Raw genomic sequence first — 64,356 nt, 5'->3', positions numbered from 1 at the left:
ATGAGAAATCTAGGTGTTCTTTTCGACTCTGACCTTGATTTTATTCCACACATCAGAAATGTCACAAAGACTGGATTTTATCATCTTAAAAACATCACCAGAGTCGCCCATTTCTCTCCCTTGCCAGCACGGAGGTGCTGATGCATGCTTTTATTTTCAGTAGATTAGATTACTGTAACACCCTGCTCTCTGGTCTTCCCAAAAAATCCCTTTCGAACCTACAGCTAGTTCAGAACTCGGCGGCACGAGTTCTGACGAGGACCAGAGGGCGGGAACACATTACACCAGTTTTAAAATCGCTGCATTGGCTCCCCGTGCGTTTCAGGATTGATTTTTAGGTTCTTTTAGTAGTTTATAAATGTCTTAATGGTCTTGGGCCCTCTTACTTATCCGACTTACTTTTAAATTATGAACCCTCGAGGACCCTGAGGTCCTCTGGCAGCGGTCTATTAGTTGTTCCAAGGGTGAGGACCAGGACATACGGTGAGGCCTCTTTCCATTGTTACGTCCCTCGTCTGTGGAACGGCCTGCCGGAGGGCCTCAGGGCTGCAGAGAACGTTGATGTTTTTAAAAAGAGGCTTAAGACCTGTTTTGCTTAGCTTTTAACTAACCAGAGCTTGGTCCACATTGCCGGCAGTAAATCAGATTTGTTTCCAGTGAAGGTTGGACTTTGCCAAGGCTGTCCTTTGTCACGATTCTGTTCATAATTTTTATGGACAGAATTTCTAGGCGCAGCCGAGGTGTTGAGGGGATCCGGTTTGGTGGCCTCAGGATTGGGTCTCTGCTCTTTGCGGATGATGTGGTTCTGTTGGCTTCATCGAGCCGTGATCTTCAGCTCTCACTAAAGCGATTCACAGCCAAGTGTGAAGCGGCTGGCATGAGAATCAGCACCGTCACATCCAAGACCATGGTCGTCAGCTGTAAAAGGGTGAAATGCTTTAACTGAGATCCTGCCCCAAGTGGAGGAGTTCAAGTATTTCAGGTTCTTTTTCATGAGTGAGGGAAGGATGGAGCGGGAGATCAACAGGCGGATCGGTGGGGCGTCTGCAGTGACTCGGCGTCGGTCTACTGTGGTGAAGGTCTTGATTTACCGGGTCAGTATATGTTGCTACCCTCACCTATGGTCACGAGCTGTGGGTAGTGACTGAAAGAACGAGATACAAATACAAGTACAAGAGGCCGAAATTAGTTTTCTGTGCAGGGTGGCCGGGCTCTCACTTAGTATCCCTAACTAAGAGCCTGGGGGTGGATAGGGCGAGAAGCCCGTAATCTGGGAAGGGCTCAGAGTAGAGTTGCTGCTCCTCCACATCGAGAGGAGCCAGATAAGGTGGCTTGGGCATCTGGTGAGAATGGAACCTGAGGTGTCCAGTCCATATTCTGCTCAGATGTTTCTGTACACTATGCCGGCTACTTTGTTATAGTGTTCCATGTATTCTTTTCCTGCCAGTATCTTGCACCCTGCTTAGAGGTGCTAAATCAGTCAAGGGGCCTCTTTGCGCATCTGAACAGGGGTCAGCGTTTCACATAAAAAAAAGTAATAATAATGGTACGTCCATGTTGTGCCTTTGGATGTTCCAGTTGACATCCCCAGCATGGGATTGTATTTTCCAGACTGCCTGCTGACCCTGAACGACGACTAAACATCTTGCTGCCGTCAAACCAGATAACTGGAAACTGTCAGAGACTCTCTGCTGTGTAGCAGCACTTTGTCGGTGGGAAGTTTATAGAAAGATTTGTTTCATATGCTTTCCAGGTCTATTTATGGTGGGTTGCTCTAAGTTTGAATATACTTATTTATGAAAAATGTGGGCAACATGTTACTGAAATGCTGCAAACTTAAGGGGTTTAATGTTATTGTGACCCAGGACCAGACACTCTACGTTAGCCTGTTGCTAACAGACATGTCACTGAGGCTAATTGTGTCTTCCCCTGGGTAAAAGACAAGCCGTCGTCCCCCAGTCTATGTCCCGTTCATCTTCCTGTTTGTCTGCACTCCTGAGAAAAAAAGGCTAAAGGAGGATCTGGAAAAGTTAGAAAGACGACAGCAAGCAGAAAAGAGAACAAATTACATTAAAGTTTATAATATGTTCTCGTTCATTCGTTTAACTCTTGAACAGATTCTGGTTCATCCAACCAGAACCACAGAAACGTTGTTCATGTGTAGCCGGGAGGACGGTCCGATAAGAAGTTTATACGTAAGTCATGTTTTATGTGAAGCAGCGAATGAACCAAACATTCTCCAGTTTCTCCCAGTGGAAACGCCACCGCGGTGAAACCACGGATTGCCACGGTGACGGGTGGATGTTCCACTGATCCAGCCTCCACCATGGATCACCACGGTGACGGGTGGACGTTCCACTAATCCAGCCTCCACCACGGATCGCCACGGTGATGGGTGGACGGAAAAAAACATTGTGGAAAAACTTTGTTTAGGAAACTTTCCACAGCTGAAGGACTGATTCCCATCCTTCATGAAATATTTATAAAGCTCAAATCTGACTTTATGCTTTTAATTCTGATCCTGTGAAGTTCGACTGTCCATCAACCAGGTAGCTGTAAATGTCAAGGTAACGTAACTCAGGTAGCGATGTCTCCGTCAGCTGGATGTTTGGGAGTTTTTTAACCAGGCGCCAACAAGAACACATTTTTCTAAATGTCCTGTCTGACCACAAAAGTGCTGAACTGGTTTAAACTGTTCAGTTCGTTAGCGCTGTCCCTGATGAGGACCAGCTAATAGCCGCCTCTTCTTTCATTCTCTCTCTCACACACAAACACAAAGCCACACTCTATACCTCATACTGCAGGTGTGTCTACATACATCTGTCTGCCTCCCCTCCCTCACACTCTTTAGGCCTGGCTATGCAAAGGTCACAGCCTCGAGTTATGCATTGAGGATTCACTGCAGTTAACAGGAGAAGCATTTCTCACTTTATCCAGCTTAACAACATAATCTGAACACGTTATTCCAGCCCCATCTATTTTCTCTCCAACCCTTGTCACCTTAAAAGCAGGTTGAACTAAACACCACACACATCAGCTGCATCATTGTGCTCATGACACATGTAGTATCACCAACCACGGCGTTACGTTTGGCCTCATCTCACCTTTGAGGCTCACATAAACACCTCTGTAAGACAGCCTTTTTCCACCAAAGAAAAACATTTCTAGACTCTGTCTTGCTCTCACTGTTCCTGACGAAGAGAGGCTTGTCCACGCCTTTGACCCCTCCAGACTGGACTACTCTAATGTACTCCTTGTTGGGATCCCCAGCAAATCCATCCAAATACTGCAGCACATTCAGAACAGTGCTGCTCGGATCCTTTATTTACTCTCCATTACTGTCAGCTCACAACTAAAAACCAGATCTGCTGAAATGTGCTGACTCACTGTTAATGTTGAAGAGTGAAATGTTTTTACTCTCAGTAAGATGATTTAGTTCAACGACCCAGATCACTGCCAAAATCTAATCAGCTGTCCCTCATTCCATTTCGGACATTTCCTGAAAATTTTATCAAAATCCATCCATAATTTTATGAGTTATGTTTCTGACAGACAGATGCCACCAAAAACATAACTACCGCCTTGGCAGAGGTAAACATAAATAAAAAGATAAAATAAAAATATCAAATAAAGTAAATAGAATTTAAAGAGTAAATGGATTATGTAAATGTGCACTACTTTTTTCCACAAGAACTTTTAGCTTCTTTATTATATTTACTAAAAGGATAGTTTATTAAATGTAAACATCTTGATAATGTATTTGAATCTATTGTTTTCTCTATTTATAGGTTATTATGTTGTTATTTTACTGGCCTGGCCCACTTGAGAGGCTGTATTTGGTCCCTGAAGTAACATGAGTTTGACTCCCGAGCTAAACATGTATTAATTCTTACCCAAAGAAATATTTTAAACTATTAACATCTGAACATCTGTCAAGCTGTTTAACATCCAGGCTGGAGATTTATCTCCTTCACAGGAGGAGCAGCATCAGCTGCAGGAGTCGAACTGGAACCAGCGCCGTCATGCCGAGGCCTGTTCCTTCAGCTCATCTCCCACAGGAAAGTTTATCCTCCAGCTCTAAAAAACAACACAGACCACAAATGAAAAACTGATCATGCATTTCAACTGTTCTCAGGATATCTGTACAGTTTATTACCGGGAGGTGTGGGTAGTTTTAGGTCTAATGATCTAATAAAGATTAGTCATTTTTACTCAGATTTACCTGAAATGACAAGCAGAGTGACACGTTAAAGGCAAATGTCTGTTAATTTAAGATTTAATTAAATTTAAGATCCCTGAAAAGTTTTTCTAAGTTTGACCTGAGTTCATTTAGTGCTGCCTGATTCATCCCCAGGACAGAAAAAGAGCTTCACCATCTGACATCAGGTGTGTTTAATGTGTAAACATGACTTCCTGTCACGGTGTACGACCTGCCAACACACTGCTGCTCTTATCTGACCTGCATGTGTGTTGAAAACACCAATGAGTATAAACATTCATTGATTTACTCCATAAAGAAACATCTTGTGAAATGAAAACAGTGAAGTTCAGGGACAAACTTATCAGCTGTTGTAAAATATAGTGCGGTGTTATTCCCACTACAAAGCACACACCTTGCTGCAGCTGTGATAACATTTCATGTGAAGCTCCCAAAGTTTATGCTGGCATGGAAAATGTATTCGCATCTACCTCGTCCAACCACCAGGACAGTCCCCTTTTTAATCCTGTTGCTTAAATATTAACAAGTACAAGTAACCGAAGAACTGTGTCAAGACAAAAAGCACATTATTCACTAAATCTATGATGAAACTTCAAAGGAGAGCCGCTGATGTACACGTAGACAGCCGCTCTGATTGCTGACTCATGGCTGCAGCCTGAGTTGTTAACACACACAGAGACGGCACATTTTAACCAAGCAGTTAATATTTAGCAGCTCACTGCATGTTGAGTTACAATAAATCGGCCCTGGCATTTAGCATCACGCTCATCAATTATTATTTATTATCTAAATATCCAAAGAGTCCTGAACCCAGTTTTAGGCCTCTGCTCAGAAATAGCACACCTATAACAAAACGAGTCTATCTCTGCAACCACAAGGTCTATCTGAATACTTTATGAGTCACTGTGAAGGTAATATTCATGGGATTTACTAAGATGTGTAAATATCAGTAAATGTGTTAGAGAATTAGTAAAAATGAAAAAAGTTTCAGGCTTGAACACTTTGAGGGTGAATATCTCTCTGGAATGATGCAGTTGCAACTCTAATCCTCCATCAGATCATAGACCAGCGTGTCAACGGCGTCTCTGCAAAGACCAACTTTGATGAAGGGAAGTAGAAAATAGTCCAGACAGTTCAGGTGAGGTCTCCAAAACGGCCATTTTAACACCGTCTGTTCTTCACGTCTCCCTGCTGGGGGGCCTAAGGTTTAAAATGCAGCAGAGAGAATGAAGACAGGAAGTTATAGCATCACATTATTCACCTGCCCAGAGAGCACACCTGCAGGCTGGCTGGAGTCCCCGCTGAGTCGGACGTTTTCACGATTTTCCTACTGACCAGAGTCAGAAGTTATCATTTAATCTTTCCGCATCATTCACACATTTAACTGAAATTCTATTCTATTCTATTCTACAGTCATGTAGCAGATGCATTTATCCAAAGTGACCTCCATCTGAGTGGAAGATCAACACCAGCAGAAACCAACCAGGAGGGAAGTCGTCATTAAGTGGTAGTCACACTGCTGGGACCCAGGTGGACCCAGATGGACCCAGGTGATGTCTTGTAGTGCTAGAGGCAGGATATATTTTTTTCTTTTTTTTTTTCTTTTTTTTTTTTTTTTTTTTTTGTGTGTGTAAATCCATTGTTTAAATACAAGATCACAATTTCATCAAACAACATCATCTTGGGTATAGGTGCAGCAGCTTCTTCAGTACTTGGTTGAACCAAAGATCTGGACAAATCTTTCTACCTCATTCTGAGTAGAAGAGTTAAGCTAAATGTGGAAATGCTCCTTAAACAACTGAGTCTTTAGCTTGCTCTTAAAAGTGGATAAGGACTCTGCGGATCGGACGGAGTTTGGTAGATGGTTCCACCACCAGGGAACAACAGAGGAGAAGAGTCTAGCTACTGATGTGGCGCCACCTTGTGGTGGGAGCACTAGTCGTCTTTCACTGGCAGAGCGTAACTGTGGAGAGGGAGTGTAGCTCTGGATTAAGGAGTGGAGGTAGACCGGAGCTGTTTGGGTTATTGTTTTGTAAGCCAGAAGCAGAGCTTTGAATCTGATGCAAATGAAAGCCATTGGAGAGCGATTCAGGAGGGTAAAGGAAACCTCTTCAGACATCTCTGTAGGAATGTTTCTGAAACTTTGGGCCCTGCAACACCAGGTTTTATTTGTGTTAGCTCTATAAAAGTCCAGAAATGATGAGACTGAACTACAGTTTGTGGCATACTGATGTTAGATACTGACAACTTGTTTTCAGGTCAAACCTGAATTTGAAAATACATTTTGCTGATGCACTACTGAATCTAAGAACATCTTCTCAATGACGCCCCCCTATCTATAGTAATCCATCATCGTCTTATTTTATATATATTAGTGCTGGGCAACAATTAAAATTTTTAATCATGATTAATTGCATGACATGTTTCGATTAATCGTGATTAATCGCATTGTTACGCGCAAAATGTCTCTTTCCTTTAAAAGAAGGCCTACAGCTATATAAAGAAAAAGCAGTAAATTCTGGTTTATAAACATGACATCAGGGGTCTCCAACCTGTGGCTCTGAAGCTGCAAGTGTTTTTATGTTTTTCTTTATTTTAAAACCTAAAAATGGAAATAAAAATGTGGTTCTTCAAAAATAACAAACATCCTACGGTGGCTCTTCATTAAAATATATATTAACTTGCCTTTTTGAAAAGTCTGGTAACATCTGCGTCTCTAAAGGAGTTTTATTTAGCTGGCTGAGGGAAAAATGGCTCTTTGGATTGGAAAGGCTGCAGACCCCTGCACTAAACACATAAACAGGTTTAGCAGCAGTTTTCTCTTTAAACAGCAACAGTTAAAATATTTCTTCATATAAAACCACATATTTATGAGAAAGAAGGATGAAATGTTCAGGATTTACTAACTAAAAGGTAAAAAGTCAGCAGGATGAATTTAAAGCTGTGAAGCTGCTTCCTTCTAAACACAGAAGGAACAATATGTGATGAATATCAGCATCAGGTGAACAGACAGAAAGCAGGATGAGAATCTCACAGCTTCTAGATGGTGAGGAGAGAGAAATATTCACAATATGCACAATAACTTCCATCCATGCACCTTCACTGCTTCATTATCCACATTTCTGGCAGGCGCTTTAGGTCCATCAAGGCCAGAACAAACAGACTCAAAGACAGTTTCTTTCCCAAGGCTGTCACCATACTCAATGGCTCTAAATCAAACGGCACCATCTTACATTGGCTACCACAGTCGTTCTTATTGTATATTTATATTTATTTTTCTATATATTTTTCTATGGCTGAGTCTTTCTTTGTTATAATAATTGCGTTCAGATTAAAGGACCTGCTCTTTTAATTTAATTTAATTTAATTTAATTTAATTTAATTTAATTTAATTTAATTTAATTTAATTTAATTTAATTTAATCAAATGTAATCTAATCTAATGTAATGTAATCTGATCTAATCTAATCTAATCTAATCTAATCTAATCTAATCAAATGTAATCTAATCTAATGTAATGTAATCTAATTTAATGTAATCTGATCTAATCTAATCTAATGTAATCTATTTAATCTAATGTAATGTAATGTAATCTAATCTAATCTAATTTAATGTAATCTGATCTAATCTAATCTAATGTAATCTGATCTAATCTAATCTAATCTAATCTAATCTAATCTAATCTAATGTAATCTAATTTAATGCAATCTGATCTAATCTAATCTAATGTAATCTGATCTAATCTAATCTAATCTAATCTAATCTAATCTAATCTAATGCAATCTGATCTAATCTAATCTAATCTAATCTAATCTAATGCAATCTGATCTAATCTAATCTAATCTAATCTAATCTAATCTAATCGAATTTAATGTAATCTGATCTAATCTAATCTAATTTAATGCAATCTGATCTAATCTAATCTAATGTAATCTGATCTAATCTAATCTAATCTAATCTAATCTAATCTAATCTAATGTAATCTAATTTAATGCAATCTGATCTAATCTAATCTAATCTAATCTAATTTAATCTAATCTAATTTAATCTAATCTAATCTAATCTAATCTAATCTAATCTAATTTAATGTAATCTGATCTAATCTAATCTAATCTAATGTAATCTGATCTAATCTAATGTAATCTAATCTAATTTAATGTAATCTGATCTAATCTAATCTAATCTAATCTAATGTAATCTGATCTAATCTAATGTAATCTAATTTAATGTAATCCAATCTAATCTAATCTAATCTAATCTAATCTAATCTAATCTAATTTAATCTAATTTAATCTAATCTTCTTTCAGTTCTTTGATTGAAACGTGTCTGATTTGCTTTCATTGATTCATTTCACCATCTCTCCGTGTGTCCAAACATCTGTGCTGCTTCCATGAAGATGGTAAATGACTGCATGTGCACTGCTCCACATGCTTTAGACGTGACATTGTATGAATACATAAAACACTCCTAAACTCTTATTGCATGCAGTGCGGGTTTCATTTCCATATCCACCGGCCCAACTAAATAGTCAAATTTATTTAAAATAATCATTTTTAATAAAGATGATTTACAATAATTTCTAATCTAAAAAATGTAATAACACTTAAAAATATTTTTAAACTGTTCAGAAATTCTTATTTAAAATATAAAAGTAAAACCAAAACAATATATTTAAAAATAAATAAATCTAATTGTTATTTTATTCAATTTCATTTTGTGACATTTTTCACTACGTACTTGCTGTACCAAGCAGTTCCTCGCATAAAGAATGGATTTTTCTGACCTGTTTCATGAGCAAAACTAATAAATAAAGTAATTTATTTTATGAACAGTATTTCTCGTGACCCACCAGTGCTGTTGTGCTGTATTTCTCAGCATCTCCCCCGTGCTGATATTTACTTTCTTTATCTGTTTCTTTGGGTCATATTTTTTATATGGCATCTATATGCCAGCCGGCCAGCCAATGAGAATGCTTAGATTAATTCATTTTCTGTACCACTTAATCCAATTAAAGGTCGCTGGAGAACCGGGCCCATCTCAGCTATTAACAGGCGAAAGGCGGGGTACACCGTGGACAGGTCGCTGCTCCATCGCACGGCCGAATGCTTAGATATAAAAACATAGATCTCAGCTGTGCATCACTTCCCGCTATGTTGTATCAAGACGTATTCACCTACAGTATTTGTATTTCCGAAGGTAACCGCTGTGAAACAGGAAGTAAACCAATAAAAACTGATGATAAAATAGCTGAAAGCTGAAGTAACTAATGGATGAAAATTCACCTGCTGGTCTGAAGCAGAACTGCAAGCATCCAGCAGGGTGGATCTTTGTCTCCCTCTTCTGGCAGTGAGAGTCATAGCAACAATTTTCACCTTTCTTAAAATGGAAAAGCAGCAGTTGTGATCTGTCTATATATGTTTTTTTCTTTTTTGTCCAGATTAAAAACCAACACATCCTAAACACTGCACATGAATAAATCCCTTAACATTCACACTTACAGTGTTGTTATAGAAAAGAGAAAAGACTACATTTTTAACTCGTCTGGGAAAGAAATTCTTGTGTCATGATCATACAAAGTAAGCATTAAATCTCCTCCAGTAAGCACAGGAAAGTCACCTAGCATGAATAACCATATCAGCACGTGCCCTTCAGTCATTAACACTGACAGTGTCGGGAATATTGCTGTTAGTAATTAACACCAGTTGTTTCAGGGTATTTTAAGTTCCTGCTTGCAGTACAGTACAGCTACAAGGTTGAGTTAAAGCTGGAAGCTTTAAAGTTCATGCACTTTGCCTAAAGGATTGAAAAAAGAAGTTCTAAGAAGTTTGGTATCAGTTTGTTGAAATGCTCCAACCAGGAAGTGAAAACTGATTGAGGTTCTTTGTTCACCTTGTTGTGGGCGTTTCTTCCTTCGGGGCCAGAGCCGCTCAGTCTCCGGAGGGGGATTTCCACAAGCTGTGGCTCAACAAGAGCAACATGATCAGCATGCTGCACATGCTGCACATGCTGCACATGCAAACCCAAATCAAGTCTGACACACTGCATAGTTGCAGGACCCAGAACTGATAGCAGCCGTGGAGGGTGTTTGTGTGGATATGTTTTGATTGGCAGAAACTTCAAACACCTTTTAAGTGTTGAGGTGAGCCGTTCTGGCACCAAAGGTCAAGTATAAAACAAACGAATTGAACTTTAGTTTTCATAAACAGACACGACAGCATGTTGCATGTTTGACTTGCTGCTGGATTTTCTGTTCGTCGGCAGTGATGTGAAGCAGATGATTAACTGAGTGAGACAAAGCATGATGGGTAATTGTCTCATTTCTTTCCATTTTGTGGATGTATCTGTTGCCACATGAAGGTTGTGTGACCGTGAGAAGAAACAGACAGTTTGTAATGTAATAAAATAAAAAATAACTACACTCCGTGTGGACCACCTTCTTTCTGTAATATTCCCAGAATGAGGACCAAAACTGGTCCATGGATTTGTTCCTCTTAAAGATCGTGGAATTCCAGATTTTCCCAATGTAACAGTTCACTGTCAGACTGCAGGTTTACTGATGAGTCCTCTCTACCTTTAAGATCAGGCTGAAAACCTTCCTTTCTGATAGATCTTACAGGTAAAGGTGGTCGAGACACTTTTTCTGACTTTTTCTGTGAATAATTTCCAAACACAAACTTGATCAACAATCTTCCAGTTCTAGAGAAAATCCTCTGAACTAACAGCACGACATCTGGGTACGAAAAGGAAAAAAGCAGTCCTCCTCCAGTTACACCGCTGTGGTGCCCTTGAGCAAGACTTAACTGCTTAACCTCAGCTGAGGAGGTCAGGGTGTGGTTGCACTGAACGGCCTCCAGGTGTAAATATGGTGAGGGCATTCCTTAAACAGAGAGGTCAGCCCTCAGTTAAACTACCTCTGATTCAGTCAGAAAGGCAACCTGCAAAATCCACTTTTCCAAATCCTGTCCAGAATTGTCGGGTTGTGCCATGTCAAGCCTGATCCGGAGAGCCCATGACCAAAAAGATCCACAGTACCTACGGTGGACCATGTAGACGCCCCTGATCAATACAAACTGCACAGTTCTTAGCGAAGGATGGTTGACTGATGGAGAAAATGTGGCTGCTCCACCTTTCAGTTTTACTGCTGAGCTACTAATCTGCTTGGTAATCTTGTTAAGACCGGATAAGGGCAAGAGGTAAAGGAAGTAATTATACCAGGACCCTCCGGAGGCCAAAAACCTTCAGGGTCAACATGCAGGCTCATGGAATCCACAAAATTATTTTAAAATGTGATGTAGTTCTTTGTATCCTGGGATATTTCACAGCATATGATGAAGCTCTCTTGATCTGAACCAGAATTTTTTACCTTTTTCTGTCATTTTTTATTTCCTTTTATGCAGCATTTGGTTCAGTACCACCCGCCTGAACAATTACCGCCCTCACACCTACCATCATGAAGCTGGTCAGGTCTCACATCTTCTCCACCTCCCTCACCAGTTTGCTGAGCTAAAGCCCCGTTTCTACTAACAGGTGTAGGGTGGGGCAGAGTGTTTGTGTTTCCACACGTGACCCTAATTTCCAACCTAATATCCAATATTTTCTTTTTGCTTCTTAAATTTTTAAATCTAAAAATGGCATCATGAAGCACTGATCCATGGACGTCCCAGGAAGGCCACACTTTCCTTGGGATCATTGAGGAAGAAGAGATCCAGAGAGAACTGGATGGGGTGATAGAAAACTAAAAAGGTTTCCAGTAACTTGCCCATCGGATGGCCACCGCCGGTTACCAGCGAACTTCAGAGCAGTTAAATCCAAATCATGGAAATGATTTGAGCAAATAGATGCCACTTACAGGCACAGACCAGCAAGCCTGGGAAGAGAGGGAGGGTTGAGCCACAGTCCATCCATTATCTGTTCCGCTTTGTCCAATGAAGGGTCGCGTCGTGTGAGGCAGGTACATCCTGAACGGGTCACCAGTCTATCGCAGGTCCAACACAGAGAAACAAACAACCATTCACACACTCACTCACTTCTCAGGAGAATTTAGAGAGACCAACTAACCTAACATCATGTTTTTGGTGGGAGGAAGCCAGAGTACACGGGGAGAACGCACAAACTCCACACAGAAAAGCCACTGCCCTCCAGGTTCAAACCTCCCCCAGCCGAGGCTCAAACCAGCACCCTTCTCACTGTCAGGCCACGGTGCTAACCACCACACCACCGTGCCGCCTGTTGTTGATATTCTTTGCTTGAAAAACCTGCTTGTGAGCTATTAAAGCTCCATTGAAAGCATCCTACTTACTGTATGGTGTGTGTGGTTCTCCAACTGCCCAGCTGCAAACAGGAAGGCTGTCCAAAGGGTCAAAAAAACATTGGCTGACCCCTACCATCACTGGAAGACCTGTACAGGGCTCAATGCCATGAGCCGTTTGAACTACTGCCCTCCACCAGGCATTTCAGGCAGCTAAAAGCTAGGACAACATCACTCAAGGCATTTTAAAAACAATCGCCTCAGTGATCAGGTGCAGTGCAATACATGCAGGTGTGTATGCCTGTGTGAATGTATGTGTAATATTATTTATTACAGTGTTGTTATTAATTGTCTGGTATGCTTTTTTAAATCATAGGTAAATACTACGTAGAAGAATAAAATGGTTTGGGTTGAAATACAAAGATCAGCAGCACATGAAAATCCTGAGTCTGGTTTCCACCAACAGCTCAGGTTGGTACAGGATGGGTTGATCAGGCTTGACAAGACGGGTCTGCAGGGCTCGGCTCAGCCTGACTCAGCTCAGTACGGTATGGGATGAGTTAGTACAAGATGGGTCAATAACCTCCTATTTCCACCAGGTGCAGTGAGGTTTTGTTCTGACCTCCAGGCAGGTCCATACACACTGGGAACGTGTCAGGTGTGAAGCACTCATGAGCATCTCATCATCCACGATGAAAGAAAAAAAGACAACCTGACAGATTAATGATGTAATCCTAACATAGTTCAGCAAGCACAAATCTGCACAGAGGCTTTTATTTTGAAAATCCCCGGGCGCATATACACTTCTCCTGTGTCTGATTTCCTGTCTGGCCCTATCTGAACTGCTAAGCTTGACACGTTCTGGATGCATCATCCATCAAAAATAGACTCGGTGCACATGTTTTATGGAGAAGACGCCCTGCGCCGCGAATAGCTGCAGAAGCCATAACATGGCCCACACGTACCTGGTGGAAATTGGCTTTAAGGCTTGGCTTGCTATGATTCAGTGTTTTCCTACTGGTCTGTGGGTCATTGCCATGGAGATCACCCTGGTCGGGGTGGCTGTGTGGGGGAGAGTGTGATGAGGGGATCAGATGTGTGTTCTTAAACTTAGATGCTTGAGTGTGTGAAGGTTTGTGTGTTATATAAATACTGTAAACAAATAAAGTGTAATAATATATCTGAGCTGTTCAAGCTGTTTCAAAGCTTTAAATCCTGACTGTAGCTCAGACAGATTATTTCTCATTTCAGATTATGTTCTCATAGTGGATGTTCAACAGTCCTTCAAGCAATAAAGGTTTAAAGATTAAAGTAAACATTGTGTTCAGGCCTGTAATGGAATAAAATCTGAGTGGTAAATGTTTAATTTCAGCTGTGGTAAATAACCTATTAACAAAGATCCACAATGGAAGTTTTTAATAGGGGAAAATGTTAAACACAGTGGGATGGAGTCCAAAAGATAGGTTGATGATTTAAGAGGAGATGAAGGATGGACAGTATTCTCCAGCGAGCCTGTTACTTTAGACTGCATCAAACTGTCTTTCTGGACTTAGATCAGTGGTTCTCAATCCTGGTCCTCGGGGACCACTGCCCTGCATGTTTTAGAGGTGTCCATCTTTAACACACCTGACTCAAATGAATGGCTCGTTAGCAGGCTTGCAAAGAACTTGACAAGCAGTTCAGTTAATCTGAATCAGGTGTGCTGGAGTTGGAAAGAACTAAAACATGCAGGGCAGTGGTCCCTGAGGACCAGGACTGAGAAAGAGATGAACACTGATCCTTTCCAGCTGTGAGCCTCCTCTGGCTGATTATCTTCTGCTTCCTGGAGCTTCCTGCCTCTCTTTCTGCTCATGGTTTATTAAACGAAAGTCCAAAGAGATTTGGAGGAAATACCGTTAGCGTTTCTGTGTGAGAAAACAGATGGAGTGTGTTCTGAAAGAAGGGGCAGTGTGTGTTTACATTCTGACAAAACCAGTTGAATCTAATAATAGATTAAATGTAGAAGATGAAGGCTGCATGAATGTTAGCTATAATAACTTTATGTAAACTCACTGGCAAGTAGAGAAAAGAAAAGCTGTCTGAGAATCAAGACAAAAAGCCAGAATAAAGACCAGATTCCTTAAAAGAAGTTTTGTTTTTTAATCCTTTTACTCTCCTCAGCTGCACTCCAAACATGGGCGGGGCCTAACGGGTGGCCTGGAGATGCATGAGCCATACAGGTGCCACTCCAAGTACAAACAATCAAATTCTAGCAAATATTCAGTGTGACTGACCAGGTAAACCTCATATATCCAAGTGCAAGTGAATGCAGCATGCGTTGTTCTACATCAACATAATGCATCATCTCACCAGCTGCCTTCTAAGGACAAACGTTATCAATTACCCTGATATCTGCCAGTCAATCACATTTTTTCAGAAGATTTAGATACCGCTGTGCTGATAGAGCATATTACTTCAGAGTGTTTTACATATAAAACCAGCCAGGTGTTTTCCTGCCGCATGTTCATGGTAGCCTATCACATGTCATGATGCTGCTGGTGTTAGTTATGTCTTATATTCGATTTAAGAAATTTACATATTCTTCTATTCATTGATAGTCTACTTATTTGTAATTCTTTATTTGATTTTAGAATAATTCCTTGAATCTTTACCTCAGATAGTTCTGTTAATTATTCAGTAATATCTGCAACTTTAGCAAAAGTAAAGAAAACAAAATCCACTTTAAGCCCAAAGGTGAAAATTACATGTTTTTATTTTGCTCGATGCAGAAAAAGTTGTAAGAACAACAACAAAAAAGATATAAAAATAGAAGCCTGTCCACACAGTGTTCATCAGTTCTTCACTGCAGCATAAGTCGGTCAAAGCAAACAATCCTGCTGGAAGACACTCACATTTACTATCAGGTACAAATTAATGCTGAAGAAATTCTTATCATAGAACCTTGTAACACATCTCAGAGCTCAGCGGGAAATCCTTCCTGAAGTATCCCTCCTCCACAGGACCAGCGCTGGGATAGTCTGTGGGGTCGTAGAAAGGAGGGAATTCAGCCGTGGGGAAGCCTTCCTGCTGGCCCAGCCAGCAGTCCTGATGGGGGTTACAGTGCTGGTAGCAGTGGTGCTCCGAGCTGAAGGCGTAGCTGCACTCCATCCTGGTGGGTGAGTCGTAGCAGGAGGAAGACGAGGAGGAGAAGGAGTCCTGTGGGGAGTAGCTGTTGGGATCCAAGGAGTTGCAGAATGTTAGAGACTCAGATGAGGAGGCAGCAGCCTGGAGGAAAGAAAGGAAACAAGTGAGGATTTAAAGGTGTGTCATGTAAGGTGGATCAAACTGAAGGCTCAGAGGGGACACCTGAAAAGGTTTTTATTTCGTTTTGAATGTGAACTGGACAAGTTCTACCTTAAAGCAGAGAGTTTGGATATTTATAGACCTTAATTGGATATTAAAGGAACATAAACTCCTGCAGACAACAATATAAACGTCCCCTTTGGTAAAACTATGATATGATTGACATATAAACGACATATTTTCCAACATTTTCGGTGATCAAACACAGAAATCTCACTTTTATAATAAGGGACAATGTAATTCTCAAGAACTGATCAAATGAATGTCAAGAAAGTTAAATTTTCATCATGCATATTTACTCATTTCAGTTCAGTTAAAAAGAAAATAAACCTACCATCCCATGTCCATAGTAGTCAGTATCTGAGGAGATTCCGTGGCCCCAACACAGCGGGGAGGATGCTGAGAGGGGAGGCAGGGAGGTGCTGTAGTCCAAGGTCCCACTGGTGCTGTTGTTGTTGTTATAGCCGTTGCTAGGCAACATCACCTCTTCAAACTGCTGCTGGGTGTGGTTAAAAGTGCTCGCCGGCATCTGGATGGTGCAGGAGCTGTCGGACATCGGGAAGGAGTAGGTGTGCAACGGGACGGCGCGCAACCTGCAGCTGCTAGCATCCGTTAGGGGGACAGCGGGAGGAGGGTCCGCATGGCGACCTGCTGGGATTAAAGGAGAACAATTAGTTTAGAAAGTAGTTTGAGAACATGAAACAAGACACTGTAGTTCAATGATTAACAGCTGAAAAAATTACAGACTACAGCACTGCTCGACCAAAACATGTCAGACCGAAACATGTCAGACTGAAACAGGTCAGACCGAAACATGTCAGACTGAAACAGGTCAGACCGAAACATGTCAGACCGAAACATGTCAGACTGAAACAGGTCAGACCGAAACATGTCAGACTGAAACAGGTCAGACCGAAACATGTCAGACCGAAACATGTCAGACTGAAACAGGTCAGACCGAAACATGTCAGACTGAAACATGTCAGACTGAAACAGGTCAGACCGAAACATGTCAGACTGAAACATGTCAGACTGAAACATGTCAGACTGAAACAGGTCAGACTGAAACAGGTCAGACCGAAACATGTCAGACCGAAACATGTCAGACCGAAACAGGTCTGACTGAAACAGGTCAGACCGAAACATGTCAGACCGAAACATGTCAGACTGAAACAGGTCTGACTGAAACAGGTCAGACCGAAACATGTCAGACCGAAACATGTCAGACCGAAACACGCCAGACCGAAACACGCCAGACTGAAACACGCCAGACTGAAACACGCCAGATTGAAACATGCCGGACTGAGTCACGCCGGACTGAAACATGCCAGACTGAAACACGCCAGACTGAAACACGCCAGATTGAAACACCCCAGATTGAAATACGCCAGATTGAAATATGCCAGACTGAAACACGCCAGATTGAAACACGCCAGACTGAAACACGCCAGACTGAAACACGCCAGACTGAAAACATGCCAGATTGAAACACGCCAGATTGAAACACGCCAGACTGAAACACGCCAGACTGAAACATGCCAGACTGAAACATGCCAGAGTGAAACGCGCCAGAGTGAAACACGCCAGATTGAAACACGCCAGATTGAAATATGCCAGACTGAAACAGGCCAGATTGAAACACGCCAGATTAAAACACGCCAGACTGAAACACGCCAGACTGAAACACGCCAGATTGAAACACGCCACATTGAAACACGCCAGAGTGAAACACGCCAGATTGAAACACGCCAGATTGAAACATGCCAGACTGAAACACGCCAGACTGAAACATGCCAGACTGAAACATGCCAGATTGAAACACGCCAGACTGAAACACGCCAGACTGAAACACGCCAGACTGAAACATGCCAGATTGAAACACTCCAGATTGAAACACGCCAGACTGAAACACGCCAGAGTGAAAACATGCCAGACTAAAACACGCCAGGTTGAAACACGCCAGACTGAAACACGCCAGATTGAATCACGCCAGACTGAAACATGCCAGATTGAAACACGCCAGATTGAAACACGCCAGACTGAAACATGCCAGACTGAAACACGCCAGACTGAAACATGCCAGATTGAAACACGCAAGACTGAAACACGCCAGATTGAAACACGGCAGATTGAAACACGCCAGACTGAAACATGCCAGACTGAAACACGCCAGACTGAATCACGCCAGACTGAAACACGCCAGATTGAAACACGCCAGATTGAAACACGCCAGACTGAAACATGCCAGATTGAAACACGGCAGATTGAAACATGCCAGACTGAAACATGCCAGACTGAAACATGCCAGACTGAAACATGCCAGATTGAAACACGCCAGACTGAAACACGCCAGACTGAAACATGCCAGAATGAAACACGCCAGACTGAAACACGCCAGATTGAAATATGCCAGATTGAAATATGCCAGATTGAAACACGCCAGACTGAAACACGCCAGATTGAAACATGCCAGACTGAAACACGCCAGACTAAAACACGCCAGACTGAAACATGCCAGATTGAAATATGCCAGATTGAAACACGCCAGACTGAAACACGCCAGACTGAAATATGCCAGACTGAAACACGCCAGACTGAAACATGCCAGATTGAAATATGCCAGATTGAAACACGCCAGACTGAAACACGCCAGATTGAAATATGTCAGATTGAAACACGCCAGACTGAAACACGCCAGACTGAAACACGCCAGACTGAAACATGCCAGACTGAAACATGCCAGATTGAAATATGCCAGACTGAAACACGCCAGACTGAAACACGCCAGATTGAAATATGCCAGACTGAAACACACCAGACTGAAACATGCCAGATTGAAATATGCCAGATTGAAACACGCCAGACTGAAACACGCCAGACTGAAACACGCCAGATTGAAATATGTCAGATAGAAACACGCCAGACTGAAAACATGCCAGATTGAAATATGCCAAACTGAAACACGCGAGATTGAAACACGCCAGACTGAAACATGCCAGACTGAAACATGCCAGATTGAAATATGCCAAACTGAAACACGCCAGATTGAAACACGCCAGACTGAAACACGCCAGACTGAAACACGCCAGACTGAAACATGCCAGATTGAAACACGCCAGATTGAAACACGCCAGACTGAAACACGCCAGATTGAAATATGCCAGACTGAAACACGCCAGACTGAAACACGCCAGACTGAAACACGCCAGACTGAAACACGCCAGACTGAAACATGCCAGACTGAAACATGCCAGATTGAAATATGCCAGACTGAAACACGCCAGATTGAAATATGCCAGACTGAAACACACCAGACTGAAACACGCCAGATTGAAATATGCCAGATTGAAATATGCCAGATTGAAACACGCCAGACTGAAACACGCCAGACTGAAACACGCCAGATTGAAATATGTCAGATAGAAACACGCCAGACTGAAACACGCCAGATTGAAATATGCCAGATTGAAACACGCCAGACTGAAACACGCCAGACTGAAACACGCCAGATTGAAATATGTCAGATAGAAACACACCAGACTGAAACATGCCAGATTGAAATATGCCAGATTGAAACACGCTGGACTGAAACACGCCAGATTGAAATATGTCAGATAGAAACACGCCAGACTGAAAACATGCCAGATTGAAATATGCCAAACTGAAACACGCGAGATTGAAACACGCCAGACTGAAACACGCCAGACTGAAACATGCCAGATTGAAATATGCCAAACTGAAACACGCCAGATTGAAACACGCCAGACTGAAACACGCCAGACTGAAACATGCCAGACTGAAACATGCCAGATTGAAACACGCCAGATTGAAACACGCCAGACTGAAACACGCCAGATTGAAATATGCCAGACTAAAACACGCCAGACTGAAACACGCCAGACTGAAACACGCCAGACTGAAACACGCCAGACTGAAACACGCCAGATTGAAATATGCCAGACTAAAACACGCCAGACTGAAACACGCCAGACTGAAACACGCCAGACTGAAACACGCCAGATTGAAATATGCCAGACTAAAACACGCCAGACTGAAACACGCCAGACTGAAACACGCCAGACTGAAACATGCCAGACTGAAACACGCCAGACTGAAACACGCCAGATTGAAACACGCCAGACTGAAACATGCCAGATTGAAACATAGAAAAAAACCCGCTGGATCGGAACACGCAGACTCAGCATTTGGTTTAGATGAAAAACTAGATTGATTCTGGGGTAAGGAGGAGGTTACGTTCCCCCCTCATATTTAAATGTCTCCATCAATTAACATATTTAAACAGAACGTTGCGCGTGGAGCAAGCCACGGCTGATTAGTTCATGAGTGTCCCGCACCCAGTGTCGTGCGTCAGGGTCGTTTTTTTACCTGCCATCATCGCGCATTGTGACTGCTCCTGTCTGATGAATCCAGCCGCTTTATTTGTCTAATGCAGATTTTATGGATTTTGTTTTAGTGGTGGAGGCGGTTGGAGTTTTAACTTCAAACAAATTCTACAACTAGGTTTGCATATTGCGCGTTGAACCCTGTGATTTCCTTTTAGGAAAGGATAGAGAAATGCTGGAGATTAAAATGCGTTTTGCTTTATTTAAACCCAGGACTGGGAGCTTAATCATTAGAGAACTTACTTGGGGCGGTGGACTCGCAGAGCTCCTTATGTTCCAGGTAAACCTTGATCAGGAAGAGGAGGAAAACGTGAAAAGAGAGGAAGAAAAATAAGATTAGAGTTTCCGTTTTGTCAGGTGATGCTTTCTGTTGGCAGTCCGTGGGTCGCAGGGAGAGGGGGAGGGCGGTTACCGTTTTATACTTCTTGCTGTTGGCCACCTTTTCTCTGTGCATCTGCAGCAGCTCTTTGACCGTGGTCCTCACCCGGACGCCCTGGTACACCCGTGACTTTCCTGCACAGAGATCAGCGCGTCACTACTGTTGAAACACACATTTCACGGAGCTGCCACAGCCCCCTGCACCCCCACACCACCCCATTCCCTCATCATAAAATTAAACACAAAACATAAAACACAACATTCTTTTCATACTCAATAAATAAGTTTATTTCAACTAATTGTAATAATTTATCATAAAGAGTCTTTTTAAATGACACCGTCAGAAACTGTGTAGTTTACCAGATTTAACTGTGTAGAAAGAATTATTAATTATTCATTGAGACTGCACGGGACGTTTAAATGCTCTCGTTTTTAGAATCCGTGACTCCGTGAAATCCAAGCCAGTTTCTCCAGAAGGTTGAGCCTCCCAGTCCGCCCGACTGGAACCTGTAGGCTGGCCGTTTCCTTCTACACCGCTCTGCTGCGTGCCTGAGATCCGCGCGCTGCACCACCGTCCAGATCAGGAGCGAAGAAAATCGGCACAAATTGCGCTACAGTAAGTAAATTCACGATCACAAACGTATGCGGGATTTATTTAATGCTGACAAGGATACACGGGGACCCGTGTAGGAGCAGAAACACGCGTGAGACCGTGTGAAAGTTGGACAGAGCCGCTCGAGGCTGCTGCGGAAAACGCGCAGAGGCTTGAAAAGTGTCAGGAAAACGATCCGTGGCTAAAAAGAAGTAAAGCTCTGCACTGGAGGGGTTTAAAATCACAACTTTCAGTGAAAATAGGCAGATCCTCAAAGATCTCTTCACGCTGGAACCTCGCGCTGTGGAAACGTTTATTCATAATTCTAATTCTAATCGCCAAACTCCGCACCAATCTGTTTTATTCAAATGACCTTCAGTGTATAAACATGCCAGCGTATAACAGAGAGAAATGATGGTGTTTGAAGGGGGAATAACCTGTAGATTTAAATCTGGTTAAAGGAGTCTCGAAGGTTACCTCGTATAGATGAACTTAACTTAATTTAGGCCTAAAGGCGTAATTTGATGGACTCAGGTGTGGCGATAAGAGAAGAAGGCTCGGCTGCGAAACCTCATCTTATAAATATTCATACAGCTAAAAGCTTCTTTATGATTTGTCTTAAATGTGGGAAATAGTGGCCTAAAGTTACAAGCAGACACATCCCACTCAAACGCCCCGTTACGCACAGACAGCCTCGGCAGGACGCCTGAGTCGGAACTATTACCTCCAGTGGTTATAAATCTTCATCAAAAATAAAGGCCAAAAAGATCGTCTCCGTATCCAAAGCTGCGAAACAGCCAATGATCGTGAGAATTTAACACGCTGTAAATCCATAAAGTCGGTAAATCTTCCTGGAGGTTAGACAGAATGTTTAAATGAAAGAACCAGCTGGCATTAAACCACTTCTTATAATAAGAAAGTTTGAATGAACTATTTATTCTTCCAAAAACTGTTTAAATACTGATTACACATAAAGGAAAAGCGTATTTTTAGGTGGCTTTGGCTCTTCTGTTCATTTCAGCGTCAAAACTCACATGTGTACATCCTATATTTATCTGTATTTCTGTTTTTCTCTCTTTTTTTTTTATTTAACAGGGGACAAAGGCACAACCAGATTTTCAGATGAAAATCCTAAATGAAACTCACCAGACATGATGGCTGAGATGAGGAGAAGATCCCTGGAGAAGACCTGAGGAACTCCACAATGTCCTTTTTTCTGCCTCAGCAAAATGGCCAAGAACGAAATTTGAGCAAAAGTCTCCAAAAACCTCGACACAAATGTCTTCCAGGAGAGTCAGAGCATGCAACAATATTGTAATATAGCTGGGGACATATTAGTTTGAGATTTTCTCGCTGCATGCCTACTATTTAAAACCCCTAGAACTCAATGATTTGACAATGATTTGATTGCGCGTTACTTTCAATTTGAATATTCAGAAGCAAGAGTCTCTAATCGATTTTACAATAAAAATGACTCCGCAGGGACATTCTTTAATCCCCACTTTAGTGGAATATACTGCTATTTGACTGTTTGAGCGAAAAAAACAGCACTTTCATTAATTTTATCCTCATTTGCCACATCAAGGCATCACATCCCTCATTAAACACTGCAGCTCTGGATGCGCATTTTGCGCATTTTTAAAGTCGCATTTCGCACTTTTTGCCACCACGTGTTAATGGAGACACTCCACATATACAATATATATCCCAATGTATTTTTAAACCTTTTCAAAAGCAAAAAGATATAAAAAAGGAATAGAAGGGGGCGTGGCAAATGCCGGCAGCCATCTTTGAGACAGCAGGCCTTCTGCAGCTGGAAAGTGGTTCCAGTGTTCTCACCTGCTGCAGCCTGCAGGGTGAAGACTGCAGCCCTGCGCGAGACGCCTTAAACACTTTATGAATGAAAAAGAATTAATCATGCCCAGAAAAGATGATTTTATTAGGAAGCAACGTTTGGCCTAATGTATTCATCACAGCAAACACCATCTTCCTGATCTGTTGTTATTGATCCAAGCGATTCAGGTTTTGATCATAAAAAGGTTGATGGTTCTTTCTCTGCAGCAGACAGCATGTTTGCATCATCATGTTTAACTGATGAGCTGAACTTTATCAGAAACGATTTGGATAGAAAATAAAAACAGGAAAATGTCAAATTTAAGCTGGATTTTGTGTCATTTTTAGCAGCTGCAGCAAGTTGTTCTGCTCAGAAGAAAAGAAAAATTTACCTGCTTTTATTCCTGATGTAATTATACATTTATTTTAATTCTGATCACCAATTCTCCATTTTTTTCATTGGTTGTTGCAAAATGACTCTAAAATTTATTAAAAATTTAAAAAGTATTTAATTTCCATAAAAAACCGCATGACGTTATTTGATAACTGTTAATAAATAATTTTCATCCATGTTCCCCCTGAAAGGCCCTGTTTTTGCTAGTTTGATGAAGTCTCTTCTTCGCTCTGCTCCTGCATCCCAGCTCTGCTGTGCTGCCTTCATGGACCGTCTGACTCCACGCCAGCACAGCGGCTCCACCTTGTGGCCAAAAGCCTGAACTTGGAAGTGTCTCAACAGCATGAATTAAAAAAAACTGTTGTTTTTATCCTGGATGCAAACAAACATTTATTATTATTTAATTGAACTGTTAAAGTTTTAAGGGCAGCAATGCTAATGATAAAGTTACTTTTAAATGTCATCCTGTTTGCTGAGCTGCTGGCAGGACAAGCTAAAAATGTCTGATATGCTTCTCTTTGGCACAACCCTGCTGTTTGTACTGGGGTCATTTCTTTCATAAATTAAAAATATGTACAACTGTATTTTATATTTAAACATCTGCTGCTGCTGCTGATGATGATGATGACAATGATGATGATGATAATGATGATGATGATGATTCAGTGACATCACAGCAACATTGAGGCACATATCTTGGATTTCCTGAACATGCAGAATGCCGAATGTCCCACAGCTTGATTTTTACACACAGACAAACTCCTCTGTTAAACTACTTACTGCACATAGCGTAAACAGGAAGTAGAACAGATTAAACTGGTAACAACCAGCCAATCACAGAGCAGCATGTAGTCATGTAGACGTGGTGTAGAAATTCAAGCTGAGCATCAGAATGAGGAAAAAAAGAGGATTTAAGAGACTTTGAACGTGGCATGGTTGTTGGTCCGAGTATTTACTGGGATTTCCACCCACAACCATCTCCAGGGTTTCCAGAGAACGGTCTGAAGAAGAGAAAACATCCAGAGCCTTGTTGGTGTCAGAGGTCAGAGGAGAATGGTCAGACTGGTTGGAGATGATGGAAAGGCAACAGGAAGTCAGATAAGCTCTGGTTCCAGCCCCAAAGCTCAGATCATCTCCACCTGCTTTCTAGAACATGACGATGAGTTCACTGGACTCCAACGGCCTCCACAGCCACCAGATCTCAGTCCAGTAGAGCAGCTTTGGGATGTGGTGGAACGGGAGATTCTCATCATGGATGCAGCCGACAAACCTGCAGCAACTGTGTGATGCTGTCATGTTGATATGGACTAAAAGGTCCCCTCGTCATCATGGTGGGGTCGGCGCCGCCACATTTACTGTCCGACACAGGAAGTGTCTGAATGTCCTGCCTGAAGCAGCATCTTCATCGTATGTCGACTCAGTCTGCCGTCCTGTCATTTTATTTTCACCAAGTTACAATTAGACAGGACATTCAACCAGTAAACTCCACTTTTTTATTAAACCATGTCAGTTTAAAGGTATTTAGCATGTAACATGTTAAAACAACCACAAATCATTTTCTCCATAAAATCATACAAAAGAACACATAAATATTTTTCCTCTTTACAGGAATTGTTGCTACACCAACATTTAAATAAGAAAAATCAACAAATTGATGTGAAAGTGTCCAACAAAATGCCGCTAAGAGAATATTTGCCAGGTGTTTGAATTGTCTGTGAAGCTCCTGGTCCAATCAGTAGGCCCTCCTGATCTCGTAGGGAGACCAGGAGCTTACCCCGTCTTCTTTAACCCAGGAGGAGTGGACGTCAGTGCTGGCGGGGAGGCTGCTGTGGTTGTCCGTCATGTCCTCTGTCCCCATCTTGGACACCAGGTCGCTGACGGGGCTGCTCATGTAGGGGGGGCAGGGGAAGGTGGAGGAGGGGAGAGAGTAGGGGCTGCTGGTGGTTAAAGGGTGGTAGTGGACGTCCTCCAAGGGATGAAGGGTGTAGGGCTGGCTGCTGGGGACTGGGACCATGGAGGACCCTCTGCTTGGAGAGCGGTACTGAGAGGGACTCCCTGGGGGTTCTGGGCTGGGCATGGAGGGTGGGACGCTGACGGAGGCCAGGCTGTCTGGACAGAGGGTCTCCACCTGGGATACCGAGTCTGGGCCCGACTGCTCCCACGAGTCCCTCTGAAGCAGGAGAAGACGAGAGGAGAGCAGGGGTCACGTTTCAGTTTTTAAAAGTAGGACTTTAAGGTTCAGTTTACCGTGAGGGTCCGCCGTGTGGTGCACGGCGTCCCTGTTCCAGCTGCAAAGGTTTACACAGAGCTGATCCTCATCGAGTTCAGGAAAACCTGCAGATCTTTATTTTGAATTTTTACATTTGCATTTTTCTATTCTATTCTATTCTGTTCTAATGCTGTTATTTTTATTTGTACTTTATTTTTCTATTTAATTTTTAAATGTATTTATTCAATATTAGCATTGTTATTCTTTTTCATTTAATTGACTGATTTGATTTGATGAATTTATTTCACGCTGCTGTGAACAACCTGCCACGACCTCGATAACGTACGATGGAGCACGCGACCCGCTCCGCGACCCGGTGGTCGACGGGCCGTCCTGCAGCTTCCTCTACATGTGAGGCTGGAAAACTGTCAGAATCTTGATAAAAAAAGGAGGATAAAGAGGTTTTTGTGGTTCACCTGCCCAGAACCAGCTTCTCTCGCAGAGGTGAAATCAGATGTTAAATCTGGCATGTGTACTAACTTTGTTGCTTGTAGTAAAATTTTTTTAGATACATGTAGGCTATATTTTCTTTACAATTATTTGCGACCCCCATGGGGGTCCCAACCCCCAGTTTTAGAACCACTGGCGTAGACGATATGATACTGGAAGGCATTAGTTGAACATCTAAAATGTAAACAATAAAAAGGATGAAGGCTTGTCTTAAAGGAAAATCTTCATATTTTGCAGGATGTTTCTGGATCCCACAGGAAGGAAGAAGGCGCTGCAGTGCATTATGGGACATCAATGACATGTTTACCGATAATGAATTAAATATGAAAGTATTTTAAATTCCTAGAAGAGCTGAAAATCTTTTTAAAACTGGTTTGTCAGTGAAGTGCAGTGAATTGGGAACAGATGGGTCTTTCCCTTTCCTCCATCCGGACTGTTGCTAGCTGTTTCCTGGCGCTGGACGGACGCCTGCACGCATGCGGACATCCGCTCAGTCCTTTGTTGCTAAGGAACAGAGGGAGGTACCCTCCACAAACCGAAGGCAACGTCTGAAAGATGCTGACAGATCCTGGATCAGGTCCTGGTGGGCCTCCGTTCCATCCTGTCTCCTAGCCTATAAATCATTAAAACATGAATAAAAAGCTTCTTTCTCACATCAGCATGGAAACAATAAATGCCTTTAATTAGCTGTGTGAGTCTATAATTAACAAGTTTAAGCCACTTTCAACTTCTGGTCCAGTTCTTTTTAGTTCCTGTCAACACTTTCAGTTGCAATAATTCTTCCTTTATCAGACAGACAAAACATTTAATTACTTTTTCCAGCATGGTTTTTGTCTCCTGTCTTTCAGTAGATGAGGATTTTAAATGAATAAAAGTTACTGATATTACTAACTTACAGCTGTTAAGATGAGACCGTCGTGCTGATTAAAGGATAAGAAGCTAATTCTCCTGACCTGACCTGGATCTGCCGTCTGCATCGCTGGAAGACTGAAATCCCATCAAGGTGCAGAACTGCAGTACTACAGTAGAAACATTAAAAATCAGATTGTTCTGTGTTCAGCAGGATTATTAAATGTCTTGTATTAGATAGTTAAAACTAGAATGGCGTACAGTAGATACTTGTGCAAACATCTTGAACATTCATTCTTTTCCCACAGTTATTTTCTATGAGCTGAACACAGTTATTATAAGTGGGACTAAAGTGGGCTCGTTTACCTGGATCACGATGAATCGGTTTGAATTGATTATGTTTGTATGTGCCTTTAGATGACTTCGTAGTGAATCAGCTTTCATTCGAAGAAGCTTGTTTTAATCTAAACAGAGGAAAAAAATAATCGTGGAATCCAATCTTAAAATATTACTTTTAAAACCCTCCAGGTAGCAGAACCTCCAGTTATCAGACCCCTCTCTGTGGAACCGCCTTCCAGTCTTTCTTCTAGCAGGTCTGGCTAAGTGACCCATGATGCATCGGGCTCCTCACTGCTGGGGGACGTCCCATGATGCACTGGGCTCCTCTCTGCTGGGGGACGTCCCATGATGCACTGGGCTCCTCTCTGCTGGGAGACGTCCCATGATGCACCGGGCTCCTTCCTGGTTCTGGTCCCAATGGAGGTTTTCCTTCCTGGTTCTGATCCCGATCAAGGTTTTTCTTCCTGGTTCTGGTCCCGATGGATATTTTTCTTCCTGGTTCTGGTTCCGATGGATGTTTTCCTTCCGGGTTCTGGTCCCAATGGAGGTTTTCCTTCCTGGTTCTGGTTCCGATGAATGTTTTCCTTCCTGGTTCTCGTCCCAATGGAGGTTTTCCTTCCTGGTTCTGGTCCCAATGGAAGTTTTCCTTCCTGGTTCTGGTCCCGATGGATATTTTCCTTCCTGGTTCTGGTTCCGATGGATGTTTTACTTCCTGGTTCTGGTCCCAATGGAGGTTTGTCTTCCTGGTTCTCGTCCTGATGGAGGTTTTCCTACCTGGTCCTGGTCCCAATGGAGGTTTTCCTTCCTGGTTCTGGTTGAGGTTTTCCTTCCTGGTTCTGGTCCTGATGGATGTTTTCCTTCCTGGTTCTGGTTCCGATGGAGGTTTTCCTTCAAGGTTCTGGTCCCGATGGAGGTTTTCCTTCCTGGTCCCGATGGATGTTTTCCTTTCTGGTTCTGGTCCCAATGGTGGTTTTCCTTCCTGGTTCTGGTTGAGGTTTTCCTTCCTGGTTCTGGTCCCGATGGATGTTTTCCTTCCTGGTTCTGGTCCCGATGGTGGTTTCCTTCCTGGTTCTGGTTCCGATTGAGGTTTTTCTTCCTGGTTCTGGTTCCAATGGAGGTTTTCCTTCCTGGTTCTGGTCCCCATGGAGGTTTTCCTTCCTGGTTCTGGTTGAGGTTTTCCTTCCTGGTTCTGGTGGAGTTTTCCTTCCTGGTTCTGGTCCTGATGGAGGTTTTCCTTCCTGGTTCTGGTTCCGATTGAGGTTTTCTTTCGTGGTTCTGGTTCCAATGGATGTTTTCCTTCCTGGTTCTGGTCCCAATGGAGGTTTGTCTTCCTGGTTCTGGTCCCAAAGGAGGTTTTCTTTCCTGGTTCTTGTCCCGATGGAGGTTTTCCTTCCTGGTTCTGGTCCCAATGGATGTTTTCCTTCCTGGTTCTGGTCCCGATGGTGGTTTCCTTCCTGGTTCTGGTTCCGATTGAGGTTTTCCTTCCTGGTTCTGGTTCCAATGGATGTTTTCCTTCCTGGTTCTCGTCCCAATGGAGGTTTTCCTTCCCGGTTCTGGTTGAGGTTTTCCTTCCTGGTTCTGGTCCCAATGGATGTTTTCCTTCCTGGTTCTGGTCCCGATGGTGGTTTCCTTCCTGGTTCTGGTTCCGATTGAGGTTTTCCTTCCTGGTTCTGGTTCCAATGGATGTTTTCCTTCCTGGTTCTGGTCCCCATTGAGGTTTTCCTTCCTGGTTCTGGTCCTGATGGAGGTTTCTCTTCCTGGCCCTGGTCCTGATGGAGGCTTTCCTTCTTGGTTCTGGTCCCCATGGAGGTTTTGCTTTGTCAGTCATTATTTTTGAGGTTTTTATGAACCCAGTTATGCTAAACTGGACTGATGTGGATCACATGATGGATTTGTTTAAACTGGATTATAATTTAACTACAGTGAACAAGACTGAAATGAAGTTTTTGCTCCCTCTAAATCTCACATTTGAAACCTTTCATTGGAAATTCTTTGACTTCTCCTTTCTACTTTTTCTACTTTACTTTCTTAATTTTCACATTCTATTTATTCACTGCTTACCGCCCAACACTTTAATGCTATTTTATTTTTTTGCTTATTTCTTTAACTTCTTTAACTTCAATTTAAATTTGATCCGTGTCTATGTTAACATACAATGGTTAATTTTCTTTTTCTAAAATAGAAATGAAACATGCATCTTAGGCTTCTATGAGACTTCATTAATCTGCTCGGTCAGGTGATGTTTTCCAATGTTAAGCCACCTCTTCATGTTTCCCTGGATGCTCGTACATGAAGCAACAGGAGAATATCTTCATGTTTCGTTTAACATCCTGGCATCACTTACAAACACAGGAGGTTGCATTTAGAATCCGATTTCAACCAACCAGGTAAAAACAGTAAAACTGAGCATTTTCATGCAGTTGTCCAACATGCAGGAAAAATTAGGTTGACCCTAGACCGTAATCTTCATTTAAACCAAACCAGGTTATCCTTGCGTTAAATAGATGTACCAGGTGTTCCTGAGCTTCACTCTTATCTTATCTATTGAGTCCTGATGCACTCAAGTGGATATTATTATGATATACTTGAACGAGGGGATGGCTATGATAAACCTGCTCATATGGCTGGAGCTGAGGTGGAGGTATGTAGTTGTTGTTTAGTGAGAATGTGCAGAAACTTGCAGAGAGTTGAAGCATGAGCAGAGAAGGTTCATGTTGGTGTTGTTTCAGGAATGAACACATACAGCAAACATGTGGGACAAACAAACAGCAGAGGGTGGTGATTGTAAAACTTCTTCCTAAAAGAGGCTCTGATCCAGAATCCTACCAGGAATAAATGCGAAGTTTCTGTGTTGAAAGGCTGCAGCAGGGAGGAAATGGCGGGAGAAGGCAGGAAGGACCCCCCAGAGCTGGAGAAGGTGGCGGCGCTGCGGTAGTCCCCAAAGGTTTCTGGGTAGTAGCTGTCGATGAGGGAGGAGTAAGTGGTCATGGTGGAGGGTTCGCAGCCGAGGGGTTTACCCCCGAGGGTGGAGGAATAGACGTCAGGGGAGAACTGCTTGGTGGACGGACAGAAGTCTGGATCAGAAATAAAAGGTCGCCTCATGCCGTAGTAGCTGGGCAGCATGTGAGAGCCTGGAAGAGGAAATCATAGCCTCACTGTTACCATGGCAGCAATGATGATGAAGTCTAACAACACCTCAGATGTTTTAAATAACAGCCAGGAGATCCAGTGGAACATTAAGTGTTGACAGTGACATCTCACCTGGCATCTGCACAAACGAAGGCGGGGTGGTTGATCCTCCCTGTGAGACAGACAGAAAACTTCAGATTCAACTCTGACAACATGGATCAAGCTTTTATAACACGAAGGTGCAGATTTGGAGCAGGATGGAAATATGTTGACTTTTCTCTCCCCAGTGATTCACATCTGCTTGATTTGTGTCACTTTATCATTCAGATGAATTTCAGATCGACCCTAGGAGTGAGCCTGAGTGGTTGCTTGTCTTTGTGACCTGCACTGGTGTACCCTCCACCTCATGCTTGAGGTGGGATAACAGGAAGTAGATGGAAGAACTGTCCTGTACACATTCTTCACTTTTAATCTTCTTAAGGAGGTTTTGTAGCAGAGTTTCAAGCTTTATCAATGTCTCCCTAAAACTTTCCAACATCTACACAATCCCAGACTGCCCGCAGTCTACCGACAGTGTGAAACCGTTGCCAGGTAAATTCCAATGATTTGTTTCTACAAATGAACAGAAAGCTGCAGAAGAAGAAGTTACATTTTCACCAGGGACACCTGCTTCTCTCTGGAATCAATAGCTTTTAATTTCATGCTCACTCCCTGTTGAATTAATGTTTCTGTTGATTGGGTCTGAAAGTAGCACTCTTCCGGACCAGAAAACTCTTCTGGACCAGAAAACTATTCATTATGTACATTCCTGCAGCCCTGTAGTGTCTCGAGGCTGAGAAACCACACTACAAACTTCATCTTCCTGCCTACAGCATCATGTGACACCTGAGTTTCACTTCACACACCACATCACACACTAGCAACTGGATATCAACACACCGGCTTGTTTGAAAGCGCACAATGGCTGAATCGTAAAAAAAACCTAACAGGATATTATGGTAGGATCGGAGGAGAAGAGAGAAAAAGAAAGAAGGGAATTTACAGGGCAAGACTTCTCTTGGCTAGAGAGACCTCAGAGAAGAGATGGGATGCTGAATTAGACTTAGACCAAACGATCTGACCTCACGTTCTTAGATCTGAATTTCGCAACAAGTGAGAAAATCTGCCAAAGTTCAGTGATGCTCAAATGCAACGTGATTAAGGTTCGTCAGTTTCCATCGGCTCAGGGATCTAGTCTGTGATGTCGGGAACTAGTGATCTGTCTGAGTGGATGGATGGATGGGTGGGTTAGCGCTCAGCTCTCAGTTTATTACATTCACACTTTGTCAAATGAACCTTTAAACTCTGAATAAATTCTACCTCATAAATGAGTTGTGGGGTCCCACAGGGTTAAGTGCTGGGCCCACTTCAAGTTAATACATGATCGATTTTACATGAATGACACGGAGCTGGAACCAATCAGACATATAGATTATAGCAGCTCTGCAATTCTTACACCTTCTAGTCCGATCTTAGAGATGCGACGTTCATGAACGAATCGATTCTTTTGAATGACTCTTTTAAATGAACGATGGGAACCGATTCACAGCTGTGAGCCGTTCATTTGTGAGCCATTCTTTTTATATAGAAATTTTTGACACTGCCTTCATCAAATCAAATCAAACTTTATTTATAAAGCTCTTTTCATGCCATAGGCAACACAAAGTTCTTTACATGATTAAAAACATTTATGCATATCTCAGTTCACATCTCATTGTTCAATAAAACAAGCCTTTAAATACATCAAAGTAGAATAAGAATAAGAATAAAACACTCAATGAAATCTTTCACACAGTCACACGCACACACACACCAAGCCCAACACCCCCCTCCCAGCTAAAAATGACTGAATGAATAAATAAATGAATAAATACGTAAATAAGAAGCAGTACAGTTGAGTAAAATGAAAATAAAATAAATAACATGTGACATCATAGAAGTCTGATGTCCAACATGCTCCATTCATGTGAAGCATCGATGGACAGAAAGTATTGTTTGGAAACAAATACTGTGAGTTTTATCCAAAACATTTACTAGAATTTACACTGACTGCTCAGGTTTATCCTTTTTTATCTATATTTTTCCTATAATTTTTTAATCTTGTATAGTAAATTTTATATAGGTACATTTTTGGTTGTTTGTCATTCTCACATATTGTGAAGTTTTTTTAAGATATTGTGAGAACGAGCCAGTCTTTTGAATGGCTCTTTGAAAGGAACGGCTCTTCAAGATCCGGCTCCCTTCAAAGAGCCATAAATCCCGTCTCTGTCCGAGCTTCGGTTTGGCTCGTGTTTTCTAGGTCCTCTAGCTATTTCAGGTTATGAGGAACCAAATAAGATTTTTTAAATAAATACACTCCTGCTATATATTCATTTTATAGGTGAAATTTGCAGAAAAAGTCAAAGTAAACATGTAAAATATTGTTAAATATTTTATCATGTGACACCACCAGATGACCAAGTTAAGTTAAAGTTCGGCTTCATTATTCTGGTGCAGACAAGCAAACGTGATGCCGACATGTGTAGATTCCAGGTTGTAGGGTTTAAAATAAAGGAAAAATAAAGGAAAAGACAAAGGCTATGCCCACATGGCACTGAAGCCGGTTCAGGTGTGAAAACGGTGGTGAAAACTAGGAGAAAAGGTGATGGTACAGCAGCACTGTGGTGTAACAGCTGTGCAAAGCTGCACACAAGCCAGGGCTGTCTGGAGCAGCACCACAACACAACTGAGGCCTGGACTACGAAGCTGGATTTTCTCTTATCGGGGTAACTTCAGGTTCAACTCTGGATTTTGTGTACTACGACGCTGGTTCACTTCTTACCGAGCTGTATCACCGCAGCAACAAACACTGAACGGCTAACCGGCTCCAGAGCTGGTTTTGTTCTGGATACGAGATCAGCGAGTAGAAAAGCGCCACCTCCTGACCAATCAGATCTCATGAAAAATGGCCTGACCATTTTTAGAAGATCGCTTAGGAGAGAAAGAGTCTTTAGGGACAGGTCCGACCCGTTGGACTTTCCTGATGACATACTGTAGCAAAGGTGGAGATTTTCAACAACTGGGCTGAGATACACGTCAGCTGGAGCCTCTGTAGCAAACGTGACCCATCGTAGTCGAGCTCTTACTTACAGACAGTGTTCATCACAGATGAACTGTGCTCCCTTCATCCATACAACAGATACAGTAATAAAGCCTGGTCACTGACTGAATTATGTTTTTATATTTGTTCTTTATTTGTCCTTTCAGCTCCACTGAGGTTGCTTCTGACATGGAGGTTAATAATAGTGATGATTCTTTTTCACACATAAGTACAGAAGCATTGATTATCGGTACGTTCATGGTGGAGGAATTGATATCCCAACATATAAAGCGCTCACATGGGAGCGGATCCTTTAAAGAACTGGGAAATATGACGTAAATAAAGCATTCCCAGGAATGTTGGTACTGTAATACAGGGATCTGAGTGCTGTCAGTTTATATTGTCCCATTAATTAAAATGTATAATCTGACGAACTTATGCATCAACGGAGTCGGAATTTTCCTGCTTCTGCTGCAGCAACCGTGTTGTTTCAGCCTGAATTCTATTTTTAAATTCTTCGTATTTTTTGAAGAATAACAGTCTGCTCCTCCACAGTAAAACACGGCTCTGCAGCGTTAGTCCATGTTTGCGATTGGTCAGAACCTCCAAACACCACCCTTTTATGTGAACGCGCACTAATCTTAACTGGAAAACCCTGGGTGGAGTTACCGAGTTAATAACCAGCTTCCTACTACAACTTATCCAGATCCTGAATGTCTGGGTAAGTCAGCCAGGTATCAGAGAGAAATCCGGCGCATGTTAATCACGCTTCGTAGTGCAGGCCTCGGGTCACAGACGACATTATTGTTGTTGTGTTTGCCGTGCGTTCATCACACTGACGTCATATCCTCTAGTGGTGGTTACGCTGTCCTCACAGGACCACAGACGGTGGAGGTCTCAAGCGGATCCACTTTGGTACCTGGTTTCAGACATGATCGGTTTGATGGAGGCTCATCCCTGGCTTCGTGGGGATGAGAGGGTGGATTGTTAAAATACTTTTGCAGTTTTACTGCAGTTTGGCGTCGTGCGGACAGTCCCTAAAACTCCCTAAATTTATAGAAACAGTAAAGGTTATCAGTCCTGTTGGTGCTTATCCTGAGTGCCCATCAAGAGCAGATAGTTTATTTGTCTTAAAACAGTCTCACAAATCAGGCGTTTAGTTTCAGTTGCTGACTTACAAATAAATTCTGTACATTCAAGTCAGAAATTAATCCACGGCTACAGGTAGTTCAAAATGCTGCAGTCAGTCTCAGTATCCATGACAACGAGGCACAAACTCACCTCCTGGCATCCTGTTGAATTTCTCATCCACTTTAAAATATTACCATTTATATTCTAAGCCTCCATGAACACATCCAAGGCCAATTTGCCATGTACTGTATGTGTCCTCTTGACCACTGAGATATGCAAATAGATCTTTCTGCAGACTCAGTTATGTTCAACACAATTTAAAAAATGTAAATTCCATGAGCTGATTTGTAATGCACATCTTTTTACGACATATTTATAAAGTTTCAGACCCTTTTCTTGTAGAGGCCTGGGATCTCATCTTGAATTTTAAATAAAGTTATGATGGTTTGAACCACATTTTATGGCGATGTACATGTTTATTGCAGATTATAAAGATGCTAAATACGCTTCGTATTTTTCCTTGTACATGATGTTTTCTTAATGCTACTGTGCTGATCAGAGATAATCTGTTTTTCTGCTTCCAGTCTTTCTGCAGAGCCCTGGGAGCTCAAACAGGATGTAGGATGACAGAGGCTCTCGTTTGCATATGGCTAACATGAAAGAGTTGATATTAAGCCGGTGTTGGCTGGGATGCAAGCAAATTTTGAGGGCTGAATTTGAATGTGATTTGCCAGTGCCAAGACTTCCTCATGTGGCCCAGGTATGGCTCAGTGCATCTCTGAAGGCTGCATATGGAAATCAGCTCGTTCAAGCTCAGACAGTCAGATAATGTGTGTCTGTGTGTGTTTGTCGCTCGTTGGGGACAAAATGATGGATTTAATTCAGCTTGTTTCACAGAAAAACTCTTCCTTCCTATGCAAAGTACCTGCCAACTTCACACAGCTAGTCTTTTTCTAAACACGTTTTAGTGGGAAACACACAAATATTCTATGTTCATTTAACATGCAGTTCATTCTGTTTGCAGCGTTGCTTGCCTGCTTATATGGTTATTAAATTTGAACCATTTCTTTAATTTCTTTCTTTGTTGTTTTGTTTGTGCAGCTCATCAGTTGTCCCATATTTAACACTGAAGATCAGTCTCATCTCAAACTGAATTCCACTTTTATTTCTGTTTCAGCTCATTTATGTGAGCAAGTCTGGGCACGCCTCAGTGGAAATAGTAAGCAGCTGAACTGGAATGATGAGTTCTTTATATTTTTACTGTAGCTTTTCGTGCCCCAACATGAGTGTAATTACTCTGCGGTCAGGCTTTGCTTCTCTCTCTCAATGGCCTTTTATTCTGTCAGACAGAGTGGCATAAGCTAACATAAGGACATGGGAAGCTATAGTTACTGTGTGCCTCTGGTCGTTATTAGCTCTTCAATCATCATTTATAGAGATGCAAGTAAACCTTGCATAGAAAAGGAGAGAAAATACCTGCAAACAGTGTGCTGTTGTTACTGTCTGCCTGCTGTGTGTTACTCTGAACCAGACCAGCTGATAATACTGCATACTAAAAGCTGTTAGATCAGGTAGAACAGGCATGCTTTAAACCAGCAAAGTGATATATTTAAGTTATGAACTGTGTGCTAAAATGATGTGAGACAGTAATGTAGCTGGGAGCTAAAACACAATAAAAGTTGAATAAATTTTTAAAGTTTGATGCACAGCTTTTTAACCAACATTTGCTAACATCTTCTAATCAAGTGCAAGTTGTTATTCCAGTTATTCTAAAACTGGAAAGCTTAACACTCCAGGAAGGATGCGGAAAAACTGAAGTAGCCAAACTAACTTCATTCTTATTTATGTCATTATATGTCTAATGATTTCTGTGTGTAACAAAGCTTCTTGAAAAGTTTGTTTCCTTTTTCAACGGAGCTCCATCGGTAAGCTTTATGTGTGGGATGAGCAGCAGAGATGAGTATGTGGGTTCAAACGGCCAAACAGCTGATTCAGCTGTTGATTCTTGTTTAGAGCCTCTGATAACTCAGGTGATGACAGTCAGGAGCCTGGTGGTGCTGCAGTGGTGAGCTGGATCAAAGTGTGGAGAAGACATGGAGAACGCTGCTGACTGATAACAGCTTCCTGTTGGACGCAGGGTGATGAAGGGGGCAGCATCGTCCTCATAAGCAAGGCTCCTCATCACTGGAGGAAATCTGAATGCAGGGAGATGTGGAGATGAGGTTTTACAACTGGTGGTGATTCCTTATCTCCACAGTCTGGGACCAAACTCTGTCCTCCATGATGGCAACACTGGCCCCCACAGAGACCTGACCTCAACCCCACTAAGCACTAGTGGGATGAAGAGGTGCCAGGCTGGTGTGTGTGGTTCTTCCACATGCAGCTGAGGCTCCTGTTTTGTTAAATAAAGTACCAACATGTTGTCTTTCTTCAGACTTCAATCATCTAATACAAAACCCACCAACTGAGAGTCAGCAGCAGAACCAGCTGTTCGGCTTTGGTAGACATGGTTGGGAAGTTTTCCCTGGAAACAACCTACAGACTCATCTCTGCTGCTCATCCCACACATGCTTTTACCTTCCAGCTGTGGCTCCATTTAAAAAAGAACAGACTTCCAACAGTAGAAGATTAATGAAGAAAAAATACACCAAACACTCACTGACTTGTCCTCTGCCAGCATACCAGCCTAACCCTCGACCTCATCAACCTCAACACAGAACGTTTTTCTACCAACGTAAACTTTCATTTAGTTAAAAGTAAAACAAATCAGTTAATAAATAATTAAAGCAGATCTGCTCAAGATAACATCTAGATTATCCTGAAGCCAGGAGCAAAGTTCCAGCCAGTAGATGGTAAATCGGCTGCACTTATACAGCCCTTTTTTAGTCATGTTGACCATCCAAAGTGCTGTAACACTGCAGGTCACCGTTCACACTCATACAGCACTGTTACACACTAAGTGCTTCTCTCTGTCACACACATACACACCCTGACAGACGCATCGGGAGGCAACGTGGGTTCAGCCCAGCAACATCCACGGCTCAGGCTGGCAGACAGCTGCTCTTCCTCCTGACCTCCATCCTGACTCAATGAATTTTCTTGCACAGCTGCTTTTATCTCGTCCATGAACGCACTGACCCCGGGCAGACCTCCTCTGGCATGAAGCAGGTTTTTTCCTCTAAAGAAAACTGAATAGGGGCTAAGCTGGCAGGTTTTTTCCTACACCAGGAGGAAATGATATGGTTTTTATTTTATAGGTCATTGTTTGTTTCATGCTTTCACGTCCCAGGGTGACTGACGTAAAGCCAAGTGACACATCCCAGTTTCATTTCAAGATCAAAAACTGTTTGACTTGTGTGCTTGCTTCAGAATAAGCTGGCTGATTTTCATTATTCCCTCTGATAAAGTGCACCTGACTCCCATCCACCGAGCCATGACAATTATGAAGAAGAAAATACATTTTTGACTTTTTGCTGCATCTGAAAGATTTTTCCTTTTGCATGATCCCCTGCCACCCTGCATCATCAGAACTATGAAGTGGACATGCCGACGCTGCACAGAAAACAGAGTAAACACAGTCCTGTAAAAGCCTTTGGACAGGTGGCTTGTGGGAAATGAAAAGTCAGTCTTGCTTGTGCATGCAGCCAGGTTTCCGTATGTGTGCCAGAGCGAGAGTGTGTGAGAGGCAACAATAGGAGGTTTGTCTGGATTCTGTTCATGGCAGAGGACAATATCAGCTGGCAGGTGTGCATAGATCAAACTTTGCATATAGGCAGCCTCCTCCACGGCCCTTTCTGTTCTTTCTCTTGCTACCTGTCCACCTCAGTCCTCCCTCCCCTCCCCTCCCCTCCCCTCCCCTCCCCTCCCCGCCTCCAGCTCCAGCTCCAGCTCCAGGGAGGTTTTTGGGCAGATCGTGGTCATTGCCATTGCTCACATTGTGTAAATGTTCTTTTGTGAGGTCAGATTGGAACTCGGTTCTTTGTGTCTCTCTACACACACTGTGCTCAGCTATTTACAGACGGGTTTTGCGAATGCTTGAGGGGGAGCGAGGTACAGCTGGTCCGCGGCTCAACCGCTGGATCGTTAGCACACAAAACACAAAATGTAAACAGAGGAGATTTTTCTGTTTTTGTAAAGGTACTGTCCTAATTGTGTCCCCATCAGAATGTCAACTGTGGCTACAGTGTTTACTTTGGGAGAATGTGAAGGGACAAAAGCAGGATTCTGGAGGAGATGGTGCTTACGCTGTATCTGGGTCCACTGGTCTGTCGGGATCGCTTCTCCGCCAGCAGGTCTTTAACTGTGTGCTTGACTCGAACGCCTTGGTACACTCTCTTGGAATATTCTGGAGAGCAGAAGGGAGCCTCATGTGAAACAAATCCTGCAACAGTTCAATTTGTTCATACAAATTTTCATTCATCCCCACAAATGTGCGTTCATTTGAATGTTTCACAGTTTCATGCATTTGGTGAATGAGTCTTTGGGACTGGTGTGTAAATCTCATGGAAATTGCTTTTGGTTTGGTTGATGCAAATAGACTGCTAAAAAGGAGGTAATTAAGTACAAACACTTGCTGAAACCTCACCGTAAGCAAACACCGCAGATCTGCTGCATCACTAAAGAAAAGGACGACATTTAAAATAAAAACCAGCCATCGTTGGTTTTTACAAATCTTATTGGTGCTGGACTGATTTAGGGATGTTCCTGGGAAGCAGAAGTCGAAACTCAATGAAAATGTAAACTTTATTATGCAAACGGAAATTGCATGCAAAAAACTGTATGTAAAGGACCCCAGCTTACTGAACTGGTCGTTTAGATAAGACCCGGCTGTGCACACCTGTTAGGTTCTTGAAAATATTAAATCATCTTAGATTTTTTTTAAATGGCCTTTTGATGAATTTCTTTAAACTAATTTTCATCGCAACAAGTTAAATATCAAAACAGAGATTTACCTAAACTCTGGAACCTTTGGACACCTGCTACATTTCTACAGGACACGTTTGCAGGATCTACTTGACATGCACACATTTCATCACATCAATTCTGAAATACTAATGATTACGTTGTTTTCCACAAAAACTCAGAACTAAACGCAGGACATTTAACAGAACTAAATCACTCATTTTACAAGATGAAGTCGACTTCTTTTTTTGCATCATTTCTACAGTGAAAAGCAAGAGCAGCTTGTGTATGAATGTGAAGGTCTTACCTGTTTCCATGATGCTGCTGAACAGTGTGACACACACACCTAAACACACACAGGCCTGTCTGTTCTCCCTCTGCTGTATTTGCCTACAGAAGCTACGTCCCAGTGTGCAGCACCATACTGAGTGTCGTGCCACGGTGGGAGCTTTAACCACACTGTCAGGAGGGCAGGGACTCATGGAACATGCCACCTCACACTGCAGCCATGAGGAGGCAGATTTTCAAAATGACCTTTATCTATTTGTTTAAATGCAAATGTTTGGTGTGGACGTTTTTTAGACTATTTGCATCTGCAGTCAAGATTAAGGCTTGGAAGCATTGGGAGAGTGAAAGACTGGGAGGCAGCTGGTCCCTCCTTCTTCAGATCTCACTCATCCAAATTCAAAAGGATTTATTATTTTCACATTTTTTAATTTACAACATTGGTGCTGGACTCTGCTCACAGGCTGGTTTTGTGGAAGGAAATCTGGTTTTGTTTCAGCCTGAGATTTGGCACTAGTGGAAGAAATACTTTGTCAAGCAACAACTAAGAGCATTTAAAAGCATCTTCTTCTTCACATGGGTCGAGTAATGAGGATTTAATATAATGACCTCTTTTGTATGAAAAACATTTTTGAGTCAGTTTCTTCTCAAATTGATGTGCAGGAATTAGCATAAAACCGTTGGGGTGATGAACAAAACAACAAGTCAATGCAATCTTGTGAGTGAGCATATTAGCCTGTTTAGCCTGGGGGGCTAAACTCTTTTTTTCTACTGTAAATCAGTCAGATGTTTTAATTGTTTTTCAAGATTTTCGCAGCAGCTGTCAGTAGTCACATTCTGACACAGATGATTTAACAGCGAGATAAACTAGCTAAACATTAAAGTGGAACTGCTTTTTAGCACTTTCATTTGCATGCTATTAGTTTTACAGCAGTAAAAGGGGAAAAATTAAGAGTAAGGGGAAAGCCAGCAGGACAGCCAGCTACTGACCTGGCCAATAAAAACCAGCCAGGAAATCACAAGACAAATACTGACGTTTCTGAGTGAGCAACCAACTGGAACAGCAACTGGCTAAGCTAGTCACTAGCATGTGGAGGCTAGCAAACCCACTGAACGGGACTGAGGAGTGAGCCAGTGTTTGAATCTCTGTGGCCTTTATTTAACTGCACCATTTGGACAATTTTTCTTAACTGAGCTGTAAAATTTTAATGTTCCTGTGCTGAAAGCCTTACACAGCCAAACAAATGTGATCTTGGCTGCTGTCTTCCCTTTCTTACCCTGATTTCATCTTCTGTCTCTGCTTCCTGTACAAGTTTCCAATTCTTGTGATGCAGTTATACTGGGTAGCAGTAAACACACACACACACACACACATTCATGTTGTGTATCATGGTAAATGGACTTGTACTTATACAACTTTTCCAGTCAGTTTGACCCCTCAAAGCGCTTTACACTACATATGACATTGACCCATTCACACACACATTCACACCCCGAAAGGCACATTGAGAGTCAAGGTGGGGTTAAGTGTCTTGCCCAAGGACACTTCGACATGTAGTCAAGCCTGGAATTGATCCCCCGACTTTTCTAGTTGGAAGACGACTGCTCTTCCTCCTGAGCTACAGGGCAGAGTTTCGTCGCCTAATATGATGAAATGATAAATATTCTGTTGTTGGCTTGTTTACAGAACTGTGAAAACAAATCCTCTCCTGGACATTTATTAAGATGGATTTGAGCCATGTACATACACACACACACACACACACACACAAACACACACATATATATATATATATATATATATATACTCCATGTTTAACTAGCAGTGTTTATTAGCTATGACACTACTTTACTCTTTTTACATGTTGCTTGTTGTCACCCTGAGAGCATCAGCCTCTCTGTTATTCACTTTATTTTAATTATTATTATCCGAGTTTGTTTGGATTCTTCCCATGTGACCATGTGCGTAACATTATCTAGCTTTCATTTACTTTCCTTGTTCCACAACTTTACTGGTAGTAAGCTAACATTTGGCAAACCAGCAGGGTAACAAACACAGCTGATGTTGTCATTCAGTCGTGGTACTTTTTGTCTAAAACACTTCCTTAATATCTTCCATGCCAGGCGCTGTATGCAGGCTACTTTACGCATCTGCTGCCTCTCTGTTGGACTCCGGCACTGCACCTTACTTCCAAGAGGTTTATTTCCCGCCTCAAAAGTAAAATTGAGTCTAAGGAGCCACTCCCTAACCCCACCCCTGGATGCAATATTTACATAACTCACCTTGGTTACAGGGGAGGTATGATAGAAGTAGAAAACAACATCAAAAGAAAGTCACCTTTTCTGTAATGGGGGAAAATATTTCGGTGTTTGAAGAGAACAGCACCTAAACAAGTTGCTTTGTTTGGTGTCTTCTAGGTCTAAAAATATGCAATTTAAGCTACTGTTTCACAGTATCTCAAAGAAGAATTACTCAGCCTCCCGGTTTTCTTGTCTACTTTTTCACTTTACATTATGCTGCAAAAATAAATCATACCTAAAAATTAATACGGCAATGCCAGTCAAGTATTTTCTACCAGTTCTGTTAGTCCTACTGTTATGTAATGTTAGCTCTGAGGATACGAACTGTATGCCCTCTAATTCAGCCAACTATGCAGGAATAGGGTAGTGTATAACTGTATAAACCACAGGGGGAGATGCAGTCAAGTTGCTCACCCCCACCCGGCCCATTAAACCAGATGTTGTGAAAAGAACTGTATAATTATGACTTAAAATGGAAAATGTGTATACTATCTATGTGATGTTACAGTCATTTCAAAAAGTTTTTTCAACTTTTGATTAAAAAAGGGAAAATTAGGTCTAATTAGTCTAGACTTAAAACAAAGATTTAAAATTAGGCAAATCCAACCTCAGATGACTATCACAACATTAAATACAGCAGAATATTTTTCTTTAACAATCTAGTCTAGTCAACAGGTTCTTTTAAACTGTCGTTCAATGAAACTGAGTCAACATGATTTAGCCTTTAATATGAAGAACTAAACTATTTGTGTAAAGGCCCATTAATACTCGACTCAGAAGACGGACACACAGACGGACGGACACTTCCGTCTGATTCCTGATTTGTTTGCAAGCGTCATTTGGTTTGTTTTCAGGGGCCTTGTGGATCCATCGCTTGACACAGTAAACTGAGCAAAACCACCAGAAACCATGGAGGCAGTGTTGAGCAGGTCAGCTGACATGTGAGCAGTGAAAGGAACAAACCAGCGGAAAAGAAGAGGAACAGAAGGAAGAAGAAGATGAGGACAACAACTGTAGCGATGGCAGGAGTTTTTGAAGGAAGGCTGTGTGGACGTGTTGGGTGGCTGGAAACATCTTTCTAGCAGTGATTACCGCTACCAGTTGGTGTCTGAAACTGATGTCAGAGCTCTGAGCTTAGCACTTTCCACTAGAGGATCAACTGACTTCATAACCACGGCAACGCAAAAGGCCTGCAGCAGAAACGGGCCTTGTATCTGATTCGAGAGTTGGTTCAAACAACTAGGGTATTAAGAAACAGAGTTTAAGGAACTACAGGCTTTATGTAGAGACTAACGGTCTAGTCTAATTTTTAGTAAACTCAACTAATTCAGGGTTACACTTGCAAAACACTGCAGTTTGGTCTGGTCTGCCCAGAGGACCTTGTTTCAGAAGTCTGGTGCTTTGTTCAGATGCAGCTTTGCCAACTAAGCCATGCTGCCATGTTCTCTTTTCTTCCCAGCAAGCCACACTGGTTCAGTCTTTTTCCAACTGGATTGTCATGAACTTTAACTTTAACCTATTTACTGAGGCCAGGAGAGTCTGAGATGGAGATCTGGAGGTTTTTGATGTTTTTTCTGAGCATTGCACAGTCTACCCTCAGACCAAACCTGCTGGGACGTCCACTCTAAGGAAGACTAATTTCTCTCTTGAATGTTTTCCACTAGTGAACAGTCCTGTAGTTTGGAAATGACTTTATCTGCTTCTGCATACTTCAGCTCAAATAAATAAAGTAATAAGAGCCCCATCACTAGTACGAAATTAGTTTCATTTTTCAACATCAGTCCGCTGAGATTGCACCTAAATCCCATTTTCTAAAGATCGTGTCTCCATGTGGAAGACACAAGAGGACATATATTTCTACAAGTGTGTATGCTATGTAACCAACTTTAAAACTGAATGAGACTCTGTGTCTCAGTGAGATTAGCTGTTTAAATAAAGGTTGAATAAAAGAAGAGACAGCAGGAGAGCTGACCACAGTGAGACAGTGCAGTCCTGGATTTGGAGTGTTTTATAACAAAAGGCCTGATACCCCTTTAGACTTGTTTGTGGTAGAGAAACATGGTCCCGTTCGTTTTTAGGTAAATAAAGATCACATTGTTTAAAAAACAGAGGGCAGCTTTATAGAGACCTTTTCAACAAGAGAGCCCTTGAAAAACTTTTGTTCAGCTGACAAAAGACTGAACCAGGTCCAGACATAGACCTGAACCCTGTTTACATTATGATCATGAACTTATTGGCTCCATGTGGCCAGTTTTGGTTTTACTGGATTTACAACAGGTCTGATTATCTGGCTGAGCTTCAGATTCTTAAAAAAAAAGGAATAATCGCAGCAATCTTCCAGGACGCCAGAAAAACACTGAGAAAAAATTTTATAATAAAAATACTGTTTGTGTTTACGCGAGAGTTCTGGTTTTATTTCAGCTGTTTTATGTTTACTGAGAAGTGTTAGTGAGTATAATATTGATTTAGTTCATTGCCAGTTCGGAGACTTGAAGCCAGGTCCTCCAGCCCAGAGTCCATAAAATCCTTATGTTTTAACCCTAAACATGTTTAATGGATGAAAGACGTGTTGTGGAGCAGCTATTTTACTGGCTTGTTGCTGATGTAACAGGAGCGTTTCTGTTGCAGCATCATCTGCTACTGGGTACAGTACGGCTTCAGAGATAAACTGCATTTACGACTGGCCTAAAATAAATGTTTACTGAATCTACAGTTACGGCTGTAGCCTGGAATGGTTTCCATCATTCACATCTCAGAAATCTCAGCTTTCCAATGGCGGGTAACGTGGAGGTAGCTGGAGGGCAGACGGAGTAAAATCCATATTTATTCTGGTGCCAGCAGGCAAACCTGCAGGACAACACAACATTTATATATGTAGCAGTATAAATAAATTCCCACCAGAATAAAAGAGTATTAATGGTATTAAATTTAGCTGTTTAATTATTTTTTAATTAATTTAACAGAAATGATGATAAATTTGAAAATGTATTATAACAGTCTTTTTTAACATGAAATAATTATTTATAAAAATGGGAATTGTTTGTATTTTCACAGTTAGAGGTTTTTCATGTGATTTTAACTTAGACAGGTACATTTGCAATTTTCCTCTGTAATCTTATTAGTATTAGTAGAACATCAAGAAAGAAAATAAATAACATAGAAAAAATAACAATGCTGACTTTTTTTTAGAGTGAACCCTTAAAATAATAATAAAAAAATGAATAAGAAAATAAATGAGTAAATAAATAAGTAGGAAAAGTCATAAAACACACACTCCAGAGCAAAAACATAGTTAATGAAACACAGAGTTAATGAAACTCCATCCATCCATCCATCCATTATCTTGACCGCTTATTCCACACGGGTCGCGGGTGAGCTGGAGCCTATCCCAGCATTTTAACAGGTGAGAGGCAGGTACACCCTGGACAGGTCACCAGTCTGTCGCAGGGCCAACACAGATAGACAAACAACCATTCACACACACACTCTCTCCTAGGGAGAATTTAGAATAACCAATTAACCTATCATGCATGTCTTTGGACGGTGGGAGGAAGCCGGAGAACCCGGAGAGAACCCACGCATACACGGGGAGAACATGCAAACTCCATCCACAGTAAATACATTAATCCCGTCCCAGCTCAGTGTGAACATTCAGAACGTTCCACTGCAGATTTCTGACGACTGACTGAAGCCATGTGTTTCTAACTCCATGCAAAATCTATTGATGCAGAGAAGAAATAACAAAGACAATCACTTCAGTTTTTAAAAAGTGTTTAAAGTTTTGAGATGAATCTAGAAGCAGCAGAACACAAAGCAGAGGACACAATGGAGTATTTATGCTTCCTGAGTGTCTCTGTTACTCCAGCGCACATGATTACTGCACAGATTCTGCATGTAAACACAACACAGCCAGACAGATGCCACAAAACATAATTAACTGGTTCACCTTGATGGGACATGCATGGGTTTGTCTTGTTTCCCTTTTTTTTTATTCACTTGGACATTACAATGCTAACAGCTACCGAACTTAGAGTTCATTCATCATACTGTAATACTGGAGAATAAAAAGGTTTTTCCAGGTTTTGATATTTCCAGAAGCTCAGAGCCTTCTAAAATAACACTGAGTCAGGTGTTTCCAGTGAAATTCAGCTGCTAACTTCCTGGTCATTTACTGCACTGAGACTCTTTATGCTGCATGTGTGCGCTGACTGCTGGGTGGAGTTTTTATCAGTTAATGACTCAGAGATAAGAGCGATGCACAGCTCTGCTCTACAACGGACATCTGGGACAGAAGAGGAAGGAAGAGATCCAACTGGGCCGTATCCACCTTTAATTCTGGCTGTGGCTGCAGGATGAAGCTGTCATGTCCTCTTATGTTATTTTATTCCAGATAAACAGATTGACAACACAGAGTGAATCTGTGTTGTCAATCTAATGTCAGTAGTTGCGCCTTTGCTTTCCCTCCTCTGAAACAAAAGTCTACATCCCAAAGACAATAAAATAAAGAGAGGCTGTTTGTTTCAGAAAACCAAACTGATGCAAATGTGGACTTAGTTTTGTCTACAAACACATCTGTGTGTAAACAGTAACGTTTAACATCGATTTAACTTTTCAGTCACCAAATCTGAATGAAAACATTCCATAAGAAAACAGTGAGAAAAGCAAACCAAAGCAGATCAAATTTCACCAGATTTCTGCAAACACCATTCAGCCACAACATTAAAACCACTGACATCCACATGGATATTGTTTTTGACACCCATCTAACCAGACTTGAGTCCCACAAAAACTCCCCTTCCACACAGCTGTGTCCTCCAAAACCCCCCTGACATCGGTCTGATGAGACCTGATGGTTTTTGTAGGGAAGGGTATACCCCGCAAGGCCCAAGGCCCTGTGTCAGACCCTTCAGGAGAACATTACAATAATCGGTCTCAAAGAGGGCTCTGAAGGTCAACGCGCTATCAATTTCTTTGAGTCATGACTCCCAGATATACTAGGAATGAATATTCTCCAATAAACTCCACTGATGGCTGCTTAAAGGACATTAAACACTGGATTGCTCAAAACTTCCTCCAGCTAAATAATGAGGAAACAGAATGGATTTTGTTTGATGCCTCCAATAAGCCAGACACCGCTGTTCCCAGTCTAGGTCCTTTGGCCACCTACTTCAATCAGGTGGTTAAAAATCTGGGGGTAAAAATGGACTGTCACTTGAACTTACAAACAAGTTTCTTTCAGCTCCTTCTGTTGTCCAAAGTAAAGTCTTTCCTCAGCCAGAGTGATCTGGAGCAGGCCATCCATGCCTTTCTGAGCTCCAGACTTGACTGCAGTGCTTTATAAAAAATTCTGCTACTCGACTCCTGACCAGCACTCAGGAGCAGGAACATAACCCTCCCATTCTGGTAGCTCTGCTCTGGCTCCTGGTTCAGTTCAGGATCGAGTAGAAACAGTTGCTGATTGTTTTTAAAGCACTGAATGGTTTCGCACCTCCTGACTTATCAGAACTGTTGAAAATCCACCAGCCTAGGAGAGCTTTACGTTCTGCTGGCCAACATCTGTTAGAGGTGCAAGCAAAGGGAGATCAGTTCTTTTCAGTGGCAGGTCCAACACTGTGGAAAGCTCTTCTCCACGAGCTACGCACCCACACTGATCTGCCTCTGTTCAAATACAACTTTAAAAAGGCCTTTCTGTGTTATCTGTCAGTTTTAATCAGTTTTGTGCTTCTACCACTTTCTATTATATTTCCTTTAATATGTATTTGTGTTATATGTTTCATATATATGAAATTTATTTCATATTATATGTGGTGATGTTAAGCACCTTGGTCAGATTGGGTCCTGTTGTAAGGTACTATAGAAATAAACTTGATTGATTGGCCTGAGGCCCTGTGCTGCTGCCATGGTTGGTGAGGTTTCCAGTGAACTTTCTCTGTCGGTGTTGCTTCTGGACCTTGTTGTGACTCTCATAACGATTACAAGATCCTGGCTGGACTGTCATCTTATGAACTGCTGCTAGCATACTAGCCTCACAGGATTGTCCGGTTGATGACATGTGGCATTTTCAGCCAGATTAAATTAGTCCACACTGCAACCCACTGTATTAACCGGATGCTGTCCTGATTCATGTGGTGGCATACATATTTCCCTGTTACACGTTGTGCTTATCCACCTGTGAGCACACAACCCCTGGCTTACGAATAGCATTGTAATATCGATGGTAACTCCCAGCAAGAAGCTGTGCAGTGCAGCTCCTTGCTCTCAAAAACAGTTTGATGTCACTGGACACCACTGCTCATAAACAGCTGGGACTTCTCCAGTGGCCTCGCTATGTCCATAGAGGTTCTCGCCGTGGATTAATTTACTCTGAGTAGGAGCTCCATTTCCATCATACTGGTTGACATCTCAACCTGTCGCACAGTGGAGACATCATCAGAACACTGTCAGCACTGTTTCTGATGGCTCTACATTGGAGTGCCAACGTCCCTTACCAGCATCAAAGTGGAATTATTTAGCACCTAGTCACTTACAAATACAAGTGAGCGTCAGAATGCTCACTTAGCCCGACAAACAAATGCTCCTCACATTGGACCAGAATAACCAAACAATCCTCACCCATCTGGCTCAACTCACCACTCATGTTGCCAGCTCAGCTTAACCTCCTCCTCACCTGCCACCTGATTCCAGATTATCCTCACCACGGTCTTATCCTGCGGTAAGAGAGACACACATCCCTGATCCCAAATCTTACGCCGGGGACCTGGGTAAGTGCAGAGGCTTTTTACTGCAATGTTCACTTGTGTTCGATCAGAAGCCGCTCTCTTACTCCTCATCAAAGTTCTTTAAAGTTCTTTATTTGCCGTTTGTACATAAAACCAAAAAAGTCAAGGTACATTGGAATTCTTGTGCAGGGCTCTTTTGGAGTCACAGTTTAAGTCATCATTCTGAGATTCCTCCATCTGTGGATACAAATAACACCTTTACATATTTCCAGATCTGTGTCTGCATTTGGATCCGGGTTCTCACCCCACACACAACAGTTGTGGTGGGAGCACTAGGTGTTTGACAGCAGAGTGACATGAGTTCTTTTGGGCTGGTTGAAGACATTCTGGATCATCTGCAGAGGTTTAACTGAGCATGCAGGCAGGCCAGCCAGTAAGGAGTTGCTGTAGTCAGTGCATGAAATGACCAGAGCCTGGACCAGGAGCTGGGTCGTGTGTCCAGTCAGGTAGGGTCTGATCCTCCTGATGTTGTAGAGAGCAAATCTGCAAGATCAAGCAACCGAGGCAACATGGTCCTTAAAGGTCAGCTGGTTGTCTACCATGACACCAAGATTCCTAGTAGAAGAGCTTGGTCTGTAAGGTAAGGAAGGATTAGCTGGAAAGACAATAAGCTCGGTCTTGGACAGATTTAGCTGAAGGTGTCGATCCTTCATCCATGCAGAGATATCAGCAAGACATGCTGATATTCACATTGAGATGGTTGTCATCAGGTAGGAAGGAAAGGAAAAGCTGAGTGTCATCTGCATAGCAGTGGTTGGAGAAGCCATGCGAGCTAATGATGCACCAAGTGAGGAGGTGTATAGTAAAAAGAAAAGGGGGCTAAGCATTGAGCCCTGAGGCCCCCATGTCTTCAGCCCATGTAATCTGGACACGCCCCCTCGCCAAAATACTTTGAAGGATCTCCCTGTGAGGTAGGACATGAACCACGAGAGGACAGATCCTGAGATGCCAAGCTCCAAGAGTGTGGAGAACAGTATATGATGGTTGACCGTGTCAAAGGCAGCAGACAGGTCCAGCAGTATAAGGACTGAGGATTGACCAGCGGATCTGGCAACCCGTAGGGGATCAGTAACTGACAGGAGAGCAGTTTCAGTAGAGCGGCCTTGCCTATAGCCAGACTGATATGGATCTAACAGGTTGTTGTCTTGGAGGAACTGTGAGACCTGACTGAAGACGGCACGCTCTAGTAATTTAGAGATGAATGGAAGCAATGAGACCGGCCATTAATTTCCAACCTGGGCTGGGTTGAGTGTGGGTTTCTTCAGCAGAGGGTAACCCGAGCTTGCTTGAAGGCAGAGGGAAAGACACCGGATTTAAGAGAGGAGGTGATAATATGGGTTACTGCAGGTTTGATTGTAGGTAAAATGCTCTGCAGGATGTCAGAGGGAACAGGATCAAGAGGACTGGTCGTGGGTTTTGAGCTGACTAGAAGTTTAGAGACTTGGTCCTCATTTAGAGAGCAGAAGGAGCAGAGTGAGGCACCAGTAGCTGGTTTGGTAAGGCTGAGTTGGTCAGGCTCAGTGAATTGGTTACTGATGGTAGCAACCTTTTCAGTGAAGTAGGAAGCAAACATTTCTGCAATCAGCACAGTGGGAGGCTGAGCAGGTGGTGGAGATAGAAGAGAGTTAAACACCATGAACATGTCGTGTGTTGGGAGCATTGCGGATCTTGTTCTGATAAAAGGCTATCTTGGCAGCCTTTAGTCTGGATGTGGAAAATGCTCATTTTTTGCTGGTAGTCAGCGTGCTCTTTTGTTTGCACCACTTTCTTTCTGCAGCCCAGATTCCTGAACTGTGATCCCTTAGAACCTCATAGAATCATATCCAATTTGGAGACAAACTCATCTATATTGTCTCCTGGAGGGCGGTATATGACCAGAATGTATGCAGTGATGGGTGTAGAGACCTTTACTGTGTGATACTCAAGTGATGAGCAGTTAGCCATAGGACGGAGAGGTAAATTTACACTTTTTAGAAATAAGAATGCCCGTTCCACCTCCTCGTCCAGCTGAGCGAGGTGTTTGGGTAAATTCTACATTGACAGAAAGGGCAGCTGGTGTAGCTGTGTTTTCTGGACAGATCCAGGTTTCAGTCAGGGCTAGGACCTGAATGTCTGAGAGATTTATCAAGGAAATTCTGTTTTGTTCACTGCGAACTGACAGTTCCAGAGACTGAAGGTAACAGAGGATGTAGCTGACGCGCTGATTGGGAAGGACAGGTTTTACGGATTGCGGTGTCTATGGGTGACATGTCTTGGTCTGTACCCATATTTTTTTTTTTTTTTTTGTAACTTGTCCTGTCCAGCATCATAGCAAGCAAAATGATAATCTGGTTGCTGTATCGTGCTGAACAGATTTGCTCTGCCAAGGGGAGGCCTATGGGTAAGGCTCCTCTTGATAATGTGATTAATTTATTTATTTATTTACTTTGAATCACGGAATCTATGTAATCTTGTTGGACCTGACCAGAGGGGACAGAAAAAGATGGAAAATAGCAAAAAGAGCAAAAGGGAAAGAAGAAAAGAGACAAAAACATCACAGACAGAAGGCAACGATCCTTCAATCCACACCATCACCAGACAACAAACAACAAACTGTTACACCTGTACATGAACACACCAGAAAATTTCCTGCGACTTTTACAAAAGCAGAAACATACACACAGAAAAAAACTAGTCATTAAGAGTTTTTAAATAATAACCAAATCAAAAAGACATAACAGCAACCAGATACTAACTCACAGGAAAAATAAAAAAAAAAAATTATCTCTTAGTATTAAAACCCACTGGACAACTCAGTGACTGTGTCAGCATGAGAAACAAGGAGTGATCAGTGATGAAGAGTGATCAATGATGAGTGAGATCATACAAAATATATATACAAAATAACAAAATACAAATCATACAAATGCGACCACGCCTCCACGGAGGCCAGAGGCAGACCAGGGCCAGAGGCCCGGGCCCCCAGCAGCAGACCCGGAGCACCAACCCAAGCCACCCCACCACGAAGATGACTCCAGAGCCCCAGCTAGAGCCCCCCACGGTCCCAGGGCACAGGTCCCAGTGGGCTAAGATCAGCAGCCACCGGCCCCACCAGGGACCGGCTATCCAGGGCAGTCCAAGCGAAGGGCCCAGGGCCCCAGGAGCCCAGAGGCGGCCGCCCCACCCCCCAAAGGCAGAGGGCCCGCAACATGCCTAGGGGGACCAGGCCCCCCCAGACAGCCACCCGGCGCAGGCCAGGCGGACCAGAGGACAGCGATCCCCAAGCACCCCCCCTTGACCCAACACCCACAGAGCCAGCAGCCCACCAGCGCAGCCACCCCGGGACCCGACCCCGGAGGCAACCACCTCCCCCCGCCCGCCCCCGGCCTCACACAGGGGGAACAGGGGTGTGAGAGGTCCTCAATACCCTCTCCCTCCACGCTCCTGACTGTTTAGGTAGTGTGTGTTGTGTGCAATTAAAATTGAGGGGCAGTGACTGCAATGAGCCGGGAGCCGGGCCACCTAAGTGGCCCCGCCCGACATGCACCGCATGCCATGCCCCCCAGGTGTTGTTTGTGTGTTGTGTTTCTTGTGTTTTGGTGTCTTGGTGCAATTAAAACTGAGAGGCGAGTCGCCACGGGGTGCATCCAAGGAGACCACTGAATGGTCTCCTCCGTTCCACCCCGCATGGCTCCACGCCTCCCAGCTCCCTATGTGTGTGTGTGTGTGTGAGACAGAGAGAGCGGGAAGTAAGAGGGGTCCGGGGATGTACGTCCAGAGGGAAGCAAACTTCCCTCTGGATGATGAGCCTCTAGTGGCATTAGGCACCCCCTCTCCCCAGGAGGCCCCCCAGGGCAAGACAGGCCAGGAGAGGCCGCCCCCCACGACCGGGCCACTCAGGGACCACAGCCAGTCCACCCTCCCACACCCCTAATGGGGAATGAGAGGATAGGGACAGCGGCAGACCCCCCCCCCCCCCCCCCCCCCCCCCCTCAGGCCCGCCCAAGCCCCCCCCACTAGTGCACTTAACCCCGCCCCAACCACACACAGAAACACATGCACACACCTGTTTCCTTGCACACTCCCGCTCATCCTAACTCATATAGGCCCTCTCAGCCCCACCCACACAATATAAACACTCACACAGCATCCAACCTCCCACTCTCACTCCCCAGACAGACTCCCACTCATCCTAACGTATGCATACACACGCACACAAACATACCCCCACATCCACACAAACATCATCCAAAGTACATGCACACACACACAACATGCAGGCCTCCCTGTCTCACACCCCATCTGTACCCATATTTGACAGGGATGGTTTGAAACGTGTTGTGCATTGATTTTGTTGTAGGGAGGTTATAGCTTGTGCCCTTGCTGGGTGGACTTGTGCAGGACGACTTGCAGGTCTTTACCAGACATGGGCTGATACAATGCCTGACGCCTCACTGATGCTTCAGTGTACCACGTATGGTAAAGTACCTGGAGGTGACACAGCTGATTCCATTTTGCCTGACTGCAACCAGCTGAAACCGCCTCTTTCCGCTTTGCCATGTGCAGTAAACAGTGGGTGTAATCCACGTCATGGTCTCAACTATAGTAAAATTGTATAAGAGGAAAGTGCTAATGACAGAGTCCAACAACAGCAATGCAAACAATAACCCGAATCCAAGACAGAAACTCAAGCAGTAACTCACCTAAAATGACCATACCTGCCCCAGTTGAAATCAGTGCTTGTTGATGCCCTCCCCCTCTTGTGTGTTGTTTCTTAACATAAACTGGCCACCTAAACACTGAGCAACGTTTCTGATGACTTTGTTGAACTGTTGTCAGTAATCTGTGTCGACTCTGACTGTGTAGTTATTGTTGGTGATTCCAACATTCATGCTGATAACCTGGAGGACAGAGGGACCAAAGAACTGTGTTGTTCTTGATAACTTTGGTCTAACTCAGCATGTGGAACAGAGGACCCTGTCTGGATCTGGTCGTCTCTAAAGGTCTGAATGTTTCCCAGGTTGTGGTGATGGATGCTGCTTTGTCTGATCATTCCTGTGTTTTCTTTGAGATGCTGTTACTGTCAACAAAAAGCCCAAACAGATGTTATCAAGAAACAGTACATTGGTGAAAATACTACTGAAATATTTCTACCAGCTTTCTCTCCATCACCCCTCCCCTGGCCTTCAGCAGATTAGCTTGTGGATCATTTCAGTGGTAAAATTACAGCATTATTGATTTTAGTGTTTCCATGCCAGGGGTAGGACATATGTCCCTGTGTCCACTCAGAGACACGAACACCAGGACACACTTTTCTCCAGTCAGTTCTAAAAACCTGGATGAGATCCTTGTCCATCTGAAAACCACCACTTGCTGTCTTGACGTCCTGCCAACCGGGTTTTTAAGAATGTTTCAGGATGCATGGCCTTAGATACCTTCCAGATTGTAAACACGTCTCTGCTTTCAGACGTCTTCCCTCAGACCCTAAAAACAGGCGTCATCAAGCCACTACTGAAAAAGAAAAACCTGGACTCGTCCCTCATGAGCAGCTACAGGCCGATATCAAACCTCCCCTTTCTTAGTCAGATTCTAGAAAAAACTGTCTTCCAGCAGCTACACAACTTCCTGACACTAAATACCTGTTCTGATGTCGACCAGTCAGGTTTTCAGCCACACCACAGCACTGAGATGCTCTAGTTCAGGTCTTTAATGACATTCGCCTGAGCACAGATAGCGGGAACATTTCAGTCCCGGTACTGCTGGATCTCAGTGCTGCATTTGACATGGTCAACCAGAATGTCTCACTAGACCGGCTGGAAAACTGGGTCGGACTTTCTGGTTCTGCAGTTAACTGGTTCGAGTCCTATTTAAAAAACAGGGACTACTTTGTGTCTATAGGTAACTATAAATATGAGCGAACCAAAATAACCTGTGGAGTTCCCCAAGGCTCCGTCCTGGGACCACTGCTGTTCAACATCTACATGCTGCCACTCGCTCACATTATGGAAACAACTAAACATGTTACCACAGTTATGCTGATGACACACACATCTACAAAACCATCTCACCAGGAGACTATAGTCCGATCCAGACTCTGATCACCTGCATGGATCAGATTAAAGATCGGATGGGCCAGAACTCCCTTCAGTTACATGAAGACTAAACTGAAATAATAGTTTTTGGAGCTGAAGGAAGAAAGTTTAAAACTCAGTTCTCAGCTTCAAACAGCAAAGTTCAAAACCACCAACCAAGCCAGAAACCTGGGAGTAGTCCTGGACTCAGACCTGGGAGCAGTCCTGGACTCAGAACTGTGAAACCCAACACACGGGACGTGACAAACACCAGCAAGGGCAGCAGTGCAGCGCACAATATTGGAGGGAATTTTGACATTTTCACAGCAGTTCATGACCGACAAGGCATGAAGGATGAAGAGTCAGAAGATTTTGCTTTATCTTGCTGATAACTCTACTCAACCAAAAAGAACGACAACCCTGGGTTCACCCTAATTTAAAAACTAGGAAACAGCATGATAAATATCATTTGATGGCGGACCTCAAGGTGGATCCAGATAAATCCAGGACCTACATTTGAACAAATTCACCCTGGTGCCACTCATCTGCCTTTTCATTTACATCTCTATAATCTTTGCGTGAAGTGTTGCGAAGAATGGGAAAGTCAGAGCAAGGAGCAAGGTCACAGCTGAAATGGCCTGTTCCTCCATGCTGAAAGTGTTTGCAGATTGCGTTTTCTAGATTGAGCTCTCAGCTCATTGGACAGTGAAGCTGACTCGCTGGTTGCGTGTAGTGCCATCCCACAGTGACAAACATTGAAAATGTTTTTATTTTCTTGTATTGCGTCTCAAGCCCTTGTGTGCACATCTACGTGAACAAGTGCAACATTTCACATGCTCGAATATCATTTGTCACTTGGTCAATGCTCCGAACGGTTTTCCGTTAGGAAGAAGCATTCCCCAACGTTGCCCACTTAGTCCACTACTTTTTGGGTTAGCATTAGAACCATTAGCTGAAAGCATATGAGGTCAGGGGAGTGCTGATGAGGAACATGTTCAAGTTCAAGTTCAAGTTTATTTACATAGCACATTTTCTGCAACAGCAGTTGCCCAAAGTGCTGAACAATAGAAAAACAACAAATAGAATACTCCACAGTTGAAAATAAAACTACACAACACACACTGAGCATAAAAAAAGCTTTATATGCTGATCATATCATTTTATTCTTGACGTCAATTAAACAATCAATCCTTGCGATTCTTACAGTAAATTGAGTTCCAGATCTGGCTAGAAAATTAATTTCAACAAATGTGAAGCTACGCCACTGGCAGTTCTGAATTTGGTTGAAATTGCAGTTAACTTCCCTTATAAACACACTGCCAGTGGCCTCCTATATCTTATAACAAATGGTATAAACTCCCACTATGTATGGTAATAGATGAACATTCTCCCACATCTTCTATACCCTTTTTCAGATGCTCACTGTATGTCTAAAAAAAAAAAAAAGTAATCAAAACCTAGAAAAGTTATTAATTTATCTGGCAAGGCAAAAGAAAAAAAAAAAAGAAAACATGGCAGAAACTCAGGATATTCCATCTACATCCAGATATGGGTGGCCTCTCTGTGCCCAATATAATCTCTTACAACTGGGCCTGCCACATTCGTCACTACTGGCTTTGGTTACATGCATATCTTAGGGAAAGAGACTTGCATGGATTCATGTGCATGCTCTTCCCTCTCTGCCTGGGCACTGATAACCTGTGATGCTAACAAAATTCCATTAACAGTTAAGAAGAACCCTGTCAATTACAAAAGTATTAAGCTCTGGTGTGATTTGTTAAAATATTTGGAAAAGAGAAATTTTAAATTGTTACTCTCCTAGATAACTCAAAATCCTGATTTCCCTGCTGGTGTTGGTCCATCCGTGTTCTCTTCCTGGTATAATTTAGGAATACATGTGATTGGAAACTAAATCAAAATGACACTACAATGTTGTTTCAATGATAAGAAGCATTTTTTAATGTACCCCATAAACATTTCTTTGAATATCTTCAGCTGAGACCTTTCGTATCTTCCCAGGTCACTTCTGTTTCTGCTGATGTAGAAAGATTTATAATGGATGGCAAAGATGGAAGACACTTCATAGCAACATAGCACTGCTTCACTCTTCCTGTCCATATGTGCTGCCAGACATATCTCAAAAATGGAAAGAGGATTTAGGCATTCTAGGATGATTGGGAAACAGCACTGCACTTGATTAAATCTACATTTATCACAGGTATGTGTGTTTGTGTGTGTGCGTGCTTGTATGTGTGTGCCTCGCGCTTCCCGCTAGGTGATAATCAGCAGATGAGAATCACCTGGGCGGAAAGACAGGAGGAGAGAGAGACTGGCTCGTGGTAGTGTGGCGTTTTTATTTGGGTGGATTTAGGTGTTGTGGAGTGGCAGCTCCCAGCACTGTAAAACATGTGCGTGCATTTCTTGGGTTTGTGGGATATTACAGGCGGTTCATCTGGGATTTTGAAAAAATTGCTTAGTCGCTGAATGAGTTTCTCCTTGGCACAGGTCACAGCTGGGGTCCACGCTCACCCCCCATCCAGTGGACAGGTCAATGTGAGATATCATTTCAGCAGCTCAAACAAGAGCTGCTCCAAGCTCCGATTTTAGCATACGAGGACAACACTCTACCTTTCATTGTCTATACCGATGCCAGTAACTGTGGACTTGGAGCTGTCTTGGCCCAGAAGCAAGACGGCTTTGAACGGGTCATCGCATATGCCAGCAGGAGCCTTCACCCTCCAGAACGTAATGATGCCAACTGCAGTTCTTTTAAGCTAGAATTTCTTGATATGAATGGCCGATAGTAGAGAAGTTCAAAGGCTACCTATGGGGAGCAAAGATTACTGGTGACGGACAACAACCCACTGGTACATTTGCAGACAGCAAAACTAGGGGCAGTGGAGCCAAGATGGGTTGCACAGTTTCTAACTATGAATACACCATCAAATATCGTCCCGGAAAACACAACACTAATGCAGATGTTCTTTCTAGAATTCCTGGCAGAACAGGGGTCAAATGCAGAACAGCATGTGAAGGCCATTGAAGCACCACCTTTCCTACAGGTCCTGTCGGACAGCTGAGGGGGGAGGGGGTGTTGAAGAGACTACAAACTGAAGACCCCACACTGTGTCAGGTGAAACGATATCTAGAACAAGGTAGGTTCCCTGATTCAACAGAGAGGGAATCAATGGCTTTGCCAGTTAAGAGATTTTTGAGTCTTTGGAAGTGGTTAGAACTCAAGGAGGGGGTTGTGTGTAGAAAGGTGCAGGAATCACAGACTCTAGAGCAGGGGTGCCCAAGTCTGGTCTTCGAGATCTACCATCCTGCATGCATCCCTTCTCCAACACACCTGAATCAAATGACTTGCTCGTTACCAGGCCACTGCAGCGCTGAATAACATGCAGATGACATTTAATTTAGATGTGCTGGAGAAGGGTTGCATCTAAAAGTTGCAGGATGGTAGATTTCAAGGACTGAACGTGGGCACCCCTGCTCTAGAGGCACTGCAACAGATTGTCGTCCCTGTTATTCAGGCCCGGTCACTCTGGGAAGCCTACCATCAACAGGCAGGACATCCAGGGCTGGAGAGGATGCTCTCCCTACTGAGGAGGAGGTTTTTCTGGTTCCAGATGGAAGAGACTGTGCACACTTGGATCCAGGGCTGCCCACACTGCGTGCTACACAAGCCGATATCAAAACATACTAGTCATGACAGACATGTTTTCCAAGTTTGCATGGCGTGTCCCCACCACAGATCAAACTGCTGTGACAACAGCCTGAGCCCTATGGACTCATGTTCTCCAGCCATTTGGCTGCTCTGAAATGCTCCATTCAGACCAAGGCCCTAACATTAAGTCAAGGCTGATCAAAGAACTGTCCCAAATCTATGGGAGTCATAAAAGCTGGTCTACTCCCCAATGGGGAATGGGGCCTGTGAGAGATTCAACCAAACCTTTTTGAACCTCCTGGGCACCCTGGAAACAGAGAAACAAGGCCAGTGGGTGGAGTACTTACCTGGGCTGGTCCAAGCGTACAATAATACTGTCCATAGTTCCACAGACTATGCCCCAGCATTCCTCATGTTCGGCCGACACTTCAGGACCCCTGTGGATATGATGATGGGGACAGACGGGCCGATGCCACCTGATAGCATGGCAGACTGGGTGAGTAGGCATAATGAACAATTATGCTATGCTTACAGAACAGCATCTTATAACCTACAGAGGACCGCAAACAAAAACAAAAGACTGTACAACCGGACCGCCCGAGAGGCCCCCCTTCTGCCTGGGGAACGCGTCTTGGTATTGGATCAGAGGAGACGACAAGGGGGCAAGCTGGGAGACAAGTGGGAGGAGGTGCCTTATGTGGTGGTGAGCCAACCACACCCCTAGCGACCAGTATACTGTATTAGGCGGAGGGTAAAGATGGCCCTAAACTGATGGCACCAAAATCTGCTCAGGCCTTGCCTTCATTATGCACCCCAAGAAACTGTGAATGAGACTACACAGGCAAGTGATACCCAATGGCCTGCCTGGGGACTGATCCATTGTAGGGGCAGGTAATGAGGTACAACCCCTTCAGCCAGCGCTCCGACGATCCCAACGGTCCACTAGAGGAATCCAGCCACATAGATATCAGAGTGAATAATAGAAGGGCACAGTGAACCTGCCCAGTGGACATCCGGCTGTTCCAGGAACTAGAACACATTAAGCAGGGGGGAGTGTCAGAGGTATGTGTGTTTGTGTGTGTGCATGCTTGTATGTGCGTGCGACGGGCCGAGTGACTGCAAGTGAGACCCGGACAAAACGAGAGGAAGAGGCTGTGGAGGAACAACAGCAGAAACGTGGAGCAGCCTCCAGAGCCGAAGCACGGCGGATATCTAGCTGTGGGACCGGAGAGGGAGCGGCGACGTGTAGAACCGGTGGAGGCGGAACAAGGCAGCGGGAGGGAGGATACGAGAGAGGGCGTCTGACTGGATACGTGGAGAGGTGAAGCATGCTTCGCCTTTCCATAGAGCTAAGTGCCCTCTCTCTTATATCATCAGTCGATCTTCCCACGATTTTGTTTGGTTTTCACTTTTCCAGTATGGACTACTTTTTTTTTTTTTGTGCTTGTAGTGGATTGTAGCTGGGGCAACAGGAGCCATTGGTCGTGAGAAGGACTGACTACCTCACCACCCCCAGGGATACCCTGCTTCCCACTGATCTGGAGGACTCATTGAAGAACACTGCATCCCTTCTGGTCGGCACTCAGGCAGAAAGACTCTTATCGGTTTTAGCTGGATCTTTCTTTTATCGCTTTGTAAATAAATTTTGACTGACTCGACCACCGATCACCGCCTAATCCCTCTATTTGGTCCCAGCAGCGGCCTGCCTGTCTCCGCCTCTCCAGGCGTAAATAAACGGTTCTAACTGTTCCTTGTGTGTGTGGGCTGAATTACCCGGTCTTCCTTAAGACAAACGTCACAGTCTTAGTATTTCTCTTCCTCTTGACCTTGTCTTTTTTCTTCATCTTCTTCTTACCCTTACTCATATTGCTCTCCTTTATTCCTTTTTCTCTTCATGTCTTTTTCTTGTAGTTTTTGTATTTTTCTCGCTTCTTCCTTGTCTTTTTATTCTTCTCTTTTATTAGTCCCTTTTACTCATATTGCTCTCCTTTATTCCTTTTTCTCTTCATGTCTTTTTCTTGTAGTTTTTGTATTTTTCTCGCTTCTTCCTTGTCTTTTTATTCTTCTCTTTTATTAGTCCCTTTTACTCATATTGCTCTCCCTTTTTCTTATTCTCTTCCTCTCCGTGTTTTCTTTTGTCCCTTTATCTCTTAGTCTTTGTATTTTCTCCATTTTGTCCCTAAAATCTCAGAACTCTCACTGTCACAGCCGATCCCTGTCTCGTTTTGAAAACACACCAAACAGAGTTTAAGGCTCTTACCCAGTGGTGAAATTTAAGTATATTTACTCAGTTGCTAACATCAGGCTGCATGTCACAGGAAAGACCAGCGATGCTACAAATTAAATTAATTCATTTAAAATTAGCTCAACTTTAAACATTTACAGCAGTAAATGGTAACACACACTAAAGCACTATTAACACAATGCTACAACACTGGCAGGGCTCATTTTAATACAGAGTGAGTTGTTAATAACTTCCTTAAATTACAAAGTTTCTGTTGTTTTCAATCCATACCCTTACTCATTAAGAACTAAAAACACCTGCCAAAATAAAACCTATTGGTAATTTTAGAAAGAACCCCTAAAGCCTGAAGTCCTCCTGGAAATTCAACATGAAAAAAACAAACAAAAACAAACTAACAAAAAAAGAAAAACTAAATAAGTGATTCCTCATCCTCTGTAGCAAACAGAAACGAAATTTAAGCTTACTTCAAAATGACCAATAACCTTCAAAGCCTTGTGAGCGAAGGGGGGCTGTGGACTTAGACTTTAGGGTTTGATTTGCCCTTTTGTTTCTTTATTTGGTGCCATGCTTTATGAACATGTCACTGTTACTACTAGGGTTGTAAACGATAAACCGATGTGACCGGGTATTTGGTTCGACAAGAAAGGGATACGGCAGCATCGGCAGCAGCCTCCTCAACTGATATGAATTAGCCATGAATTCCTAGATGAATTGGTTGGAGAGTCATGGAACCGGTATCGCGAGACTTTTAGTCGGTTGGTAGTATCATACATGCACCAACATTTCTAAAACAACGCGAGAGCTGAAGCTGCCGAGGAAACTAGCTGGTAATTTAGCATGAGTGATACACAAGTGACAACACGGAAAATGGAGGAGGTGAAGAACGACAATGTCGGTCTGAGCCATGGAGGTGATAATACAGAGAGAATGATTTTCAATGCATTGGTGAAACAAAAATCCAAAGTGTGGACAGTTTTTGAGTTTTATAAAAAGGAAGGGAAGCTGGACAGAAGCCACGCTATTTGTAAACTGTGTAGAGCATTGTTGACGTACACTGGCAGCACTACAAATCTCGACCAGCATGCATGAAGGAAACACTGTCAAGAGTATGGTGAGTTCAACAAGCAGAAGCGTGCAGCAAGCAGTAGCACACAGCCAAGAACAGAAACCACAATCCCTAACTCTTTCCAGCAACTTGGTCACAATTCAGCACGCGCTAAGGAAATCACGCCGATGATAACGCGTTTTATCGCCAAGGGATTATGTCCTTACAGTATAGTTGAGTGGGAAGGATTTCAGGATTTGATTCATACCTTAGAGCCCAGGTATAAGATACCGTCCTGAAATCACATGACTAACCTGTGCATGCCAGCGTTGTATACCCAAGTTAAGAGCCAAGTTGAAAAAGAACTGGCAAATGCAAAACGAGTGGCACTAACAACAGATGCTTGGACGTCATGTGCGGCGGAGTCTTATGTGACGATCACGGCCCACCACATCGCTCCGGATTGGAAGTTAAATGTTCATGTCTTACAGACCAGGGCATTCAAAGGATCCCACACTGAGAAGAATGTAGGTGCTCTACTGAAACAGGCATGTGCGGACTGGAACCTTCTTGATAAAGAGCCAGCCCTGGTAACTGACAATGCCACAAACATGGTTTTAGCTGGCGTGGAAGCAGAGATGAGCCCTCACCTCTTGTGCTTTGCACACACTATAAATCTGGCCACACAGAAAGCCTTTATAGTGGACACAGTAGCAAGGTTGCTGGGAAGGGTGAGGAGAGTGGTTGGCTTTTTTTTCCGCAGTGTCAGGGCAGCAGAAATTCTACAAGACAAACAGAAACAACTGGCCTTGCCTATCCACAAACTTATCCAAGACGTGTCCACCCGGTGGAACAGTACCGAGAATATGCTTGAACGTGTACTGGAACAGCAGCACTCATGTCCAGGGATCTCAGAAGAGGAGAAGAGGTTAACACTCTTAAGGACAAAGACTTCTGTGATATTGAAGACATTGTCAAGCTAATGGCGTTGGTCAAACTTGTTACCACCAGCATGTGTAAAGATAAGCGGCCCACACTCTCAATGATTTCCCCTGTCAGAGCGAAGCTTAAAAAGAACTTTGAAGCATCACATGAAGACTCAGTGGTAATCAGAGAGATGAAACAAGCATTCAGAAATGACTTGGAGAAGCGCTACACCAGCCTAGATGATCTCTTCAACACTGCAGCAGCTCTGGACCCCCGCTTCAAGTCTCGTCCCTTCCTGACGGACCATGATGCTGAGCGGACGCACACAAGCATAACAGCAGAAGCTACATCCCTGCATAACAAGGTAATTCCCCTAAGACAACATCATTTACTCAACACAAAATACACATTACAGTGCATTCTATTAGTCTACTGTTGTTTTGCTGCTGCCATTAGATTTATTCTAACTGCTGTTTCTCTGTATCTTATTTTCTTTTTAGGCATTAGCAACAGGGGATCCAGTCCAGAGAGGCCCACTACAGACAAATCCATGTCAGACTGAACCTGCCCTTAGCGATCTGGACATCAGCATTGATGTACCCAACACCCAAGATGAGCCAGAAGGTTTTTATATTTTATAACTTACAATCAAGAAAGAGTTGACATTGGCTTAAATTTGTGCTGCAAAATACTATACTACAACCACACATACAATATTATGAGAGAATCCACATACAAAGAAATTGTTTTAATAATGATGGTGATGATACAACTTTCACATATGTGAACAAGAGTGTAATTCATTGTGAACATCAAATACAGGAAATGGTTAAGTCAGGTACAAAAAAAGCACCACTGAAACATGGCAAACAAAGCCATTAATATAAGGTCATTGTTTTGTATTTCAGATGATGGCACTCCTGTCAAAAAGAAGAAAATGTCAGCGTTGGACCAGCTGTTGGGAAAAGACTTTGAAGTGAGGATGGCAGCTACATCTGTAAGAGACAAGGCCAGTGAAGAAGTCAAGAGGTACAGAGAGCGTGATCCATTGCCCTTAGAAAAAACCCACTACAGAGGTGGAAAAAGCAGCAAGACTTGCCACTGCTGTCATCTCTCGCTAAAAGATACCTCTGCATCCCGGCCACCAGTGTGGCATCTGAACGGGTGTTCAGTACTGCCGGAGATATTGTTTCCACAAAGCGCAGTCTACTCAAACATGAGCATGTGGATCAGTTGATTTTCCTTAAGAAAAATCTGCCCTCCAAAAGAACAGTGGACAGTGATGATGGATAAGAAGCAGTCTGGGAAAATGCACAGGCATACTGTAGGTGAACCACGTTACTGTGTGTGATGTAAAAGAAATAATGATTTGTCACTTGTCAAACTTAACTGCCATGTGAGAATATAAATGTAGAGCAGCACTCTGGATCAGATTACCTTACCCAGGTCAAAAGGCAGCAG

At 43.0% G+C, this 64,356-nt stretch overlaps 3 protein-coding genes and 1 long non-coding RNA gene across 6 annotated transcripts in view; 2 read left to right on the top strand and 2 right to left on the bottom strand.

The window, feature by feature from the left end:
* Window positions 1-15,201: 15,201 nt before the first annotated feature.
* On the bottom strand, window positions 15,202-23,413 carry linc.pou2af1 (lnc RNA pou2af1). Of its 3 annotated transcripts, none has more exons than XM_041995696.1 (5): window positions 22,329-23,413; window positions 20,625-20,725; window positions 20,456-20,498; window positions 16,144-16,457; window positions 15,202-15,731 (listed from the first exon to the last, which is right to left on the bottom strand). In XM_041995696.1, exons 1-5 carry the CDS (start codon window positions 22,333-22,335, stop codon window positions 15,399-15,401), a joined length of 798 nt encoding a protein of 265 aa, XP_041851630.1. In that variant the 5' UTR covers window positions 22,336-23,413; the 3' UTR covers window positions 15,202-15,398. The 3 variants fall into 3 exon arrangements, with proteins under 3 accessions (XP_041851630.1, XP_041851629.1, XP_041851631.1); XM_041995695.1 differs by having other exon boundaries at window positions 16,144-16,460; window positions 22,329-23,405; XM_041995697.1 differs by lacking the exon at window positions 22,329-23,413 and adding an exon at window positions 20,951-21,088 and having other exon boundaries at window positions 16,144-16,460.
* LOC121646604 lies at window positions 21,069-23,585 on the top strand. Its single transcript, XR_006011663.1, has 2 exons — window positions 21,069-21,206; window positions 22,278-23,585. It is a non-coding gene; the product is annotated as an uncharacterized LOC121646604 (long non-coding RNA).
* A 1,303-nt stretch (window positions 23,586-24,888) lies between these two features.
* si:ch211-213d14.1 (uncharacterized protein C11orf53 homolog) lies at window positions 24,889-40,043 on the bottom strand. Its single transcript, XM_041995693.1, has 5 exons — window positions 39,904-40,043; window positions 38,939-39,039; window positions 30,578-30,617; window positions 30,143-30,447; window positions 24,889-25,579 (listed from the first exon to the last, which is right to left on the bottom strand). Exons 1-5 carry the CDS (start codon window positions 39,911-39,913, stop codon window positions 25,142-25,144), a joined length of 894 nt encoding a protein of 297 aa, XP_041851627.1. The 5' UTR covers window positions 39,914-40,043; the 3' UTR covers window positions 24,889-25,141.
* A 22,817-nt stretch (window positions 40,044-62,860) lies between these two features.
* LOC121646600 overlaps window positions 62,861-64,356 on the top strand; it is a 1,723-nt gene continuing 227 nt past the window's right edge. Inside the window, exons 1-3 of the mRNA XM_041995694.1 lie at window positions 62,861-63,259; window positions 63,396-63,519; window positions 63,804-64,356. The exon at window positions 63,804-64,356 is cut by the window's right edge and continues 227 nt beyond it. Coding sequence (XP_041851628.1) covers window positions 62,867-63,259; window positions 63,396-63,519; window positions 63,804-64,132 — 846 coding nt within the window. The 5' untranslated portion in view covers window positions 62,861-62,866 and the 3' untranslated portion in view covers window positions 64,133-64,356. The remainder of the gene's footprint in view (window positions 63,260-63,395; window positions 63,520-63,803) is intronic.

This window comes from Melanotaenia boesemani, chromosome 9, assembly GCF_017639745.1.
Source record: "Melanotaenia boesemani isolate fMelBoe1 chromosome 9, fMelBoe1.pri, whole genome shotgun sequence".
In the NCBI taxonomy this organism is placed as follows: domain Eukaryota; kingdom Metazoa; phylum Chordata; class Actinopteri; order Atheriniformes; family Melanotaeniidae; genus Melanotaenia; species Melanotaenia boesemani.
This window is presented reverse-complemented; position numbering and strand designations above follow the sequence as displayed.

Coding starts and splice junctions, on each gene's coding strand:
- linc.pou2af1 (XM_041995695.1), bottom strand. Junction 20,499..20,624: donor ACAGCAAGAAGTATAAAACG/GTAACCGCCCTC, acceptor TTCCTGATCAAG/GTTTACCTGGAACATAAGGA. Junction 16,461..20,455: donor CTGCGAGTCCACCGCCCCAA/GTAAGTTCTCTA, acceptor CTTTAATCCCAG/CAGGTCGCCATGCGGACCCT.
- si:ch211-213d14.1 (XM_041995693.1), bottom strand. Junction 30,618..38,938: donor CCAGTGGACCCAGATACAGC/GTAAGCACCATC, acceptor TCTGTCTCACAG/GGAGGATCAACCACCCCGCC. Junction 25,580..30,142: donor AAACTTCGCATTTATTCCTG/GTAGGATTCTGG, acceptor CTCCTGCTTCAG/AGGGACTCGTGGGAGCAGTC.